This window comes from Phasianus colchicus, chromosome 9, assembly GCF_987193195.1.
Source record: "Phasianus colchicus chromosome 9, bPhaCol1.hap1.1, whole genome shotgun sequence".
Classification (NCBI taxonomy): Eukaryota; Metazoa; Chordata; class Aves; order Galliformes; family Phasianidae; genus Phasianus; species Phasianus colchicus.
In genome coordinates, this window is record NC_143444.1 from 19919635 (window position 1) to 19991723 (window position 72089).

Genomic DNA, 72089 nt, shown 5'->3' on the forward strand with positions numbered 1-72089 from the left:
GCTGCTTCAAGGTTCAAAGGGCCAGAAAGCCAATCAGTTTCATCTGACTCCACTTCAGTTTTCCAATACAAAGTCGTGTCGAATTTCAAATATTCCCTGTTACAATGACATCTGCTTGGCATTGTCTAAATAAAAATTATCCAGGAATAGTTTATCTTGATTACTTATCAGTTTGCCATTGCCTTTTCACTGAATGGTTCAGAAGTGTGGTTGGTCAAGGTGTGGAAAATCGAAGTTAAGTTCTGATATGTGTATGTTTGTTAGACATAACTGTCTGAGTGGATTAGAACTCAAATACCAAGAAAGTTCTCTGATGTCTAAGTTGTACACAACTCACTCTTTAATATTGAAATATTTTTTTCTTAGTTAAACTTTCAAAAGATCAAGGACGGGATGGATTATCTTTTACCCTACATGACTGCCATAATAATCAAAGGATTGTTATTATTTTTTATCTATTAATTAATGAATGCTTTATACAAAATCAAACAGAAGACTACCTTCAAATGCCTATATATTTTTTTTCAGATACAAAGGTATGCACTATATATATGTAGGCCTACATAGACTATATATATAGTACCCTGTGGTTTCCCATTTCAGCAACAAAAGCCATTTTAATGTTTTAATAGTTTTAAATTTTCTTTGCTATGAACTATTTTTTACAGGAAAGTTTTTTCTATTTCAGATAATCTGCCAAACCACAAATAATCTCTGTCTCCCTATGTCATAAAACCCTAATTTTATGTTGCGAACAAACAATAATTATAATAATTTAAGAACTTAGGAAGAGTTGCCTTCTTACCGTTTCTCTTCTGTAGGAATACCAAAGAAATCTTTATTAGCACTTTCCATTTAGTATCATTTCTGTTTAACTGCAGTCTTTCCGATCCGTTCTGCATCCTGTTACAGAAGTTTTGACATAGTTGATATGAATCGCTATTTTAGCAGTTCTCATATTTAATCTATATGCTGTTGTCCTCTGTATGGCAGAAGTTTTAACTATATGTCAGACATGCTGTTTAAGAGAAGGGTACAAAGTATTCTATTTCCCTAGGAAAGAAAGGGCTCCGGTGGAGCAGAAGGGTGGCTGAGCTTGCCTTCTAATGTCAAAGACCATTGCACGGTGATCTCTTGCAGGGGGACTGTTTGCATATCTTGGAAAGTTTTTCAGGGATAATTTCAGTAAAACAAAGCTGAACTAAGTGCATACTTGTTCTAAGGGGAGATTTCCTGCCTTCATTATAAACTTCATTAGCTGTAAGAAAACCTCAAGATGCTGTTGTTTGCCAGCAGCCTACTCATCTCAGAACCTTACTATGTCTTCATTATTGCATTGACCATTTTCTTAAACGTGCTTGCTTTTTAGATCCTGTTATTTAATACTTCTTACTAGACTTTAACTCTCTTGTTTTGCTTTGAATATTTATTAATGTTTATATGTAGGGAATAATATTCAGTATTCTCTTCACTGTATGATCTTTAAAATGATTTAATGCTTAGATTGTATCTTCCATGCAAAAGGAGTGTATGTATTCCCAGCACTGACATTTTTAAACTGTATGTATGTATGAAAACAAAACTAGAATGCCTGAGGAAAACGCTCAAAAATTTTATTTAAAATAATAATTAAGAAAAAGATATTTTTTTCAGCATTAGCTCTGGGTTTTGATACTGCATTTCAGTTCGTAGGCAGGAACATTAGGACAGTGAGTTTGCATTAGTTTAATGCTTGGACTGCCTTTTTTCACTAAAAAGCTCCTGTTGAAGCAGAGTCAGTAGAAGAAAGAAGATTGCTTTCATGCTGTGATATTTTTTTGTCTAAGAACTGTCTCAATACTGCAGAAGTACTAAGAACTACAGATACATTCTTCAGCTTGTTGTTGAAGATGGAATTTCATATTATAACATACCATATTTACCTAATGGTATCATAAATCTGGCGAATTTTGGAGAAGTCATTGTGAGGTATATTTTGAATCCATTTCTACCTAGAGAATTTTCATTCTGAGGTAATTCCATTTGAACGGGAGAAATATTTTGCTTGGAAAGGGGAAATTGGAGTTTCAAGTTTAATAGATCTAGAGTCCAGGAAAGACAACAAAGATACATTTCTTTGCACATTTAAACATTCATAAATTTAGAAAATGATATTGTTCAACAGAAATGTTAAATCCCAGTTTTAAAACCTCCTCTACTTTTGTGGGCTAAGTATTCCAAGTATAACTGAAGTCTTCAGAGTTACTTTTTTGTCCTTAAAACTGTTATGTTAGAGGCATGGTGCAGCGTTCCAATTTTAAGTGTTTTATGTAATACAGAGCATAACTTAAATGCTCACTTTTGGAGTATTCCTTTTGATTTGGTAGTTGTTGTAAATGTTATGATATTAGAAACTAGTATTTTGTGGCATAAGTCCTTCAGAGCTAATGTCTCTTTCGTTTATGATATTCTTGGACATATAAGGGCCTGAAAACACCTGAAGTTATATACTAGTTTATTCCTGTAAGTAATATCTGTGGCTGTAACAGATAATACTGTTAGTAAAACCCAGGAGAGAATCTGTGGACAGTAGGCACAGCAGGACTGTATCTCTGTGTAGTTGATTATAGAGTAATATTTTTCATTTTAAATTTTGACCTATGCATACACTTAATTAATATGGTTGCAGAACTGGGTCACTGAGAATTATCTAGTGTCTCATTTGCTTGAGGCCTCTCTCTTGAGCTCACAATCTTTGATTTCTTAACTGAGCCAAAGTGCATTCTGGAGCAAGACTATGGATTTGTTTTTGGTCACCGGAAATGTGTTTGGAGGATTTGTAGTATATGGAGTATTACTTGTAGTCTACATTGCAGTAACATGGAAAGAGCTTTGGGTTTATGCATACAAAATAAAACAGAATTTCATGTTCTGATTTTTTTTCTTTCATAGTTCTTGTCAGTTTCATCTATACACTAACAAGTTTGCTATTTCAGCTAAAATTTTATCCTTTTACCAATTTACTTTGTTTTTCCCTTAGTATTGCCTTTTTAAAATTAGCATATAGGAGTATTTTCATTTTGATTTCCTGATTCATAGCACTGAATTCTACTGAATAAGGTTTCAGAGAGTCTGAACACAAAAGATAATAAGAATTTCTTTGCTTTCATACAACTTTTGAAGTTTGTTTGCCAGTACCAGTCCTGTCAGTGAGATGGCTACTTTGTCTGCTAAATCCACCAGGAAAAATGAATGTAAAAACAAGATAACACAAAGATTGCTTTGAAATGTGAGAAATATTTCAGTGCCCAAATTCAGCTACTGGTGTCAAGGATATGTAATGAGACAATAAAGAAGAATTTCAAGGAACTAAGGATCAGACCATGTTTTTTGAACATAGTCCATTGTATATCAAAAGTGCTAGTACATTTCCCCCAACGCGGAAACATACATTGTATTTAGGAATGCTACTTTACTGTGTTCCTAAAAGCTTACATAATTTAATACAAAACAGAAAACTTACTCAAGTAAATGTGTGTATATGTATAGACATATCTAATGTATATATATGTGTGTATATGTATATACACATAAGTTTTCATGATAACTTAATATTAGGGATCTTTAATTTTTCCGTTTAAATAAACATCAGAAATAACCTATTGATTTTTGTGCCTGAATTATCATTAGGGTTAGGTGTTCTTGGCTGCTTTCAAAAATCTTAGCTTTATTTGTAGGTCACTCTAAAAGTAATGCCTCTTGATTATTTCCTTGGAAACTACAAGAGATACAAAGTCCACAGTAACTCCATTTGATAGAGCAAATTCTCAACTGCAAAACACTATTTGACTACATAGTCACCATCATTAGCTGTTCCATGTGGATGAGCTGATCAAGGCACTCTTCATTTTGTGGTGTGACCCCAACTGGAATACTGCGTTCAGGTCTGGGTCCCCCAGTACAAGAAAGACAGGGAGCTGTTGGAGAGGGTCCAGAAGAGGGTCACAAAGATTATTAGAGGGCTGGAGCACCTCCCCTACAAAGACAGCCTGAGGGAGCTGGGCTTGTTCAGCCTGGACAAGAGAAGGCTGTGGGGTGACCTCATTGCAGCCTTCCAGTACCTAAAGAGAGCCTACAAACAGGAGGGGGGAGTCTTTGAAAGGGTAAACAGCAGGACAAGGGGAAATAGTTTTAAGTTGAAGGAGGGAAGATTTAGGTTGGATATTGGGAAAGTTTTTTACCAAGAGTGGTGAGGTGCAGGAACAGGCTGCCCAGAGAGGTTGTAGATGCCCTGTCCCTGGAGGTGTTCAAGGCCAGGTTGCAGGGGGTTCTGGGCAGCCTGGTCTAGTATTAGATGTGGAAATTGGTGGCCCTGCCTGTGGAAGGGGGCTTGAAGCTTGATGATCCTTGAGGTCCCTTCCAACCCAAGCCATTCTAAGATTCTATGTGTGACGGATGTACATGGTCATCTTGGCTTGTCTTTCATGCTGCTGCTGTCTCTACTGAAGCGCACCACCTCACTTTACTCACATCTGCTATTTGGTCTCCATAAGCATTCAGCAAGCATTGATGAATGTCACTGAGTGCCATTTTTCTTCATGGAATGTTTCAATGACACACCTTTGCTTCATATGCACCTCATATCAGTCACCATTCTGTCAGACTTCTCTGCTGCTACCTGTCAGAGAGCAACAATATGTAACAGAATAATATAAATGTCATCTAGTTCTGCTGAAAGTTTTTGTTGGTTTTCTAAAATTTCCATGCAAACCATTGGCACTAGTGTTAATGTCAGCACTGGCAGAGACCTGGCCTGACGTGAAATAGTGTTGAGGCATGGATTTTTCAAAAGTATATATGACACCAGGCACCAAAGCTGCTTGTCATCACTGCTCTAGAACTTCATCTTACAACTTCTGAGGTTTTCCATGTCAAGAATATGCTCTGTTTCCTTGGGCTATCAGATAAATCTGCTTGATCTGATCTACAGGAAAGAGGCATTAAGCAGCTTTAGTGCTCTCTTTGAAAACAAGTTTGTTTTATTTTTCTGTTGCCTTTGCTTCATATTGGTTTCTTTAAAAGATAGTTTTCACAGTGCTTTTCTCTTTAACGCTCATATTTAATTATTTCATTTTTGATATTTTTCTTTGCTTCCTCTTACATTCTTCATCTTTTGCTAAACCCTTTGGTGGTTTTTTTTTGTTGGTTTGTGTGTGTGTGTGTTCTGTTTGCTTGTTTGATTTTGTTTGGCTGGTTTTGGGGTTTTTTTGGGAAGCGAATACATAAAATGTATCTCCATTCTTTCTCAGTAGCTGTTCCTGGCACACACAGAGGACAACATGAATTTATTGTGTATTGGATCTCTCTGTCTTTGCTTTGCTTAATGGAAATGCCAGAGGAGCTCAGGCTGATACATAGCAGTATGTGCATTTCCTGAGATACTGCTCTCTTAGAGTTGCCCTCTTAGGCTTGTTATCTTTTTCCTCTAAAGAAGTAGTGTGTTTTGCGCCCATTCCTCTATCATTCCTAAGTTAAAACAAACTTCTTCTGGGAAACCATTAACCTCTTGTTAACAAATTTTGGAACAAAGTTAACAAGAGAAAAATTGTGTCAAATGTCTGTACTTAGGAGTTAAATGGCATTCTGGCTGCTCCTTTGCCTGCTCTTAGTCAAGTCACTTGTGACTCAGAGATCAATTCTCCAAAACTGATTCTATAACTTTGACTGCAATGAAATGTGTTTCGTATTAAAGCCCTGCTTCTTCAGTCCTTTGTTACTGACTTCAGTTCTTTGTTAGGCTGTTCTGTCTGTGATTTTTTCTGCTGTTATTTATTTCTCCAGGGCTAGCTTCAAGACCTCTTCCATTCATTTGCTCCTTGTATAGACTGCTGTAAGCATATAAATTAGAAAATTGCTATTCCCTGTTGTCCTGGCCAAAATTCCTAGAGCAAACCATGTTTGTAGTTCAGCATGCGTGGTAGTTTGTTTGTTTGTTTGCTTTTGTAGTCAGTGAAGAAAATAACAAATCCAAATCTCCTGTACTCCTAGAAGATTAGCCTAAATAATACACTTCATAGATATTCTGGGAAAACTAACACCTGAATATTTCTCTCTTACTGATGTTGTCACTTTTACAGTTTTGATTTTAAAGGAACTTTAATAATCTGTATCCTATTCTTTCATCTCTGGCATTTTGCAGATTCTCAGTTTCTGCTATCATAATGACCTTCATCAAATTATAATTCATCAATCTTCTTCTCCCACATCCGCAGAGGAAACTCCAAATGGAGACTATGTCAGCTAAACAAGAAAATGTTAAATATATGCATGCAAGAGAGTCTATTAATTAAAAAAGAAAAAGAAAAAAGGAAAAGAAAAAAAAAAAGAAGAAAAATTAGGTGTAGAAGTTAATATGGCCACAAGGCAACATTGGCAGTAACTTATGTGCTCACAGTTTAGGCAAGGTTTATATGCATGTTTATTCTATGTTCAACCATACATGAAAAAAAAGGTGCCATCAAGTAAAATTGCAAAATGGACTGGTGTTATCCTGAAGATACAAAGTAGCAGTTAATTATATGAAGAACACTAATATTATATTTACATTTGTCTATTAGCTGTCTATTTGAGGCAAAACTGTAGGAGTTTCTGTCTGAATTACAAATGTTTATAGAGCTGTACATGCTATCAGGAGCTATGGAGAGTGCTATTTGCAGGGATCGTAGTCATTCCTGCATTTTGGCCAGCTTTTAATAAAAGTGGATAAGTGGGGCCACAAAACTACTTCTATCTAGAATTTTTCTGTAGTACACTAAGGTGCACTGGCTTCTGAGTTAGCCTCTGATCAGGGGAGGATGAGGGTGGACACGGGCAGGATTCCTATAGTACGTAATTCATTTATTTATTTAAAATGTTTTTGTAAACTAGAATAAAAAGAAATGGCAGTGAAGTTCTTAGTGTTTCTGCAGTAATTACCCGGCATTTCACACCTAAAATTGTATTAAAACTTCTTTTTAAGATTTGCCCTATGTTATCAGAAATACAAGTAATTTCTATAACTGTAAATGCATAACATTTACTTGCTAAAATTCTGTCTAAAAGTGTAAACTAATGAGATTCTAAAAATTTTTGGATAACTGAGTACTGTAGATCCTGACCCACAGTAAGTAGGTTATCAAAGGATAACCTAACAGATTATTGCCCAAATAGTGGTGATCTCAGTAGATGCATACTTTCCAAAATAAACAGAAAAATAATTATTGTTTGAAAAGATAATTTCAATTAAGATTTAAAATGAATAGATATTTTTCTAAGCATTTTTTGAGTTTCAAACTTGAACCACGAGCGCAAACACATCCAAGATAATGCAGAGTTTAATTTTGTTCATTAGTACATCATTAATGACAGAGAGCTGTTGAATAACACACCTTCTGCTGAGAATCTTTTGCATCTTATCTCAAGCATAATCAACAGAGAGAAGAGGATCCATTAAATCCTTAATAATAGATGAAAGCATCGATTGATCTTAGTAATTTAAAATGCACAAAAAAATTAGAAATGGAGTACAACTCCATGTCTTTATCCCAATCCTCTTTCCTTAGAAGTGATGTTATCCCTATGTGAGATACATGGGATTGACTTGCAGTTAATAAGAGACCTTAAGCAGCTCAATGTACAGTGATGGCATTCAAAAGAGCTTGTTATAATTACATAGTATAGTTAGTGGAAGAAAGAGGAAATAGGAAAATTTTGCTATATAGCAGCTCGTCAATACTACTGATGCTACTCCTTATGTTTGACCATTTGGTCTGTTATATTTTATGTAATCAATTTTTCTTAAGGTGTTGAAAGCTTGTATGTCATTTCCCTACAGATTTAACTATGATGACATGCTAAGCATAGAACTTTTTCTCAAGGTTCATTTAATATGGGAGTATTATGGTTAACTGTAATCTACTTTTGAAGTAAAATAGCTTTCTTGTTTATGATGTAACATATTCTCCCTACTCCAATGCTAAAATTAGTAAACTGATTTAAATTGTGATTTAGTTTGTACTGAACTGCTTACTGTCATGTATCAAATCTGGCGGCTGATTTTCTTTTTTTGATATAGTGTCAAACAAATCTGTTGATTTCTTTTTAAATAGATATACTGTATACTCTGTGCATCTTTCTTTACCCTCAGAATTCTCCGCCTCTGTAGGTCTCTGTTGCTAGGTATGTATCTTCATGCCACTGCGCAGTGTTTAGTAGCAGTGGGTATGGTGGTATAATATGCCCAGTAAGCTATCCGAAACACAGAGAACAATAAATCTATTAACTCAAAAAGAATATTTATCTACTGAAGATATGTTTTAGTATTCGCTAGCATCTGCATTGAAGCATACTTCGTACAGACGGACACTGCCAATGAGAATAACATCTTTGGCCCTTTTCAGTGATGGTCTATGTGTCAGATTCTTTCTGGTTTTTGCAGCTAGACATCCTGAATGTAGTAAGTAGGCTTGTTACAGCAAGGCAAGTGTTAAAGGAATCACAAAACAATCCTGTTCTTCTCAACGGCCCATGAAGGAAAGCAATGAATAAAAAGAAATGCCATCCCAAATGCTATTCTCTGCGCTTTTCCTGTAGAGGAAACAGGAGTCTGAAAAAAAATGCAAGCAGTAAAACTTACTTTTCCATCTCTAAGTAAGGAAATATTTCTATGAAATACACAAGTGATTGATTTTCTGAACAAGGATTCCTATTATGCACAGGCATTTTGTAATCATTAAATTAGCAGTTTAGTTCCTAAAGACTATTATAATAATTACATAGCTGCAGGTGACTTCTTACATTTAATTTTCCATGAATACCCAAAACTCATGTCATGTTGAACAGGATCTTTTCCGGTGATAGTTCATTCCTTTGGTTGTCAATTTTAATCTGCACTGTTTTGTGTTGATTAACATGCTCTTGTTAATTGTTATTGTAGGACAGCAAACCAGACTCTAAAGAGGCAACTTTACAGACTTCATCTAAGTAGCTCTATCTTCAGGGTTATGAGTGCAGGTCCTTACTGTTAATAATCCTTCTCTCAGCTAAGGTTGGAAAAGAAAAGAAAAGAAAAGAAAAGAAAAAAAAAAGAGAGAGAGAGAGAGAGAGAGAGAGAGAGAGAGAGAGAGAGAGGAGCAGAGGAGCAAAGAAATGAATAGCTGCTTCATCTGCTTTGTCTATAATCTGCTCCTACTGCTTTTAGATACTGGTGCTCAGTCCCTCTGACTTGTGAGCTGTGTACAGCCCAGAATAAGGGACAGCATTTCTTTTTCTTTCCACTTCCCAATACTGCCCTGTAGCTTTCCCCTTTTCCTACCAGTGATCCAACCAAATTAAATTCCTAATGCCAGTGAGCCCTCTTGAGCTGTGAAGAATTAAATTTCCTCTGGTCTTTTCATTTATCTCTGAAATATTATGTACTAGGATACAATAAGTTCTAGTATGGAGCATATGGCAATAGGATTCAGCAATAAATCCATGCTAAGAGAGACCTGTTGTACAACTCACTATTCTCTTATACTCACTTGTGTCACATCTTGCATCTCATCTGAGATCTGTCAATAGAGAGAAGATTGATTTTTAATAATGCATTATAGAATTTATTTCCCTGTATTGGTCTAGAAGGTGTGCAAGGTGTGCAAAATATGGGCTGCTTATGTACATTCTGTGGTTTAAACTCTCATGAAGTTCTAGAAAAAAGTTACAGAAATTCATGAAGGCAACTATTAATAAATTTGCTGTCAAGTGTTTAAGTTCAACAAGAACATAGGTCTGAAGAGTCTATCAAGATCACTGAATTCTGTCCCTTGCGTTTCTCATTGCAGATCTCATTTATAGGATACAGTCAAAGGATTTTAACTGTTAACTCGTTTTATGTTATCCTTATATTCCTTTATATTGGGTTGTATTAGATATCGCTGTTTCCTCAATTATAGTTTATGCCTTTCATAAAGGTAGTCACTATTTGGCCAGTTTTGTCTGGAAGTTTGTTCCTGCAAAGAAAGAACAAGAAGGTGAAAGAAATGATGAAAAGTTGGAAGAAAAGCAGCAGCTACCAACCCTACAAAAAACATCCCCTGCCTCCTCCCCCACCCCCCCAAAAAAAAACCCAAAAAACCAAAACCTTTATTCTTAGTCAGTATCATCTTGAATTAAACAATCTACCTCATACATATATTTAAACAATAGCTCTTGAAATAAGATGTTTTGGATAGTGCATTTCAAAAAATGTTGCATTTTCTATACCATACATATGACATTTCTGTGATGTTTCCCATTTATCTTCTGAGCTTTTTCTTTGTTGGAAGGAAGGAATCTGAACTACAAGTTTCATATGCCAGATTCCTGGAGAAGTTCAAGGCCAGGTTGGATGAGGCCCTGGGCAGCCTGATCTAGTATTAAATGTGGAGGTTGGTGGCCCTGTCTGTGGCGGGGGGGGGGGGGGGGGGGGTGTTGGAGATTCATGATCCTTGAGATCCCTTCCAACCCTGGCCATTCTGTGATCCTGATCTCAAACTTTCCTGCATTCAGAAGCATTCAGAACTGAAGGTTTTGTTTTGGCCCATTTCTCATCATAAGTAAATATAGTAAACAATATTGACCTTTGACCTTGATGCTGGTCTCTAGGGTGTTCCACTATTAATCTTTTCTATACTGAGAATGGGCAATTTATTCTTAGTCCTTGCTCCCCACTGATTAACCAGCTTTTAATCATTGACAAGAATTTACCTCTTACACTGCGTTTACTAGATTTCTTTAATATTCTCTGGTGAGGAACTTTATCAAAAGCCTTTCAAAACTCATAAGTATATTCATCACCTTTTCTGTATCCATTGTTTTATTTACCATTTCAAATAATCCTAGTGGGTTTGTGAAGTATAATTCATAATAGAAAAAGCAAGGTTTTGTTTATCATATTATACTGTATAATACAGTCTATTTTAAATTGTTGCTTTAATTTTATGATGGTGCTAAAGCATTTTTGTAAAGTAATAGAAAATGTTATATCTCCTTTAGTGATATGACTTTGTTTCTTGTATTCAAAAAAGCTTTTCTTCCTACTTTTCTTTTCAAGTGCCCACTTTTCTATAATTCATCCTAAAACAAAGTGTGTTTCTCTTTCTGCTTGTACACTGATTTCAGCAAGGGGATCTAATGCAGGGCTTGTATTTTGGTTTGTCTGGGAATATGTCATAATAGAATTCTGGGAAATATAAACATTTTTCTAAAGAATATGATAGCATGGAACACAGACAAGCTCTTCATCTCAGCTGTTCATTCTACAGAAGACTTAAGATCATGATTTCAAGTAATTTATGCAGAGAGTTGTATGTCCCAATTATATGTGTGTTAAATCAGGTGTCAGTCCATACCAATGGACAAATAACCAATGGGGAGGAAGATGGATGCCACTTAAAAAGACAGAACACAAATTATCTTTTCAGTGCTGAAAAGCCTAGTGTAACCCAGGCTATTTACCAGTCAGACTCAGAAATCTTCATTCTGCTCATTGAGCAAAAGTCAACTCTTGTTAGCCTCATGCTCAGCGTGTGACTAGCGTATCCAAGTCTAGCACGTACACCAGAGTCCTTGAATTAACTGATCCTTGTCTGTAAAAAACAGCACTCAGTGTGTATTTGAGATACAGTGTAGCCCTGATTCTGTAACACTGCCTGTAATTAAAAATATAATTTGTACCTCTTCTCTTAATGTTTTGGTGGCCTTAGGCAATAATTAGAAATATAATTAATTAAACAAAACCCCAAATATCACTACATGTTATCCTAAAATATAAAAAAAGTAAAGACAGTATAACCTTTTGCTTGTATTTTCTGGTACTTGATTTATATATTGAAGAGTAATTGCCATAGCATTTAAAATACACCGATGAAAACCATGTAGTAGTTCCACATTTAACAAAAATGTTGCCTGAGTGCCCCTCAGAACTGAGCATTGATGCTTGAATATGGTACTTAGGTATGACCATGGTATAAATAAATGATAATAGAAAGAATCTTGCCTCTGCTGACTGCAGGAATTCTCAGTGTCTTTCAGCTCTCCTGGTATCATTTCTGCCCCCACCATCCTCTTACCACTTCTTTGGAGCTTCTCTCTTCCCTCAGTCAATACCAGTGGTTGAAGTGACAAATAAAATTTCTGTCTCTCAGTATTTTTCTAGGCTACAGGTTTGAACAAGTGAACCACTAGTCACTTTATGAAATCCTCCTTTGTGCGACCAGGCTGACAGCAGTTGCACCTTTATGCATATTTTATGCACAGTTATGGGCTGCATTTCACAGTGCTGTATTTAGTTCCATTACAGTTTTCCATCATATTGCTCTTTTATTATGATATTAATTATGTATTGTTTTTACTTTATCTTACCGTATTTTCTAACCTCATTTTCTTAGTTGTGTTTTATAATGTTTATAAAGTTAATTTGTAACAATAAGGCTAAGGTTATCCTGGCACTTTCATTAGCCAAGTTGTTATTTTCTGAATGCTTTTGTTTGGCTACCTCTTAAATTCCCTTTAAAAAAAAGTCTTACACTAAATAATTCATAAGCAAAGGGAATTTTTATAAAAGTACAAAGGCTTTTTTAGGAGGCTGTATTTCCATTGTTACATTCCAGGTCATATGAAACAGCCATGTTTAAAGTGGACCACAATCAACCTGAAAGACATACTGAAAGAGTAACTGATTAAAGTATTTTAAGGAAAATTGCATAAACACTTGTTAAAATACAGAGGCATTTGGAAAATGCTATTAGCCTACATTTACATGTATTTTCCCATACATGAAGTTTTGTTGTTTTCTAATTGTGTTGTTTACTAATAAAATGTTCTTTTGCACAATCTCATGAGTAGTTTGGGTGGCTGTAAGAGTGCCAGTACAAAGGCCCCTGAACCCTTGGCAGTTACTGTCCAAATACTTTACCTCTGATGCTACAGTCCTGTAGTTTCTACAGCCTCCATAGCCTGAAGGCTTTTCTCACTATGTATAGCCTGGGTTCCCCACTCATGTGATGATGTGCAGTGAGTCTCTGACTTGACAAGTCATGCAGGCAATAAGTTATCATGTGTGGGGCTTGCTTTGGAGGTTATTTAGGGCACTGAGAGGAGAATCCTATCAGATATAGTCAATGACACTGAATATGTCATTTTATCAAGAGCTAATGGAAAGATAATACTAATGCAAATAAAAGTGAAACAAAGTTGTTGTGAAATGATGGAATTCAGGATCTTGTGTGTAAGAATCAAAGCAATAAGTAGAATTGTAACTCTGGTCTTCAGGAGAGTCATATTTTTCTCATCAAGGACTTTCTTGGAGGTATCCCATGGGCTAGTGTTGGAAAGAAAGGAAGCCCTTGACAGTTGGTCAAACACCAGTTCTTCCAAGCTCAATATTAGTACATCCCTAATAATAACAAATCAGGGAAAAATGACAGGAGACTTGTGTGGATGAGCCCATGGATAAAATCAAAGGAAAGAATAAGGTTCACAAAATGTGGAGAAAAGGCCTGTCCACATAGGAAGAATATAGAAATGTTGATGAGGTCTGAAGGGATGTAACAAGGAAGGCTAAGGCTCACTTGGAATTTAATCTGGCAGACAAGGTAAAGGATAGCAGAAAAGGGTTTTTAAGTATGTCAACAGTAAAAGAAAAACTAAGGAAAATGGGGGTCTGCTACTAAATGAGATGAGTGCCCTGGTAATGGGATGCTGAGAAGGCAGAGATACTGAACAACTTCTTTACTCCTGTTTTTACTACAAAGACTGCCCCTTGGGAATCCCAGACCCTGGAGGTAGGAGAGAGAGTCTGGGCAATAGAAGACTTCTCTTTGATCAAGCAGAATATCATCAGTGACCATCTAGCCAAAATCAGTGCACACAGATCCATGGGCCCTGATGGGATGTACCCATGTGTGCTGAGGGAGCTGGCAGAGGTGACTGTTGAACTGCTCTTTATCATTTTTGAATGGTTTTAGAGAACGGGAGAGGTGCCTGAAGACTGGAAGATAGCCAGTGTCACTCTTCTTCAAAAACAGCAAGGGCAATTCAGGAAACTACAGGCCAGTCAGCCTCACCTCCATCCCTGGTAAGGTGGTAGAAAGACTTTCTCTGGATGCTATTTCCAAGCAAATGGAAGAGATTATCAGGAATAGCCAACATGGATTCACCAAGGGGATTCATGCTTGACCTCAATCTGGTAGTAGCCTTCAATGATGTCATCACTGGGTAGAAAGTGGGGACTGGGGGAGGGCAGTGGATGTTGAGTACTTTGAGTCTCCCAGACAAGGACTGTAATGAAGCTTAGAAACTGTGGGATAGGTGAGTGGATGATGAGGTGGGTTGTGAAGTGGTTGCCTGGCAGAGCTCAGAGGGTTGTGATCGGTGGTATAGAGTCTAGTTGAAGGCCTGTAACTAGTGATGTTACCCAGGGGTCTATGCTGGTTCTGGTCTTGTTCAACAAATTCATAAATGACCGGGGTGAAGGGATAGAGTCTACCCTCAGCAAGTTTGCTGATGATATGAATGTGAGGGCTGACATACCTGAAAACTATGCTGTCATTCAACAAGACCTGGACAAGCTGGTGTGTTGAGCAGAGAGGAACATGTTAAGGTTCAAAAAAAAGCAACTATCGTGTCCTGCCCCTGGAGAGGAATAACCACATGCATCAATACAGGTTAGGGGATGACCTGCTGGAGAGAAGGAATGCGGAGAAAGACCTGGGTGTCTTGCTGAATAACAGGTTGGCTATGAACCGCATCTGGAATATTCTTTTCAGTTCTTGGCTCCCCAGTTCAGGCAGGGTTCTCCTAGAAAAAGTCCAGTGGATGACAACAAAGACAGTGAAGTGCCTTGAGCACCTCCTGTACAAGAAAAGGCTGAGTAACCCAGGTCTTTTCAGCCTAGAGAAGACTGCAAGGGGATCTGATCAATGTTTATAAATATCTAAAGTGCAGGAAGCAACTGGATGAGTCCAGACTTTTTTCAGTGGTATGTAGTGACAAGACAAGAAGCAGTAGTCAAAAACAGAAAAGAAGGAAGTTCCACACAAATGTGCAGATCTTCTTTTCAGTGGGGGTGATAGAGCACTGGTATTGGCTGCCCAGAGAGGTTGTGGAGTTTCCTTCTTTGGAAATATTTAAGACCAGTCTGGACACCTACCTGTGCAGCCTGCTGTAGGTAACTTGCTTTAGCAGGGGGTTGGGTTTGGTGATCTCTAGATGATCTTTCCAACCCCTGCAATTCTTTGATTCTGTGATATCATCATGAACTGTTAGGATAGTCTATGACATACGAAAGTAATAAAATCATTGAAGAGATGAAAATATAATCAATATTTTCCTAAGAAAAGAAGGAAACTAAAATCTGTCTTGGTGTCCAGGGGATCTATCAGGTTTCTTTGAGTAACATCACTTTAGACTTTGGAAGTCTAATTGTAAACATTAATCTGGAGGTATCACAAAATAATGACCTTGTTGTCATAAAGGTGATTTCAGGGCTGCTATCTGTGTTCTACTTTTAACTAGCAAGTCCCAGCATAAATCAGAAGTCTGAAACCCAACACCCTTTTGCAGGCAGAATTTTTTGTATCACAAAATTTTTACAAAAAACAGTTCCCTGGCCATGTTAGAAATAGTGTTGATGAGAATGCTGTAACAGACCATTTACTCAGAAATACAGAGTGATTTGATTGTGAGATCAATGCTTCTGAAGGAAAAAATTTTTGGATGGCAAATTTCGTCTTCAGATTTGAACTTGAGAAGACTAAAACTGCAACAGAAATCACCTGGAGTTGTAATGTTGCCTCTGCTCCGGGAACACTGTTAGTGTAGGGGTGGGAATTTACTGCATTGGTACCTATCCTGAGGACATATAGTTTGGAAAAAAGTGAGGATAGCTCAAGTCTTCAAGACTGCTCAAGAAGATATATCCCTGTACTTATGTTTCAGTGAAATAACATTATAAATTCCTACCTTCTCTTTCATGTGATTCATTATTTTTTAATTTCCTATGCTGTTACATACCAGTTGTTCTTAAATTTTTGTGGGAAGATTTGTTCAAATGAGTCAATTTATTAGATACTCAAATATTGCCAACTCTTTATTAAAGGTAAGAAATTATAGGAACAGAAGGAAAATTGCTTATATGATTGACAAAAGTCTTGATTATGCCTTTCCATCTTTCTTCTGTAAATTCCAGTTGTTTTTTTTTCAATTTATAGGTTATTGCATGAATTATAAGTGGGTTAACAAAACTGAGTGAAGTTTTATACTTGATTGCTAAATACTTACAGATCTCAGAAACTGTGGCTGTTGTCAGCTTTTGAAAATCAGACCATGTAACACTTCATATTGAATTTTTTCACATATTTTCTTCCGTTTTCAGAGAATGGAATAAATCTTGTGAGTCTGATGATTGAGAACAGTCATTTTGAAGTGATTTGCCCATTTGAAACAAAGATTGAAAAGGAAAGGCAAAGGATAAAGGTTATTTTGTTCTTAGTTACTGTTTGGCTGTTTTTAAGAGCACAAGAATTCTTTTACCTCTTTCATACTGCTTTTCTAGCTGCAGGCACAGCTGGAGTTCCAGCTTCTTCTCCAATCTGAACATGGGCTTCTATTTCCTACCTAATTTTGGGGGGAGAGGGAAAGGAAAAATATCTAAAAGTAAACAGAAAACAAATATTTAAAGATAATCTGTAAAGTGATCATGGATGTACTTTCTCTCTCATTAGATTTGCCATTTGCATCCTTTACTTAATTATAAGGGTCAGTTGCACATGTATTCTGTTGTTTGTGCTTCAACAATATTATTCATTCCTGGCGTTTCTATGGAGAAAAAAAGTCATAAATCTTTCTGACAGAAAAATTCTGGTAATTTGTTTTCAGTTACATTTCCTACTCTTATGTATAGGCGCTGAACTACTTAAACCCAAATTATGGCTCTTGCAGAGCCTACTTGAATTTTCTCCTTTTATGCTTGCTGAGAGCATTCAGGGCTGTAATGTGGGTATAGGTTTGAGTCGTGGCCCACTTGATCACTGCCTCAGTGTTGGTGAGAGCTTGGGCCTCTACCCCAAGAAGAAGGCAGCTGAGGCAAGAGAGTGAAGACAATTAACCCAAATATGGGTCTCAGGTGGCTTAGAGAAAGCCTTGGAGGAAAGCCAAGGGCAGCAAGGTCCAGAGCATGCAAGTATGGTAGGAAAGTGGGAGTGGCTGCCTTGTCAGAGTGACTTAGTGACATGCTGTCAGTGAAAGGCTGAGGATTCTGTCTCCCTACGTCCTGCTTTTTAATTTGATTTGTACTTGAGTGTGCAGTACTTGACAGCTCTGGTGTAGAAATCAGGAGCACTAAAAGCTTTCAGTGAAGGGCAAAACAGGTATAAGCTGAGTACAAGTGACACCCTGAAAGCCTGCGCAGAGCCCCAGCATTGCACAGTGCTAACAGCTCCCATCAGCACTCCTATCCACACTGCAGGCAGCACAGAAATTATGAGTTGTTCCAGGAACTCACTAAAAGTAATGGAAATTTGTATTATAACAATGACAGATGAAGTTAAAAGCAGTACATTAGGCAGAAATCATTCTTTAAGGAAGCATCATATAAAACAGCACTAAGCTCACTTATAATTAGGCAATTATTTAGAATTCTTATACCTTTTAAGATTATTAATTATATTCAAAATAGTAGCTTATAATGCATCATTTTAAATTACACTTATGAATTTATACGTACCATAAGAATGAAAAGAAATATCAGAATGATAATTTAATAGTTGTGAAATAAATTATATATTCCTGCCTTGTGAATATAATAGAAAACAGCGGTAAATAATTTAGTATTAAAATTCAGGTAACTATAGGGAAACTAACAATAATATTTTAGTTAACTTTGAAATATAAACAAGATCTGGGTAAATAACTCTGTGTGAAATCTGGAGTACAATTTATAATGAATTTGTGCTAATGATATCTAATGCGCCTAGTTAAAATGAAAGCTTTATTGAGAAAAAATGTTACTTGTTTACTTCAAAAGGAGTTACCAGACTCATGAAATTTGGCAGTAATTTTAAAAATAAAACAATATTGGCTAGTAAAAGCGTGATTTACAAATTTTCCTTATGAAAATGAGATTCACAGAGTATAAAATTTTATTTGTTTAATCTTAGAAATATATATTCCTCTTGTAAATATATTAGCTACAAAACATCTAAAAATAAACTTCTGAAAAGGCCTCCTTTTGATGAATCTTTAAATAGTAAGAACTATTACTTTAATCAGAATAATACTTTAGTGAAATGTTATCTATTATGCTGTAACTACTTTCTGGGTATGTTCACAAATCAGTTTTTTAAGTTAATTTGTGTGACTGAAACATAAATGGGTCCTAATTCTATAGTCCTTGGTAAATAGTTAAAGGAAAAACAGACTTGTGACCATATATATTTTATTTTAAATCTAACATATAAGCCACTAAAATTAGTATTAGATCTGTTTGGGTTCACTCACAGAAATATGCAACAGAAGGAATCATGTTTTATAAAATTGTCATTGTTTTTAATGAATGTGTAATTGGTTCTAGTGTAATAAAGTGAAAATCTATCCTGCAAATAGATTTTCCTTAGATCTTCTTCACAGGCATGAAAATCCTCACTTAGAATGGCATTTTCTAAAATATTTTTTTCCGTATATCCTTTCACTTTTTATAGAGGAACCATTCAATCCTCCTGATAGTTTGCAATATAAAAATTTGTTCCATCACAAGTGGGCATGTGGAGACCTTTGTTCTTAGTACTTGTTCCATGGGGAAGTTGACTTTTTAATTTCATTTAAAGTGCAGCAATCATTAAACAGCCTCAATCCTGCTTAGAATTCACAAAATGGGAAGGCTGCCATTCTCAGCCATGCTTATCATTTACATTACATTCATTTACATTAAAGAATTACTAGCTAAAATAAAATTATTATTTCATACTTATTTAAAACATTTAATTTTACATGCTTAACAGCCTATTTGCCTGACTGCCACTTATCTATCTACCTTTATGTACTTTTGTACATTGACATCTGGACCTCTGAGCCTCTTTGTCCTGGTATAGTTGAGGTTCTTACTCCTTTGTAAAAGATTTAGCAAAGGTTGAATAAAGTTCCTATTAGGGCAGTGTTGCTGTTTTTACATCTGATCGATCAAAATTAGACTTTGGATCCAATAGAGAAACTTCACTGGGGAGTCCAGAGTACTGTCTCACAGTATTTTGATTCAATTTCTGTTTACCATTGAAAAATAAGACCACAAAATGCCAGATGTGTACTGAAAATATGGATACCAATTCACTGGGACATGGAGATTTTGGATGTTTTCCTTTCTTGCTTTTTAATTTCTCCTGCAGATTTTAGATAGTTTTTTCTTAATTTTGTTCTTCTTCACTTATTTCCACACTCCAAGCTAAAGTGGAAGCATGATTAGTACCTGTACTGTGTTGTATCCTGTCAGCTTAGGAAGGCTCCAGACCTTTTCAACTAATCAGCACTCATGTCAGCTAATGCAAGTGTAACACTAAACATGTTCTGATCATCCCCTAGAGAAATGACATTTCATTTTTAGATGTACATTGTGAGGAATTCAAAATGTTTTTCTCATTGGGCTGAACACTGAGTGAATATCAAGAAAACCAGCTAACTTCAAAAGGTCAAATTAGACAATTCTGAGGTGAACAGATGTGACTGTATAAGGTTACATCTAGGTACTTCATGTGCACTTTTTAGGCTTGTGTTGGGAATTGCATTTCTGAAATGGTCTCATAGGTGCTATTATGCAAATTCAATTGTAAATCACCAGAAGACCAAAAACCAAGCAAGTCTAAACCTTCAGTAATACATTTATTTCCCATCAGGTGAGTCAAACCAAAGCCCAAGACATACCCTTTTTGAAAGAAAACCTTAATTAGATGAAAAATGTAGAGCGCTATGACCTGATAAGTAATGTCAAGTTTTTTTGAATAACATTTTTTCAGTTAATAGAAATTATATGAATACAAACACTAAAATGGCACATTCTTCTGAGTGAAATGTAAGATTTTCTCTAATGAATAAACACCGTTTTCTTAACCATTAACCATAGGTATCAGTAGAGTGCATGCAGACCTCTCTGTGTATTGGGATAAATGGAAGTGTATTACAGTAAACAAAACGTAAGACAAAGCAATGTATTTTCATTGTGGGATTAGAAAAGGATTAGTATAACTTGATACAGATATTGTATGATGAAATAAGAATGTCATCTAAGTGAAAAACCCTGAAAGAAGTATCACATTCTCTTCCCAGCAGTTCGGAGCATCACAGATACACTGTATTTTCACTAATGCTCAAACTGTAGAAAGCTCTGGGTATCCATGTTGATCATACTGATGAAAAAATGACACACAAAATTTGTGATTGTTCTTTGGTCTTTTGGATGCAGTATGTGAATTTCTAACCTGTTCTGCTGCATCTCATAGGTCAAATGTCTGTGATGCTTCTTCATGCTGCATTCCAGAGAGTTAACTAACAGGTTCCCCAACTTTACAATATTGATCAGAGATACGAATAAGAAAATAGTTTTTAGATTATATTTGTTTCATTTCCTAATTTTTGCATTGAAAATAAACTCAATAGTGTAGTTTGTAAAGATACAATGCAGAGAACAAAAAATAATGTAAGTCAAAAGCTAAATATAGCAAGTAGTCCCATATTTACATCTCACTAGTCAGAGTACAAATAAACATCCTTTGTGAAAACACATCAGTGTTTCCAATTAAGGTAATATAATTGCATGCTTTGAAGTGGAACAATGGAAAAATCTGACAATCCATTGTATTAATGTGAGGCACAGACTTCAGAGATGTATAAAAATAATATTTAATCTCTATAAAGCATCTGCTACTATATACTTATTCTATAACATTTGAGTATTTTGTATAAAAACCATTAGATAATAAATAGATACCTGGGTAGGTAAAAATAAATTGCATGAAATCTGGTCAAATATTTCAGTGCTTTGCCCTGCCTATGCCAGTGGGGTTCGAGATTCATGGTACTTGAGGTCCCTTCCAACCTCGGCCATTCTGTGATTCCAGAGCTCATAGCTTTAAAATATTCTGAATATTATACACATTAAACTTAAGTGAACTTTTAGTAGTTAGTTAAAGCGTGTGAGACTCTTCACTCAACTGGCAGAATTTTTATAAACAGAAAAGTCAGTCTTTTATGTACTTTTATTTGTCATTGTAAATTCTTCTTTAACTACCTGAAGGGTGCAAATTGTCCTAGCGGGTGTTCTGACACTTAAGTTTTCTCATTGAGAATATAGTGTGCCAAGCAGCTTATTGCAGACAAATATATCTATAATGATTTACATGTTTGCTAACAAATAAGCTTTTCTGTTTGATGTACACTGTGAAAGTTTTTAAGATATTAGTGTAGTACTGCAGGTCTTTTGATGTCACAAAGTGTGGCTATCCCCAGTTTAGAAATAAAGTTTCTCAAAGAGAAAAGCAAAAATAACATATCTACATATAACCAAAATGCTTAGGAGTTAGTCATGAATCAAGACCTTTTCCTGTGCTAGATTTTGTAAATCTGCAGACTGTGGAATGCCATAAAGTTCATGTGGAAGAAGAGGAAAAAGAAATTACTTCTTTTCAATAGTAGCCTTTTGATAAGAGCCTTCTTAGCAACAGCAGCTGAGTATTATTTGGTATTAAATGCAATGGTGACCAGCTTGAGTCACATGGGAACAGGTGGTCTGATCATGACAGTGTCCATATAGACTGATCGCATATCTAGGCTGAGGTGGGAAATTTTTAATTTTGTCAGTCTGATAATACCTTGGAATGGTGGTAATGAAGCACAGTGGCACTGTGATACAGCAGAGCACAGAAAGCCTGGAATAAGATGCAAATGTAAGTATTTAGTCATTGTTATGGTTTTACGAGATAACCGTGACAGTCATGTATGAAGTAAATAAGTAATAACATCTACATCTTTTCTCAACTGAAAATTCCCATTGGCTGCTGTTTTATTGGTAAGTAAAAATTGTCAATGTTTATTCAGTTCTACCAATGATTGAGTAACATAAATTACTGGTGATTTTTTTCTCATCGTATCACATATTTTCATACTTTTTTTCTCCTATTTGGAATTCTGTGGTAGAACATTCTTCAGTCAGAATCACCAAAATGAGTACTTATGTTTCAGTTTGTGCTCATGGGACTTGTTTATCTTTTGATTATTAAAATTGAGATCTTATAATTTAAACATCTCCAACTAAAACCAACTTTTTTTGTCATAAATATGTATTTCTGGGCAGAGGTACATATTAGTCATTTTTTTAAAAAAATAGGAGCTGCAGTTGTCTTTTTTGAATGCACTCCCACAATAAAGTGTTCTGTATAGCTACTATTGATTTGCTCACTCTGTGATGCAGTGTCTTTTCATGGAAAGGGAGAGCAGCTTCCTAACAAAAATGAGTAACTTTTGTTTACTCTGCCTCTTCAACAGGCTGACTATTGGAATAATTTGTCTAAAACACTATTTGGTTACCAGTGGGAAACAGAGCCAGGATGCAACTCCAAACATGCACATTTCACATCAGGAAGGCTGAGAGAGATAAAAAGTGGGTTTAACACCAAAAGAGTTCATTGAAATCACTGTTACTAATTCTAAAGGGCACAGGGGAGATTCTTTATGCCAGTGCAGGGTAAAGGATGTGTAAAATACTACCACTCCCATTTGAAAATGTTTTAGACCCTCTTAGCATTTAATGGAAGGCTACAAAAAGGGGAAGGCAAAGAACCAGAGCAGAGACTTGACAATGACATCAAGTTTTTGTGATAGCCTGTTTCTCATGCTCTCTGCACATGGGATTCCGAGCATGTAGTCATCCACCAAAGCTCTCTGCATAACTAACCTTCTCCTGAGGATGCAGGAAAGGAACGCTGTGTGGCTCTGGCCATACTTTTCTCCAGGCTGTCCCCAGAGAATGCTGGCACTGTTGGTTTCTTGGCTGAAGGCCTGGAGCAAGATTCAAAGCTGTCTGGAAAATTTCCAGGTGTTTTCTGTGCTCCTTTGAAACAATAGCCAGAGAGAAAGTAGTTAAATAAACCAAGAGTTGTGTTGATGGGGATAAATGGAATGAGAATACATTAAGTGTGGATGTAAAGAGTGAGGGATAACAACATTGGTGACTAATCTTGCTGGTTTGAAGATTTTCTATTGCACTTGCTGCTGTCTCTGTCCCTGATTTCATGTATCCCAGCTGCAATATATAGCCACAATTATAAGAATTACTATGTTTTTTATTCTGTCTTTGTTAATGTGAGAGGACTTTCACTGAAGGAGAATTTTGTTGCTGCTGTGCATGCCAAATGTATCTTAAAGCATCAAATCTCTTGCAACACCTGAGCTGGCCAGACCTAAATCTACGCACCAAAGACATTATAGTGATGTACTGTTTGAAGGAATTGCTCTACATCTTTCTCTTTAGTACATTTGTGTTGCCAGCCAATAGTCCTGTGTGTAGAGTGGTATTCATTTACTCAACTTATTTTTGTAGATGATCTAATGCTACTGTAGCTGAGGGAAGGTAAAATAGCAGTTTCCCTGTAATTCCAGCAGTGTATCCTTCTGGCCTCATGGAAACACAGAATAATTGATGTTGGAAGGGACCTTATGAAGACTTTAGTTCGTCCATCCATCAGCTTGAATGAGACTGCTGAGGGCTGGGCTTTGGAAATTTCCAAGGAACATGCTCTCTCTGCTGCACTGCTCAGCTGGAGTCAGAGCCCCCAGTAAAACACAAACCTCCCAGCTCAGAAAGTCTGGTGGCAGATAGAGACAACCTCCAAAGCAGGAGATCTCACACTACCATCAGTCCTGCTTCCTCTCAGTGCTGGCTGATGGTTCAGGCTTGGCCAGCTATGACACTGCTAAAAACAGGTTTTGTGCCCTCATTTGATGCCAGGACACAGAGCCTATTTTGCAGCTGCAGATTTGCAAGTTGAGAAGGGAGCTTCTGCTTGCAGAAGCTGCAAGCCTCCAGCCTTGCCTGTGTTGAGAAGAAAAACTATCATTTTTTTGTTCTTGTGGATTCTATGTATTTTTAAGGAATTTTTATTGTTTGCAAAGAGAACACAGCTGAATAACTCAGTAATAAGTTCCTAGGGTAGGTAGTAGCATCTTTACTTTTCCTCATTGGTACAATATTTCAATCCTGATCTTCAAAAATCTTCCCTTGCGGGTTAAGGAAGTAGTTCAGAGTCTATGGCCCTAGGACAGCACCATCATGACAGGCGCTTATCGTATAGCATATGTGTGTCTGACTTACAGAATGTGTTTAAACATAGGCTTCTACTACATTACATAGAGAATGCCTGGGGGTGATAGTGATTGTTCACTACTCAGTATTACAATATGGTGGGTTTTTCTCAGTAGCTGCTATCTGAGGAAAAAAGAGAATACAGAATTTTAAGTAGAAAGTGCTTATAAAGAATTTATTCCTCACAATACTTTGTCAGTGCAACACTGCCATACCAACACATTCTGAATTTAAGAAAATGAGAAGTAGGGATTTACTTATTCTGTGCACTCCTCAGGTGCTGAGTAACACCTTTGAATTAAAAACTGAGTACTGGAACTTAAGGATTCTTGTGCTTTAAGTTTGAAGCACCATCCTAAAGTTAACTGAAGTAGTTCATGTATATATATATATATATGTATTTATATATGTAATATGTATATATGTTCACGTGTACTTGATATAATCTTATTTTTATCAGAAATAATTATATGGTAATAAGGCTGTAGTTAAGAAACGACAGTGGGTTTGTGGAAAAAAAAACAAATGTGTGCTACAATTTTGCTGCAGAATATGTAACAAAACATTGGAATTATTTTAAAGTAGATCATTAGTGGCAAAGTAATGATTTTGAGTACAAAGAGTCCGCTATGAAGCATTTTTTATGCTTCAGCTAAAGAAATAAATATAGGCATGCAAGCTTCTTCTTCATCAGCTATTTCCTATGAATGCAAGGCAATGATTTGAACACAGGAAAAACAATGATTTTAAAGTACCTTTGCAACACCACTTGACAAACTGTAACAGAAGCTTGTAACTACTGTTATTACTTTGCTGTTTATGGAGACTATTTAAAATGTATGTGAATAAAGAAGTGTTAGGAATAATAACCACAGCTGGTCATGTTGCTGCGTAAAAAATAACATGCTGCAATGCTGTGGAATTCAGGTCATCAGCCATATTAGTATTGTTACAAATATACAAATAACAAAAATATTATGTGTTCAAAGGTTTATATTTACGTATTTCTCTTACCTCTTGAGACATATTTGTATTTATGTATTTCTCACAGCCTTTTGAGTCAAGAAACTTAATAGATTTTTATATTCTTGGTTAAATAAAACTTCAGTAAACTTTAGCTGAATTTATCAAGCTAAGCTGCTGCCCTTCAAAAGAAAGGACACCTCTGTTTTTGGCTGTCCCTTGATCCATTAATGAGAGTGAGTAAAGTCCTGTTTCTCAGTTCAGCTGTACAACAAGCTTTTTTCTTCCTTTCACAATCAATCATTTTCCTAGGAAAAACTATCCTTTAAAAATACTTTGGGAAATTATTGCATAACAGAAATGTCTTCTATTTGAAGGATAATATGGAAGAAAGCATTATTGTTAAATAGAAGCTGCTAGACAGTAGTTAAAAACAAGATGATGGAGCCTCCAAAAATAAATATTGAAGTAGTTGACTTCTTTTTTTCTTGTCCTCTCTTGAGGTATTTTTGTACCACTTCCTTTCCTTATTTGAACAATATAATCTTTGTTTCCTTTAAAAAGTACTTTCATTGTTTTCCACTTTACAGAGTGGAAACATGACCTAAGAAGAGTATTGTTGTCTGTCAAGATAAAGCACAATGCATTCCTGTGTCATATTTCCCTTGCTCTGTCCCAACCAACTTCTTGACATTTATTTGTGGTCCTTTTCAGCCCTCTAAGTAGTAACATGTTCAACATCTGTGAGGAAGAACCAGAAAAAGATTTTTAGCTGCAGAGATTAAATACCTTAAATATAGTCATAAGTGAGATTGAAGGTGACAATAGTTTTAGCATCTATAATTAAAAAGAAAGGAAGGAAAACAGAAATATATCAAATTAACTGGCTGGCCCAGAAAACAGATGGTGAAAACTCCCCATTTCTCTCTCTGGTATTAAGGACAAGCAGGTAACTTCTGTTTTAATACTGTATTTTCCCTTAGTCAGATCTTGTTCTACCTACTACTATTAGGCATCAGTCAAGTTCATTCTCAATTTTATTAACTCCTCCTTATCGTAAACTGCTAAGCTTAGCTCCTGCTGAACATTTCCATGAGCCCTGACAAAGTTCAGGGCCTGGAGTTACAGATATCTTACTCCTTTCCACGGACTCTTCCTACACATTTCAGGGTGCACGTACAGGCAATCTGTCAGCAGTAATCTCATGTTACCTCCTCTAGATATTTTTCATTTCCTCACTGTCTTTACTCTTCTTTGTGGTCAGTCCACATATGCATGTAGCTATGTTTGTCAGGACTGGCTAAGTGGGTGGCTGGGCCAGTTGCATACTGATAAATGTGTCGAAAGTACACAGAGGTCAGCCACAGGCGTGTTTTGCAGAGCAAGCAGCACAGGGCCAGATTGCTCTACAGACAGAGGATTAACTATGTGAAAATACAATTCAGACAAGACCCTTGACAAATTTTATGAAAATGATCTGCAAGGAGAAATTTGAGGAGGCACTCAGTGCTGCAGTCAGCACTAAATCCCTTGTATTTTACAACCCAATAATCAACCTGCTGCTGTGATTATCAGAGTGGAAGAGGATGAGTGGTGAGAGTAAGTGGCTGTTGGTATGGTGCCCAGGGCCCTGAAACAGCTCCAGCAGGAAGCTATCCCTATTTGACATGCTTGCAGTTGAAGCAGAGAATGCATATTTGGGGAAGGTGAGTTTCGTGTGTAAGGTCTTAATTTGGTTGCCTTTGTCCTGTATTTGTTCTGATTCAAATCCATTCTCCACTCTTTTCTTTTCTGTCCCAAAGTCAATGAAAAGATAATAATGCCAGGAGACATAGTAGAACATTGTCTCCCGAGGAAAATGTCATCTAACAGTCTGCAGCTTCATTAGCATTGATTTTATTCTTTCAGACACAATCATCACCAACTTCTAGGGCTGCCAACAGGTTCAGTAAAATCTCTTCAAGAAAATTTTGTGAGAGGTTTTTCTCTTTTTTAAATCTTCCTTCCTTCCTTCCTTTCTTCTTTTTTTTTCTTTCAGACCCAATTCTCTAAAGTTCCCTGGCAGATTAAAAGGTTTGCACCAGTAAAACCAGTACTGACAGTGAACTTGGGTGAAAATATCACTGAGCTGGCTTTTTCATTTTAGTTAAACAATTTTTTTCCACTGGATGCTGAGTTTTTGGGAGATCTTTGGCATTTTTAATAAAGCAGACACTCCTGTGGAGGTGTGAAATCCTGTGGGTGGGAATTCATTCAATAAGAATTGCCCAGATAATTACTACGCTGAGTTTGAGCTTGAAATCTGAGACCTGCCCAGACTTCATATGCTTTTTGGCTGTATCCTGCCTGAAGTACTATGATCTCATGAGCCCTTATCCACCCCAAACCTGCAGGGAAGAAAACAGGTAATGCCCTGGAGAGCTGGTTGTTATACAGCAATGGCATACACATATTCTAAGCCAAACAGGATATTAAATAATACAGATACTATGTTCAGTCAGTTCACTCTGACTGCAAAAAGTGATGAGAACTGAAAATGTTCCCTTTGTTTCCTCCCAGTGTGGCAGAGTATGACACAGAACTTTTAAGTTCTTAAATGACTATCTCCCTAGAATGTGCCTGAAGCTTGCAACTCAAGTCCATCCTCAGCTCTGTCTTCACCTGCTTACAGTCTTCAGTGACTCCAGCTTGGCTGGACCGGAGGATCATGCTTGGAGCCCTTACTTGTGTTGATACATGTTGCTTTCATCCTTATCTGTGGAGCTCTGAGATATCACTGATCACAAATAATTGAATAAGAGCTCCCTGAAAATCACATTTCATGTGGATAAGAAAAGTGCAGGTGTTTACTACAGGCAACTTTCAAGGTCATAAAGTTTAGATGTGTTCTTTCATCAGCTCAGAAGTTGGAGAGTGGAGAGGAGGGAAGAAATAAGTAGTATATTCAAAGGACGTACTACTCTACATGCAATTTGGAATTCCAGCATTTCCTTTGAGTTACCAAGTACAGCCTCTCTGCGGCAGAAGAGTAGTTTATTTGTTATGAAATTCAGCTTCTCAAATTTTAGGAGAAGTTGAACTCTTGCTGTTTCAGTTACTTTGGACAGGTTTAAGGATGACTGATCAATTGCCCTACTTGCCTGTACACATAGAAGATGAGAGCTGATTCATGACCTCTGACATAACTTTCACCTGTCCAAGGAAAACAGTGTACAAGCTGAATGCCAAAATGATGAATTTACAAAGCATTATGTATGTCCATTATTGAAAGTTGTATGTGGTCTGAAGGTCAGTTTAGCAAGGGCAAAATGCTTTGTTTTTTTTTTTTTAATTACACATAATCCTTTTTTATTCTTTTATCTTCTAGAATAGCACAGTGCACAGGGAGAGAGTTTTGCCATTAAGTTTGGAGTACAGACACACTTGTTCTTGTTTCTTTTATTTGTCTGGAACTTTTTCCAGTGTTAATCCTTTTAGATCTCAACTCTACAGGTTTGTTGGTGTTCTTTTGTTTTGTTTTGTGTGTATGTGTTTATTTTTAATGAATGTGCTACAATTGACTCATTGCTTATAAGTCTGAATCAGGTCTTTTGTTTAGTGAGGATAGACAGATTAGATATATATCTGAATGACCTATTATGCATTGTAAGGGCTGTGTTTAACTGAAAAAAAATAACAGCTACTTAATTTATGGATATGCACAACAGGACAAACAATTTCAACATGGCAAGCAGAGCACTCATCATTCATAGAGTTGGCATCATTTCCTTACATGTCTCAGTTGCAACAGGAATCTCATTCTTTCTGTGCTAATTTAGTGGTTTTCAAAGGTGCCGGATGGGGACCCCAGGACTGCAGCCTGTGCTCCATGCAGAACAGATGCAGTACCTGGCAGTGCAGCACCCTTACCATCACCAAATTGCTCACCGTGATGCGAGGGAAAGTCTCCAAGGGAGAGGAAAACACAGTACCATGGCTCATAGCCCTCTGGGAGGTTTTCAGCACTGGTATTAATTTAGAGATAGGCTTTTGGAGATAGGCCAGGAACTGGGCTTTTCTCAGATATAAGATATGAATTCTGAGTAGGTAATAATAGTGAAGCTTCTGTCATAACACCAGCACCTTCTCTTTTATGAGGACTTAAGTCAGTGATGTCCCATTTAACCCATATGTTTGGTAGGTGGAGGAAGAATGACTGGAAGTACGATGGCATAGTCAGGTAGTCCATGCTCTCAGTTCAATGCAAGCATCGTGCTGCCCTTATTAATCCTTTGTGAGTGCCTTGGAGTATGTTGTAAGGAAATATATATTTAATTTTTCTTATTTTAGTTCCTTATTGCATTTTCTTGTTTGTTCTCAAAGTACTCCCCTAGGGAGAAGAAAGCATGTGTAGTGGAGGCTATGAGTTTGGTAGTATTATTGTTGATGGTGGTTGCTTGTTTTCCTTTTTTTTTTTGTTCTTTTTCAATAGCTATATGTATTCGCTAAGGGCTGTAGTATTACAGAATTGAGTACTGAATTTGTTTCTGTCTTCAGTCACTGGGGGTGTACTGTCTTCTGTGTAGACAACTCTCTTTCTGAGGATTATGCTACCAAAAATGTTTTATGTTTAATGATTATGTTTTATTGAGGTTGTGGATCCCAAAATTTTATTTACTCTTCTTAAAATTTGGGGCCCAGGCTACTGTTTATCTGAACAGTAATAACTGAGAATTTTACTTGGTTTAAAAGTCAATAAGAAGCCAGCATAAGAGAGGATAGATTTGTTCAGGGCAGCTCATGTATTACAGCATTTTGTTCTAATTGGAGTTTCCTAAGGTGTGATGGCTTCATGCCCAGGAATTACATGGCTATAATCCAGCTGAGAGGTGACACATGTAAATAACCAAAGGCTGGACTTCATCTGCCAAGATGGGGTGGAGCCTTGTAGCAATCAGTGATAATAGAAGCTGCTGCTTATAGATACTTCTATGGAACATAGCTGCATCAAGGATTCCATATACCCTTAAGTTATAGACTGATCTGGCTAATTTGTAGCCAGCATTTTCAATAAAAGAATGCTCCTTCCTGCAAATTCTTTGCAATGCCTTAATCTGCCTCTCAGTTTCTTTTAGAGTCAAGTGCAGCCAGATGTTTTTATAAATTAACTGATCTCATCTAAGTACTTTGTGTAGTGGAGATGTGGGAAAAATAGGAAGAGCTGAGTACCCTCATTGTTTTATTATCACATGAGTTTAGATAACCTAAGAAATTCTCCTTGGGTGATTGAGAATAATATAGAGAAGGACTGGAGAGAGAATGGACTCTCATAGGATAGGATACTTCAAAACAATTAAGTAAAACTTCGCATTATTATTTTTGATTAGGACAGAAATTTATGCACTCTCTACTCTTTAAGAAAAATACCAAGACATCTTCTCACAAACTGCTGAATATATTTGGACAATAAGCATATATATCCTCCACCCATTTATGATCAAAGATCCATTTATATTTCTAAGCAGTTTTAGTTTCACGGTCTGGATTTAACCCTTGTTTTTTCAGGTCTTAGAGTATTAGTAGCTCTTTCATTCAGTTACTAATTTTTCTGCCTGTCTTAGTTCTGAGCTTTTTTAAGTATGCATGAATTACCACTAGACAGTGGTTAAATTGAACTGAATCGGTGGGGTGGTCTTATCATTAAGGCTGAGGAAATTGTGATGTATTTGAAGAAGAAAGAGAAGAGTCTAGATTTCTGTTGCTGGCTGACATGAAGTCTGATACCAGGAATCAAAGCATTTAACCATCCACCACCTGCTCTGTCACTCACCTGTGCACATTATGATTCTTTAGTCTCTGCAAGATCATCACCTCACTCTCATTGCACTGCTGGAATTCTTCATAGCTAGACCACAATGATAATCCTTGCTACAATGATGCACTGATTAATTCTGTTAAGAATGCCCAACAGTTGGTTTTGGTTTTCCATTTTTTCTTAAGCTAGGGAAGACACAGACTGAATTTGGAAGTGCTGCAATGCAGTGTGTGATGAAATGTTAGGATTGAAAGTACAGAGTTATTCAGCACATCTGGGCAGAGCAGCCCATGGAATTTGGGAAGGCTTTCCAGTGGGTTTCATCATTTCTTCTAAGCAGGTGATAAGTATGTCTCGAGTTCTTACCGTTACTGAGTGTTCAGTTTCAAAACAAATCTTTGCTATAATCAATAATGTCTGAAACAGCATCTGGTACTTCAGAATTTCAAGCATATCTTGTAGGCTTAGAAAATTAGAATCAACCATGGATCTAATTATATAAGCTGCTCTCTTGGCACATTTCATCTGGATAGAAATAGGCAGAGCTGGGTATTTTTCAAAAGCTTGATCTCACAAGATTTCTAGTTTCACTGGGGAGGTCCATTAAGTATTTAAAAGTTAAGGAAGTTACTGAACCTCCAGCCCTCTGAGACTAACCCTTCACCAGCTGCAGAGACTGTTAAATATCTGCATCATATGTTGCATTTTATGAGAAAATAACTAAAGCTTTTTTTTCAATCAGCGTGCACTTAACGTCTGGGCAGGATAATGTAGCCTGCAAATTAGGCTGCCAGTGCAAGTATACTCTTTCTTTTCTGGTCTTTAATTTTTTAGGCAAAGTCTATGTATTCACTACTCCAGATCAGTGTGTGTGCTAGACACGTGTATTGTTACAAAGCTAGTGTATGAGTCTTTGAGATCAACTGCAAAACTTCCTTTGATTGCAGTGGAAGAATAATGATGGAATTTTCAAAATATCATTTGTTTCTCACCACCAATTGCTGCTAGTCCACATCCTGTTTATTTAGGGCAAAGAGAAAAGACTGTTTTCTGAACTACGTTGTATTCTACTGGTTGGGTTCATAAATGATGCAAAAAGTGTTAAAACCTAATAAATATTGCTTTGGGAGGTATCATTACCTGTGATGTTATAGCTTTTGCTTATTGATTAGCATGAAAATCATAAAGAGCTAGATCAAACTCAGCTCGTTTATTTTTGTGTGAAAGTCTCTACTGTGTAGTGGACAGCACTACCTATTATCATGCAAGTACAAGGCTGCTCTGAAAGTAATACCTCCTATTTTGTGATGTTGGCCCATGATGTCAGAGGAAGATGGTAGTGATATGGCAGTAGAGGTTGAACCTTGCCACCTACAAATCTTTACATTTTGTTGCCACGCAACAGATAGCAGCAGAGGGGCAGTCTGACAGAATGGTATCTGACATGGAAATGTGTATGAAGCAAAGGTGTATCATTGAATTCCTCCATCTAAAAAAAAATGGTACTCATTAACATTCATTGACACTTGCTGAATGTTTATGGGGACCCAACAATGGATGTGAGCACAGTAATGCAGTGGGTGATGCATGTCAGCAGTGGTGACACAGATGTGGAAGACAGGCTACATTCCAGATGGCCACACACAGTTGTCATACCATGAAATGAAGAGCCTCTTGGTCAGTTAGCTCATCCATCCGAATCAACGAATGGTGGGGCCTTTATATTTAAAAATTATTTTACAGCTGAGAATTTGGTCTATCAAATAGCCGCATTGTGGTCTTAGTATCTGTCATAATTTCCATGGAAGTGAATAGGAGGCATTACTTTTGGAGCAACCTACACAATCTGCTTGCCTTGCTCTTAGAAGGGATTTTCATATTGTTAAGAAGGAATTGTGCCACTAAATATGCTGTCTACCTTCAGCAGAAGGGAAAAGTAATTTTTAGAAATTTCACCCATATATTGTCCTGATTATGATCTTTGGACATAATCCATTGGGAGATTTTCATTATTATTTTCTATTTTAAAGTTAAAAAAAAGAAGTTTAGAATGTGGTCTGAAAAAAGCTGAATATATAGTATGTGCTTATGCAGTATTGTGTTGTAGAAAAAGAAAAAGTGAAGAGAATAGAAGTTTTCAGCATAATAACATCTGATAAACTAGAATAACTGCATATATCAAGCATATTGCTGTTTACAAGAGGTGGACTTCCTTTTATGCATGTGCATAAGGAACTAAGAGCAGACTCGTGCTTCAACATAAATGAGAATTTAATTGTCAACTCCCACAATTATCTGGGAGTTACAGTCACAATACAGTCACATAATTAGTATTAAAATAAATGTGCAAGCCAAAGTTTTACTGCAACAAAGACTAGTGACAGGATGATATTAAACTGCAGAAATGTGCTTTGAGTCTGTTCTTTAATCATTCTCAAAAGATATTCATTTTAATCATAGTGGAATTCAAATGATTTGTTTTATCAGTGTTAGTGTGAGAAAAGAAACAGCTGGAGGACACTTCTTGAAAACAGTCACTAATATGATAATTGTGTAAGCAACCAAATGCCGCATCCTAAGATGTCAAGTAAATGAACACAGAATGTGTTACAAAGATATCAAATTTCTCACGTTTGGCTATAGTAGGATCTCAGATAGCAGGCTGCCAATGCAACCAAAATAATTGGCAGCCAAACTTGCCTGTTAACATAAGGCTGTCCTCTTTCCCAGTTCTTAATTCCTTTCTATTCCTGTGACATACACTAATACTATTGGAAATAACTATATCCACCTGCCAGTCTAATCGAAAAGGAACTTCTTGGCTTAATTATAGGAAGAAAAGAGCCTAGTTATTTTAAGATCAGTCTAGAAATTGTCATCTTACTGCTAACTTCTACACTCCTGCTAACTGGTATTACAGTGCTTTGTGTTGTGAGGTTTTGCAACTGTTGAAACTGTTGTCTATCATTAAGGTAAAAGTAAAATACAGATAGAGAAGATAAAGCAAATCCCTTATCTACAAAGATACACTATATAGTTCTAACATGAGTATTTTTAAATATTATACACTTGTCTAAACTCACATATCCATAGTATTCCTTACAGCTAGGTCACCTATAGCTATGACATGTAAAGTCACATCTACACAACTGCTACTCATATCCCCAACCTAAATGAAACGTTCCAGGAAATATCTAACTCTATGAAGTCAACGTGTCAAAAGGGTTTGGGGTTTCATGGATGCCTCCATTTAGTGTTCTTAGGTTTTATACTTTTGCTTATTGTATTCACATTTACTTATTTCCTGTTCTTTCTTTTCATTTTTGTGGCATGCCAGTGTGTTTTTAGGTTATTAAAGTAAGACGTCTGAACTAAAAAAAAAAAAACAGTAATAATAATAAAAAAGACAAGCCTTCTGATCAATGCAGATTAAGTGTTCAGATTTTACCCACAACATTTTGTTTTCTAAACACTGTACAAAAATACTGTGCAAAATGCCTGTATTTTTCAAAGAACAAAGATATTTTCCTAGTTCCTACAAAGATGATATTTTCCACCCCCTTTCTGTTTTAAAGTGATGCACTTGCCGTAGAATTGAGATTAATCAAAGTTAACAGTGTTTGGGAAATGCATTTTACAATTTGAACGATATCTTGAAGAAAAGCAATCTCAGAGTTAAAGCATTAGAATGGTTTCAGTGTTCCATTGGAAACATTCCTCTGTTTCATCTAAACTCATTTGTAAACCAAAAGACTTTTTGCTGATGTTCTGCCAAATGCATAGTTTGGCTTTTTTCTGAGGGATCTGGAGCAGACAGCCAATCTGGTTACTGTCTTGAAGTTCCATTTACATTGGGAATTTATTGTTGGCTTTAGTCAGCTTCTTATCTTCACTAAGTCTGACAATCAGATGCATGGAGCAAGATCATGAGCCACTGAGTCTGCTAGACTTCAAGAGGATTGGGAAACCCGCACAGAGTTTGGTAGATGAGGGAGGGGAGATATTTACCAAAGGAAAGAGGAATGTCTTTATTCCATCTGGGAGATCTGGTAAAAGTATTTGTTCTATACAGTATACAATTTTTCATCTGATGATGTCTCTTTAAGAAATTTTGTAGAAACAAAAAGCCTTGATTTAAGACAGTTATTTTGGATCTCTGAAGCCAGAAGAAAGTCTTCTTTCTAGAACAACAAATATACTATTCAATTTTCTAAAGCCTTTGCTAATTGTAATGCTATTTAACTTAATATTTCCTTTGTTTTTTCCACGTTTTACTTTTGCAGTTGGTTTTTATGCTAAAGAAGAAGAAACCTTGAGAAAATAAATAGCAACTGCTGTTTTCTGTAAGTGGTTTTAATTCATTACATTTCTTTATCCCTCACTCACCCCCTCCCTCTCTTATTATAACAGCTTCTATCTTATGCCACAAGCAAATATAATTTCTGTTGTTGCTTCTTTGCAAAATCCAATTTGTTATGATGTATTATGCATGCCAGTATAATTGCAGAGGAGGAGTTAAACTGAATGACAGTTTAAAGAGGTGCATTCCTTTGGCTGTGTCAGTCACAAAGAGCAGCAAAAAGAAAAGTGGGACAAATTGATGTTCTGATGAAAGTATTAATCTGCTGAGATTTCAGATGAAACAATGGGACTGTCCTAATCAAGCCATATCCTCTAGAGAACAAAGTGACACTATGGACTCCTGTTACAGAGAAAATTACTATAGCCACAACAGTAATAGCAGTTATAGTATCTACTGTAGTCTTTGTGTATGCATTACTAACAATTAAAAAAATGCTTGTCAGTACAATCTTAAGATAAACCATTTTTTTCGAAGAAATACAAGAGCTTTATGAGATTCTGTATAATGAGTTAGTCTTTTGCCATTTATTTTCTTACAAAGAATAGAATAAAATATGTAATAATCATAAATAAGTGCTAAATTGCAAGGTAGGTAAGTATTCCAAGTAAAATCTCTTTAAAGAAAATGCATAAGATTTTCACTGCAAATGAGGATAGAGGTTATAAATACAACAAATTACACCTTTGTAATTCTGATGCTGGGGAACATGATGTATCCATTAAAATAATGGTAAAGTGTTTTATACTTTTTATTTCCTTCAACAAATTGCAGTGGTTAAAAAAAAAAAGCTTTTAAAGTCAAGGTTTTTTTCCTCTCTTTTACACCACTGAGCTACAATTCCTTTGTAACATTTTAGAGATAACTGCTCTAAATATGTTTGTGTCATTTGTTTCTGCACTGTTTCCTGAGTCTGTCACAGACAGCCTGATCAGATGGTAACAGTGGTGTGGGGCAGGAAGACATAAGCAGTGATGCACTGGAGACTATTTCATGCTTGAAACTTTCAAAGCAATTCAGTTGTTTACTATGGAAAAGGATCTCTCCAACTCAAGATGATTCTTCTCTGAAGCTGCTGTGCATTTTCCTGTCCCTGGTCTTGAAAAACGTTTAGAGGGCTCCTTTAGCAGAGGAATGAATGTACTGTTGCTCTGAACTGTTTACAAATCTCTGTCATACAGATTAAGTTCTGTACATAACAAGAAAATAAGAAGGATCTTACAGAGCCTTGAATCTTGGGGGAATCAGATTTGATAAATCAGCCCTTCAAATGAACAAGCAAATGTTTTGAGTGAGAATGGGCCTGCAGATTCAAACTGTCCAACTGTACTTTCATATCAGCCAATAAAAATAAAATACGAGGGATTGCTTTTAAAGCAGCCCTCATATTCATATATGCAACTCACCAGTCAGCTCACTCAATCATGTAGAAGCTTGGGATTCCCATTATTCTGAAAGTCAGCCCCTGAACTTTTCATCTTTCAGTATATAAATTCCATAACCCTTATTAAAAACAATAGCAAATCAAAGAAATGTATGCTAGGTCCTTATTCTTTGGAAAACTGATTAAGTCTGAGTATTACTAGATGAGAAATCATTCTGACATTGAAGGAGTGACACTGAGTTTTCCCCAAGTATCCTGAAATTGAGAAGTCAGTAACCAGTTTGCTGACATTACCTACTGTTCCAAGAAGTACTGAATCCCTGCATACTTATGAACTGAACAGGATCCTATGATGATAGTTTTATCCCAGCGAAGATCAAGTCAAAGTAGAGACCTCATCCATAAAAGGCTTTTCTGACTGATAGTTAGCAAGTCCATTATAAATAGAATCTGTTTGGTATTTCTTCAGAGTTGTCTTATCCAATCTTCATAGAAATGAGATCTATCTAAAAGGTCCTTTGAAATTGCAAACAGGCATACAAATTGAAGTGTTGCTATTCATGAAAATAATCTTTTTACAGGATATTTGTAGAAAGAGAAATATTATGTTTGGTAATTTCTCTTCTAAAGGGACACTTTAGGCTTCTGTAATAAATAGTACTGTTATCAACACACACACGCAGAAGTAAAGTGTCTGCAAATTCTTACAGGAATGTTGTGTACTTCAGAAACAAATATTTCTTTCTGTCATAGAACTGGTCATAGAACTGTATGGTCCTAAATAGAATGGAAGTCCTCACAAAACAAAGCCCTTCTAAGTTACAAGCCTTTTTGTGCTAGCTACTCCAGCTAATGGAAAAGCCACATAATGTAAATACTGCACACATTTTCAAAGGAAATGGCCTAATTTGTCTTTCCTATACTTGCCTTTCCTACTGCTTTTGGTGGGTACAGGGGTGCCCAGTGCTCGGAACAGTAAAACAAAAAGCACAGGAGAGTCTAGCCCAGGCACCCTCACAAATAATAATAATAATAAAAAAAATTAAAAAAAAATCTGCCCAAAGGAAAGGCAAAGCAGTGACTATACTGCTGCTGATAGGACTGCCTGAGCCAGCACAGGATTGCCCTGGCATCTGTTGGCCACTCCAGGATCAGGGATCCACAGAATGGAAGCTGATCACCAAGGCACAGTGGTGTTTCAGTTCTGACAGAAGCTGTAGTCAGTACTAAATGTAAAGCTGGGGTGGGGGAGAAAGAAAAAAGAAAAAAAGATTGTCTTAATGGTTGTTTTCCGTTTCACTGTAGATGAGAGACTGCATCAGCACTGATTTCTGACATGGAAATCCTGGTATATATATTCCCTGAATAAATAATCTAGCACCCATAGGATATATCAAGTAATTGATTTTTGAAATCAATAGAAAAGTGAATAGAAATAAATCAGTGGTCATATAGACCTTGTTTAATCACAGTATTATCTCTGAGTATTTTTATTTTTCTGTTCTTTTGTTAGAATGTCTGCTTGGACAGTGTAATTATTACAGATTTCTCATGAAGGTCATTCATTTGCCCTCATTATGGGTGAAACACTTTTTATCAAAAGAATTCTGGGAAACCCCTTAACTCACACTGGTTTAGACTCTGGAGCAGCTTAATGCTGTTCTAAATTGTTCCTGGTAACCAGTAGTCCAAAGAAGACATACAGGTTATCTGAAATCATGAATTCATCAATATGATGAATGTTGGTAATCATTAGGAAGAGATCTTTTGTAGAAGACAGAAGGAAAGAAGAAAAAAAAGATACAGTAGCTTTGCAGATGGATATTCACAGAATAATCTCTATGATTCAGTTAGATCAATTCAGGGCTGTTTTTTGCTTCCTTGTAAGTCAAGTGTAACAAGAACAAACCCTACACATTATTATAGGAAAGTGAGTCATTCAATCTGAGGTACCTTTCCCTTATTGCTCTATGCATTACAGCTCAAAGAATAGCAAAAAGTATCTTTCTTTTAAGGTATTGCATTCCAGTCATTACTAGAGTAGGTCATCTGAAAATAGCTGTTGGCATTGTTTTTTCATCTCCTACTTGGATGGATAGGTCAGCTTGAAAAGGCTTCCATCCCTGATTATTAATATAAGCTAGAAGTCTCACATCAGCTCTATTTTTGTAATAATTTCATTCACATTGCATGCTGATAAAAGTAAGCATGATTACAAGCAGGGTCTTGAGATATATTAATAGCATGTTTAAAAAAATCAATGTGGTGGATTATAGGATTTAGTTTGAAGTATTTAAAACAGAAAAATATTTTCATGTATTAGAAGCAGTTGGAAGAATTCTTTATTTTTTTTTAAGTATCGAGTCTTCCCAAACAAATTCAGTTTTTATCATCTTGTACTATAGGCCATCTATGGAAACAGCAAGATCAGTTATGAGAGATTAAACAAAGATCTCTTCATTGAGTCAGTGCCCTTTCAATCGAAACTATATTGTTTTCTGAAGAACATTTACTAATGTCATATCGTGGGAGACTTCTGCATTAGAGCATTGCCCATTTCAGGAAGAAAAAAAAAAAAAACTACCGTGTAAAACATGCTTGTGAACTATTCTGTTGTATAAGAAAATGATCTTGTATGTATGGCAATTTCTTCAGAAATATTCCTCCTTGCTGTATAGCTTATATTTTACTGATGGGGTTTAAATCTGCACCTGCTATGACATCAATGTGGATGCCCTGGCAACAGTACATTAATGATTTTCAGAAGTCAATTGTGTATTTTGGTGCATCACAGCTTCTTACCTAGGCTTTACCTGGAATCACCTCATTCAAAGTCAAGTATAGTCAGTGACAGAACAGTCCCATTGATGTCACTTGCAGGTGATCTGTTCAACTTGGAATAGTTTTGAATGTGCCTTGAATTTTATAGAGACTTTCCAGTCACCTTTAGGCCTGCCTAGTTCTGAGACAAGTGCTTGGGCTGATGTTGGGCAGCCCCAGATAGCTCCAGCCTGAATGACCCATGCGGAGTTTGTTCTCTTCTGCTCCTACCGTAACGTTTGCACTCTGAGCCATAAGCGATGTAAGTACATAAGAACTTCTCTGAGGTGGTGGCTTAGTAAGAAGATTAAACACAAATCCAACTTGAAGCTCTGTCATAAGGGGGCCTGATTCAAGACTAAAGAATTTTCCCTCTATTTTCTGTGCCTTTATGATTCATCTAAGTTTATTGCTTTGCTCTGAAAATTATTAAAAGAAAAAGTGCATATCAAAAGGGAAACAGGTTTCACAGTGTTAGCTTTGAAGCTTGTAATCTCCCACAGAAAACCGACTGAAACTTCCAACGTGGTTTGCCCCATAGAGAGCAGGTGAAACATGACTTAGAACAGCGTGACAATGTCTGTTACCTCCAATTGCATCCATTATAAAAGAAAATCCTTCTGCCCACTAATTTTGTCTGTGTTCAATTAGAATGAAAATGTAACAAAAGCTAGGTGAATTAAAGAGTACTTGTTTTCCTTACTCTCCAGAAGACTAAATTCAATATTCTACAACGTGGTTGTTTTGTTTGTACAGATCTCCTTGCTTGCCTGGTCAGGTGTTTTTGGTTTGTTTGTTTTTTTCCCAGCCTTTTTCAGCTACTAAAGTTGCTTAAGCTACTTGCATTCTTTTCATACTGTGTATACAATGAATTTGTATCATCTATTGTTTGTTCAAAACGTCCAACTTTATTTTGCCAAGGCTATCTCTTTTTAAATTAGTAATTTTCACTCCCTCATACAATTCTTCTAAATTACTTTTTGGAGTACTGGCTATTAATATTTTAGGTAGCTTTGATGTTTTACTTTATAGTCTTCAATTTTATTTTACATTTCACAGGTTCCTAGTTGCAAATAATCCTACAGGCAATTTTCTCACATTGCAACTATTCCTTGAAAGATATGCTAATGTAGAAAGGCACTTGCAATACTGGGGGTTAAGTTAATCACCCAAAATGAGTTGTATTACTGTCAGTGGTATATAAAGACATCCTATAGTGAATTACTAGGCAGAGTAGTGTTAAAGCTCCTCTATAAATACCAGAAGTTGAAGATGTGCAGAAATAAGCATTCATGTCAGAATCCATTGAGCTAAGAAATTCAGGTTTTTTTGTTTCTGGAATCAAAGGTACCAAATAAATACAATGTTTGTGTTTTCTTTTAAAAATCTGCAATATTATTTGGAAAGCCTTTGTGAATAGTAAAAATAATATTAACTCCCTGTATGTTAATATCTGCACAAGAAAGGAATGTTTGCTCTTTGTTCAGGAGAAATAGTAAGAAATAGTAAGAAATTCAGGGCACTCAATAAATGGATTGATGAGATTATGTCATTTAAAATTAAACATGGAAAAATTCTCATAACCTTAGACTTGTTTACAAGTAGCCAGAAGATATGTGCAGTGGACATATATGTTTGCATATTCTTTTTAAAGGATGATTCACGGTATGTTTGAGCAATGCTTCAAATAGAGAAATTTTAGGCTCCTACATAGGAAATTTCTGCCAGATATTTCTATGTCCCCTATAATTCCAAATGAAGTAAACTTCAGCTAGAATCCACTGGGATGTAAGTGATAAACCTTTTATCCAGGAAAGTTGAATGCTGGGCTGAAAATGTACTCTCTGTATGTACATAGAACAAACCGGTCGCTATCACACAAAGTGCTCCTCTGGTCTTGCTGAGCACAAAGAAACATTTAGCTGTGTAGGTTGAAGAGCATAGTTAGGATCTGCTGCCAGGTCTGATTCTTATTGGTTACATCTGTTGTAATGCCACAGTGCTGTTCTATATGGACAGTAGATTAAGGAGTTTTAGATAGTCTTAATCTGTCCTGTCAGAAGGGTACTTTCTCAGCAGAATGACTGTTGAGAGTGAGGTGGGAGTACCGTTCAGGACTGCATTTTTAAACATCAGTACAGTTGTACTTATAATGATCTAGATTTCTGTTTCTTGTCTGAAAAATAAAATGAAATAAGATTTAGTTACACTGCAGTGATATGCATTTTTATGAGAACAAATACATTTCAAAGCAGAAAAGATAGGGAGTGTATGGGAAAGGTTTATGTGGAACACACTATTTATTTGCCATGCATATTTGATATGTGTTCATTAAATACGCAGTAGAAATGTCAACATGAAGTGCTGTTTAGATCCTCCTATAAAAACAAACTTCATCGATATTAAAATTGGAATGCACTAATCTTTGGTTAAATATAAGCCGTATTTGCTATCCAGCAAAGAAATGTTTGGTTGACTGTTGTTAAATAACCGTATATTTAACATAATTTAATTTGCCCAGCATTTAGAAAGTCTGATAGAGTGATACTCTGTCAGTGCAACTAGCACTTTCACGTACCATTATCTGCCATTATATGTTGTTTTTTCCAACTCTCACCCATTGACATTCAATGACTAACAATTATCGCCAGCCCATGCCTAAGACAAAAGCATTTTCACAGTCCCATTGAATCACTGCCAGTCTTTCTTACAAAGAGGAAAAAATCATATATGTCTTCAAGGGATACTTCAATATAACATACATTTATCTGACATAACCACAACATCTAAATCTACTCATTACTAAATTAACATGTGAGATGGCAGCATTTAAGAGCTGGAATTTAGAACTACATGCTAATCATTCCTAAGTTACAGCATTTTGGTTTGTCTGATGGTTGTTGGGTTTTTTTTGCTGGTATACCCACATTGATTTAGAAAGTTATTCCTTCCACCAGATTAGACTCAGGCTTTTAAACAGTGTTTGTAATGATGGCCTATATATACTGAAAAGATTCTTCTACAGCAATCATTGCAAAGGTACTTTTAATCAGGATATCCAATTAGACGTATAAAATATACCATACAGGATTGTTATCCATATAAAATATACTACATGTGATTGTTATTCAAGCCTTATATGAGCCAGCAGTTTAAAGGGAGCTTTAAATTGAGGGTTATGTCCTGAAGCATACTATCTTTTGCTTATAGCCTTGGCAATTTCATCCTGTGTAATGCAACCTTGAATGTTCCTGCTGCCTCTGTATCTAGTATTTGGAGTGGAGTCTTACTGCACTACACTGTTAATCATATTTTTAGGAGTTACATAGGTGTACAATTTATCCAAAAACTGTCTTTGTACAAGTCTTTCGGTAGGTTTATCCAGCAATCAGCCAAGTACCTGCAGTGTAATGCACAGAAACCTGAGCTAGATTTAAATTCAAACACCGGTAACAATCTAACCAAGGCAGCACTGAGCTCAGCACAGCCAATTTACTTTGCTGAGAAGCTGGGTAAATTAGCTCATGCTGAGATCTGCGCTGCCTCAGCTGACTGCTGGCAGTGCCTGGGCTCACTAGTTTAAAGCTGGTGTGGGTATCTCTCTAGTGTACTGCAGTCACTGCTGATGTACTCTTGCAGTACAGCGTATACATACACTTAATTCATTGCTTTTCTGTTTCTGGCTGTCTTTCTGTTGGGTATGCTCCATGCAGGAATTTCCCAATTTTCTTTTTCTTCCATTTTTGCTCTAACCTTTCATCATATCCCCTTTTAATCTTTAATTGTTTCTGTCCTTGGCCTCTTTCCAATCCTGCCAAAAAGCTGGGAGTGACCAGAGTAAGAAGGATGTCACCTCTTCCCATGTGCTTCATAATACTGTCTGCCATATCTGAATGTCTGCTTTCTAAAATAAATATCAGTAGCATTTCTCTAGAAGACTTTAGGGAGATTTAGTTAACATAATGCCATTATGACTGCTTCCACACTCCTGCATGTCCAGGCTTGGTGTCCAGAGGAGTGCACACATTAGGTTTATTACAGCCTGGTATCCTGAAGTATGTACATACCATGTTTCATAACTACAAAGGCATTGTGTTGTGTATTAGATAGTTGGTAAAAACTAACATAATTACATGATGGTAATTATAAATTTTGAAAAAATTGAAGATTTCAGTAACTGACATTCAGTCACTATTATATTCCCTCTCAAATTTTGGTATGCCTTCTACTTCTCTGATCTCCCTGTTCCCATTTCATTGTTGTCTTCTAGTCTGTTCAGTGTGACTCTTTACTATTATGCTTTGATTGATAAATTGTGCTCTCAGCCCTTTAAAAACACAGTAAGACCATGCACTGCTTGTGATATAATAATCCAGTGCATAGCTTGGTACATGTGAAATACAAGGGAAAAATAACACAAAATTTGTATTTTACTCCCTAAAAAAAAGTGCCATTCAATAGGCTTATTGCAGTTCCTTATTTTTTGCATAGCTGGTGAAATTTGTGAAGAGAGACAGACAGATGAACAGATAGGCAAGTAATGTACAGGTCTCGGTACATTATTGATTTGGAAGATTGGTGAAAAACTATGATCCATGGTAAAAATAGTAATAATAATAACAATAAACTTTATCAAAGAGAAAGACAGAAGAAGAGAAAAAGACTGAACTGTATTTAGGGATTTCATTACATCCTTTTTTTTAAGAGTAGAGTGAAAAAAAAAAAAAAAAAAAGGATTTTAATAACGAGGAAGAATTCAAAATAATTAGACAATTAGAATGAATGTCTCATTAAAATAATGTGATCTGTAGGTAGTATGGAAGTTTTGTTCAAGATGCTGAGCACCGAGGGATGCTGCCCTGCCAGTGGTGGCTTCCATCACAGGTCTGGCCTGTCCTTCATGGCCTTAGTGAGCATGGCAGACCTTGCCACCACAGGGCTACATGGTTCCCTCCGAGCAGCCAGCAGCAACCATAATTCTTAACTCTTCTCAATGCTTTTTGGAAATAATGATGTGAATTTTGTCACTTTAAAATGATCTTCTTGGGAAAATAGCCGACAGTAAAATGGGTGTTAGAATGACAGGAACATGCTGCCCTCCAGGCTCTTTCACGGCAGAAAGGTATTTCAGTGCCATTTGAAACCACCAGAGACATACATTTGTTTGCATTCTCGTATTGCAAACACCTAATCAAAATGGTCTGAGGAGACAGGGAAAGCCATTACCAAGCTGAGCCCAAATATGCCAGGTTTTGGCCTGAGAGAAATTTGTAGCCTGAAGTTATAAGCCACTGAAAATAGGTGTTTATAATGGAAGTGCCATCTTAACCTTATCTGTAGTGGCACTACTGCTTTCCTATAATATCTCCTTTCCTAGCATCTGTGAAATTGTAATCTGTCCTATGGCTGGTAACTGTAGAGATGATGAAACCAAGGGATATGCTCTGAACCACCTTAATTTATCTCTACTAGGTTTTTACTGACACATAAAAGGGAAGGTGAGCAGAGGGTGAGGGGCTGATGTCAAACAGCTGAGTACCTCTGCTGTGCTTGGGAGAAAGAAAAACAGGACGCTGGATGGCTTTCTGTGTCTGTCACCAGCTTACCTTTTAATACCTCAACATTTTTCTTTCTCTCCAGCAAACATGGAACAAAATTGTTCATGATATTTGAAGGTTTCATCTGTAATATTTGTGTTTCTGCCTCGTGGGCCTAAAAGCAAGCCAGTGCAGGACATCATAGTCCTACTAATGAAGATGTTATCTCCGGAAACATTCTGTATTACTCAGCATTAATGCCATTCAGCTGCCAAATAGCAATATGTGCTACACTGATTCTTTGTGACCAATGTAGCTCTTGCATTACAGCCTCTATCATGTAGACTTGATGAGAGGGACCTGTAATGCTGTCTTAAAAAACAGTAATAGGATGTATTTTTGTTCCATAACTGCTTAATTCTTTTCATTTCCTGAATTGCTTGTTGCACTGCCTTGCTTCTTTTTAAATTTGGTCAACTTTATCTGTACCCATGCAAATTATCTTTAACAAAGTAACTTATTTTCAAAACTGTTACATTTGTACCTGTTAGCTCACAGTAACTTTCAAGGATACAGGATCTGAATCCTTTGAAGTTTTCTTACAAAACCATTTACCATTTTTCTGTTTGAACCAGAGCACTTAAATATTGAGGGCACAAGTGATGTGAGCCCTGAAAGAAGCCAGGATTTTAACCTTTGACAGAGAAAGCTTTCCTTGTTATTTAAACAAGGGTTTAAACAAGGGTCTTCACCCAGGGTGAAGACCAAACAATGTATAACTTCAGTCCTGTTATAAGTCTGTAGTGCTGTTCAGACTTATCTGGTCAAACTTTGGATTTAATTCTCCAGAGGAGAAATAATGGGCACAAATTTCTGTTACCAAAGCCACTGAATTTGAACTGCTCCACTTAATATATTTCTGTAGCTACTTTTCATGTATTTCATATGCAGGACGCAGAACAACTGTATTGAAGGGACACAGGAAATCTTTTCTGGGCATCGTGGCAATTTCGTGGCAACATCGTGGCAGCATTTACTTGGCTGTCTGGTCTCATTCTCACAGAAATTACCCTTACTAATACTCAGCTTTATCCTTGCTTTACCTTCTGATTCTCTTAAAGCTGTGTGAGTGCTCTCATTCTGGCTCTTGCAGTCACATGCAGATGCATAACAGTCATCAATGATTTCTAGTCATTCCACATTATTCAGACTTCTACTAATTCTGGGAATTATTTGACTATAAGGGACTAAATTTGCCTGAGGGTATATGGCTTGTTAGTGACCCCAGAGACAGACAGGCAGAGCTGGAGAGGCAATTCATGAGTGCATTTGGGTTATGAAGCCCTCAGCATGTTTGAAAAACAGTTATTTTTCCTATACCTAGATAACATTTATATTATTATTTTCATATATACTATTCCTCCCCACCCACCCCCTTTTTTTTTTTTTTCCTTTTTCTTTCTTTTTTTAATGAGTATAGAACAGTAATATTAAATAGTAGGCAATTTTGGGTGGGGAAGGGAAGGGGAAGGGAAGCGAAGGGAAGGGTTTAATTTCTGAAATGTTGGTAGTTGTTTGTGCTTTTTGTTTTGTTTTGTTTTTAATACTTGTTAGGACATTTTAGAGCTGCTGCATGCCAAAACTACCATAACTGTTTTCCCCTCTAGTTTCCCATGTATCTGGACACACTTGTTCTTTATCCAGATGTCTTTCATTACCAAGATAATTCTCTGAACATATGTAACAGTGCCTGGAAATGCCACCTGAAATTGGAAGAAAATATCAAGCTTTGAAAAGAGATTTTTATTTTATTTTATTAGTTTTTAATGAATTGTACTGTCTTTGACAACAAATGAATACAGAGACTTTTATCAGCTATTTACCTAGCATGTTTGCACATTTAGCTTTGACATTAGAGTCGTGCTTCCTAATGGATAGGTACAGAACTGTAACCAGACATAATTCTACTTTCAGGAAGCCCTTTTAAACACTCTCACTGTCCTTAGGTACACTAAACATTTAAAGTAAAATAAAATAAAAAAACAATCAGTAGCAGTACCATCTCTATGATAGGAATAGAGACTTTAATAGCACTAATTATGTTCACATAAACTGAAAAAATATCCTGATAAATGAACATGTAGATGTCCACCTTAGATTATGAGCAGTTAATTGCCTTAATCACAGTTGGAGTAATTGCACAGATTTATGTATGTGTGTAAGGGTTTGTTTCATGCAAAAACATCTACATCTCTACATCTACATGTCTACATCTCTTACTTGATATTAGAGAATTTGATATACACTGCAGCAACATACAGCAGCACTGGTTAAATCCTCTGCTGTAGCTCCTCCCCTCCTCTATGTTAGAGCATCCATGCAGAAATGTTTGAAATAACCAGAGTGGCCATTGCTTGTCAGAATCTCAGGCTGTTAGCTAAGAACATGCCAGAACTGGAAACATCTTCTAAAGACAGAAATTTAACAAAGTTTAACTCAGTTGATTTTCACCTGAAACAAAAGTGACTACATCTGCCAACATCTTGGTTTCAGATTAAATTGTCTGCATTTGGTAAAATAAATCTAGCCTTTTTAAGGTAGAATGCATATATGTATATAAATACTTACAAGGGTTGCTCAAAAGTAATGTCTTCTATTTTATTGTGTTGGCCCATGAAGTCAGAGGTGGATGTTTGTGGGAAGGCAGTACACAAAAGGACATCTAACATGGAAGTGTGTATAAAGTAAAGGTGTGTCACTGAATTCCTTCATGCAGAACTGGCACCAAATGACATTCATCAATGCTTGCTGAACATTTGTGGAGAACAGTGGATATGAGCACAGTGAGGCAGTGGGTGATGAGGTTCAGCAGTGGTGACATTGATGAGAAAGATAGGCCACATTCCAGATGGCCATGCACAGCTTTCACAACACCAAATGAAGAGCATCTCAATCAGCTCATTTGCAGTAACTGGCAGATTATAATCAGGGAACTGTATATAGAGCTCAATATCAGCTTCAATGCATTTGAAACAATGGTGGCAATGTTGGAATATTGCTAAGTTTGAGCCAGGAGGGTCCCACAAATTCTCATACTAGGAACAGAAAGAACTCTGTGTCCAAGTTTGTTAGGACCTATTGAACTAATTCAACACTGAAGATGACAGTCTCTTGCATCACATCATTGCTGGTGACAAGATCTGAAGTCAAAACAGTAGTCTCTAGAGTGGCGAAATGTGAAAGAAGATGTTCAATACAGCTCTCAGCAGATAAAGTGATTGGGATAAGAAAGGGGTGATTTTCTGAATTTATTGGAACCCAAACAAACCTTCAAATCTGACTGCTACGTTGCAATCCTGACTGAGCTAAAGGCTTGAACTTTCAAAATTAGGCCAGAGAAGACGACAAATTCTCTCTTGCAATATGATAACACCAGGTACTATATCACTTTGTAGAACATGGAGTACATTGCCAATCTTGGCTGGACTGTCCTATCACACACACCATGCGGCCTGGATTTGGCACCTTCTGGCTTTCATCTGTTTGGGCCAATGAAAGATGGATTGTGTGGGCAACGTTTTTCTAGCAATACACCACCATAGCAGCTGTGAAAAAGTGGTTTACCTCTGCTATTGCAGATTTTTATAAGTGCAGCATGCAAGCTCTTGTTCATCACAGATGAAAATGCATAGGTAATTGTAGTGACTATATTGAAAAATAGTGTTTTGTAGCTGAGAAATTGTCCTATCAAGTAGTGTTATTGTGTTCTTTGATGTCATTTGCATGAAAATAATGGAGACATTACTTTTGGAGTGATCTTTGTATGCGTATATATATTTGCACAAAATGGTGTGTAAATCAGTTTTGCCTTAGTGAAGCTAGATTAAAAATATTCTCTAGAAGCATACACCACAGGAGCAGAAGCTGAAATAAGAATCCATTGAAATTCATGTTTCCAAAGTTTATACATTTTCAGAAGTGCATTGTTCTCTTTCAGACTGGTGAGCTGAGGTCTTTATTTGACAAAGATGATCCAGTGCCTAACCCGTCACCCCCTAAACTTAATTTTAAGTAAAACCCATATGCTTCTCTCTAGTGGTTACTTTTTAATTGTCTTGAATGTCCTAACTCTGTTAAAATGTTCCGAGTTTCCAAGTCCAGTTGTACATAGAAAAAATTGCTAGTTTGCAAGCTATAACTGAAGTTAGAGATTAGGTATTGATCTCAAAATAAAATTACTGAGGATTGTGGGAGATCTTGCTCTGACAAGAAAGAATGACTTTTGAGGCCTCCAAAGATGCAAAATTCTTTCAGTGATATGCATCAGTGCTAATCAGTATGTGTTGCCATGGTTCAGTAGAAGTCAGTGCTGAACTTCACAAAACTCTTTCAGCCTTCCCTCTCTAACTGTATAAATGTGAAAGTAACAATAAATCTTGTTGACAATTACTTCCACATATATTGGCAGTCAGTCAGGTGCAATGTGAACAGCATTGTGCACAATATGGGTAGCACAGCCAACACCTATTAACTATCTCCCTGGTTTCTCCTGTGACTTATAGAACATGTTATTTTTCCCCAGTGAGTATCCCTTTCAAATGTTGAATTAGTAATATTAGCACCAAATACTACTAATTTGTCCGCCAGGCTGTGTTTTTCCAAAGTGTTCACAATAGGGGCTGATAACTGCTTTGCAGTTCAGCAGAGCAAAGATGAAAATTCAGAAACTTTCTAAATCATTTGTATAAGACTTAAAGTAGGGATTGTGGATTTGTTGGGGTTTGTTTTGTTTTGTTTTGTAACTACTAGAATATTCAGTATGTATGTTTAAAAACAAACGAAAAAAAAAGTGGCATTTCAGCTTCACTTAGCAAGATACTTAACTACATAGTAATATGGAAGTATATATTTAGGTGCTTTGAAGAACCAGAGCTAGAAACATTTTTAATAGCATGAAATCCTTGTTCAAAGAACTCATTGTCAGGAGCACTTTTGTATTTTCAGATTTTAGTGGCTAGCTTAAGTAATATTTATGAAGAAGTAAATCTCTCTGCTATAAATAACAATTTTCTATTGTATATAATGCATTCATTGCTTGAACAGTTTTCATTGACATCAGTATGAAATCTGTGCAAATAATTTTGGAGCATATGAAACTGAAAATCACAAATGTTTGAGGGTTGATAGTGTTACTTTTCTAGTCAATTTTCTCATGCGGTTCTTACAAGCAAGTGCACAAATATTTTTATGTGAAAGCATACATATAGAAATATGTGAAAACATAAATAGTTTGAGTTTGTAGATATCCACCACTTGTAAAAGAAGGGCATTCAGTAGACAACGGAGATTTGTTGTGGACATAAGAGAAGTTCAGTCTGCCTCTTTCCTTTTATTATATGTCTTATTTTCAATTATGCTCAGTTAAATCCAGAATATGAATGATATGTAAGTAAGGGTCTGTTACAGATAAAACTGTCCATAGTTTTTCCCATTACAAGATTCACAAGAGGTCAGTATTATGTTGAGTTATTTAGTACATGGAGGGAAAAGTAACCAGTTTGGTGACTAGGGAAGTCCTTGCCAGAATAAAAGCTTGAAGGAAGCTTGTGAATTGTGTGATTAGGCAAAGGAGTTTTGTCCATATGTGTACAGCTCTCTTTTTTAAAGACAGAGGTTTTAATCTAATCAAAGATTGGATGGCATTACAGGAATTTTGACTGTAGAGAGAGCTTATGTTACTGAGCAGCTTTCTTAGTTTCCACTACCTAGAAGTTTCCTCACTTCTAAGACCAGAAAGCTGTCTGTCACACACTAAGAAGGGTGACTTCTGTGACTGCCAGTCATTTCTCAGATGGGCTAATGATTCAATTCCAGTTTCTAAAGGAATCAGAGAAGTCCGCAGTCTCCCTTGTCTGCTAGTCAAATATACGTGCTAGGTATTCAGCTGAATCATATGTGAATTTTTATAACATTTTAGGATGACTTTGTGCTGCCTTTATGAGCTCTAAAGGCTGTATTATAAGAAAATACATAGTGTAGGAAGAATTGTATTTAGTTTCTGATAAAGAAGTATTGAATTAAAATATATATATATATAGGGAATGAGGACTGTCAGGTAGGTCCTTTGCTTGATTTACTTGATTTACTTGACTCTGGGCAAGTTGCTGGCAAACAGTTTTAGCACTATATCAAATGGATATCTAAATCCATTCAGTTTCTAATAGGTTTGGTAATTTTGAGAGAAGAATGTTTTTCAGGGTTTCTGGAAATAAAATAAATTTGATTACTCTCTTAACTGTGCTCTGAGGTGCTTAACATCTAGTTCCCTGGAGCCTTTATGTATGTTTTGGAATTAAAACAATTTCTATTTATACCTCTTTGGCATGGTTAGAGAATACTAAAACAGTGTAGTGTCCTTCCATGGACACTTCTACATAAAAGAAATATACTATTCCCTGCAGAATATATTAGATGCTACCTGTTCCTTTTATTTTACTTGAACTTGGATTTTAAAAATATGTAGTTAAGGGAATTATCCATCACAAGCAGAGCTGAAGCAATGATACTGGTTGTAAAAACCGCTTCTGAGGAAAAGTGTTATTTTTTTATTGAAGTGAGTCTTCTATTTTATGCTCAGCCATTGCCCTGTGTTTTAATTCCATCATAAAAATCACAAAAATAATAATAGAAAAAAGGGGAAGAAAACATAAGGGTATATGCTGTAAATGTTATGTTCACATATTTTTCCCCCACAAAGAACAGGAAACTGCTAAAAATGTTTATTTGTTTTAAAACTTTCAACATTCGGAGATTATTGAAATACTAAATTACTAGCACACAGGAGAACTAGATGATTGTTGTTCCACTTTTACAACAGAAACCAAATGATGGCATGGAAAAAAACAACATTTGCAAATATTTTGAGTCTTAATTATCAGAGTGAAAAACCAGATGAACAAAAGAGAGAAGAGAGGAAGGAACATGTAGAATAGTGAATGGAAGGACAAATACATTTAAAAAAATAAATAAATAAAGCTTTGTCATGCTCAAAAAGAGAAACAGACTTAATTATTATTTTCTCTTCCTTCCATTTTGGGAGCTTTATCTGATACTATAACTTACAAAGAGCAATTATAAACAAATGGCGCCCAGCATGAATACCTCTCTGAGGTTTGATAGTCTCATCCTTGGCTCTTACATCAGCACAATGATGTGTTACTCATTGGCAATTAGCATGACTAGGAGGGTAGAAGACAAGGCATGCAGTGATTTAAGCCTATAGCTTCGTTTATCTGCTCCATATGGAATTGCAACCTGGACAATAGTATCAATCCATTAAAATAAAGGGCTCATTCCAAAGGAACCTGGCTAAATTAGTTAAAGTATTCTCCAATTCATGGAGAACAGCAGAGAATATGGAGATAATTTCCTAGAATAATCCAGAGAATTGCTTTATGCTTCTGATATAGATCGCTGGGGAAATAATTTAAAAGCATTTTTAAATATCTTCCATTTTCTATTATGAGCCTTTGGATTTCTACAGTTTGAGAGATGTGAGACATTGTGGCTTAGAAAACTAATTACAAAACATAAAAATGTTCAAGTCTGATGGAACAAATCAGACAGAAAAAAAGATACAGAAAGATCAATGTTGAAATGGAAGTTACAGTTTTTACATAAGTGTCTTCCTCTCAACATCTTTGTTATACATTCTCTTTGTTCCTGTTGGCTTACTAATTATCTGTGATTTTTTTTAATGCCCCTTACACTGGGTTAATTTTGTCTAACTCGACAGCAGGGGTTTGTGTAATAATAATTCACATAGCAATGTCAATGATTAAAATCCTTTCATTAACATGGTACCTTAAAGATAACAAATGTGAAGCTTTTAGCTAACCCAATCTCTAGCCTCAGAAAGGCAGTTTTTGCAGAAAATAATAATTAAAAAAAATCCTTGTACCAATTAGCTTTTGCCAGCAGAACAAATGAGATCTTTGTTTGGGTATATTACAAAAACAAAGTCATACCAATCAAAGAGCATTTATTATGAATACAATGGTGTAGCATGCTTCTTTTGACAAACGAATTCTAATAATGTACTTGAAGGATACAAAACAAGCATTCAGAAGTGCTAATTTTCTAACGTTTTTTTGTAGACAGTACTGTCAAGTCACAGATAATCAACTGAGGGGTCAGAGTGCCTTGAGCTGAATGTTGTCAGAGATACGGTGGAAGGTGCTTTGGGCTTGATACATCACCTCTCTTCGGCCTCCACAAGAATTTTAAACAGGTTCATCTGTCAGGGTAGAAGCATGGTTCAGTAATTAGGGACACAAGATAAAATAGTATTTTGGTAAGTTTTAGTAAATGCTAAAACAACTGTTCTACTGAGTGTGCTGTCTTTTCTGAAGAAAAAAAAAGAGAAAGAAAGAAAGAAAAAAAAAACCTATCCAAAGACATTCTAATGATTCTTAAATTTCATTTTTAGGAAGGGCAAAAGATGTTTCCAGGGTGACTTCATGTATATACAAATACCTAGGTCATAAAAAAAACGTGTCTTAGCAACAGCAGCAGTGCAACAACATTGAGTACACCAGTCTCATTGAAATCTCTCATTGTCTTCTCCCCTTCTTTTGCTGTGCTTTCACTTCTAAATGTCGCTTTCGAGAACTAACATGTAGCATGTCTGTATATTCTACCATCCCACTGTAGCATACATCTCTTTTTAATGTCAAATAACAGTTGTACAACTGCCAACTCATCTAGATAAACAAATCCTTCCTTTAATAATTTCATTGCAAAACCAGAACATTGTTCTAGACACTGTTTTATATTTTTTTGGTACATTTTAAAACTGCTTTTTCCAGTGCAATAACAACTTCCATATCAAGTAAAGAGGTCATGCTACAAAGACTCAAGTAAATCCGTGCCTTTATTTATGTAGATGCTGTATGCTTATTAAGCCTTCACTGTAGTAAAGTATTTAGCAGTTGATCAACAAGAACAAATTTCTTCTCCAAGCTTAGCTGACAATTACAATGGGTTGATATCTGAAAAGTTAGTTCAGTTTGTCTCTCTGCTGCCTCATGCACTCAAGTAAGTAATTCAAGAAGGAGGTCAGTGAATGGGTAGTTAGTGGGAACACTTACTGCAGCTGTCGCTTTTCTGTAATTTTTCTGTGGATAATTTCATATATTTTTATCTTTAGTGCATTGCTGTTCCCATTGCTTTCATAAGTGGAAATAATTGCTTATATTTTTTTTTAAAGAAAAGAAGCCAGGAGATAGCTCCCTAGAAAGCAGAGTCACTAAGCTGAGTACTAAAATTAATATAAATAAGACTAAGTAAATTTTCATCTGATATGACATTAATATGAAATCTGAAATAATTGCTCTTGTGTAAAAGATTGTCGGGGCAAAATTTCAGGATTTGATTCTCCCAGCTACAATGCAAAATTTGTAAAGTTCATAACCCTGTGAACCTTGCATATGTAAAATGAAATGGACAGTTATCTTGTTATTTTTCCTCATACTATAACTTATGGATAACAATAGTTTAGCAAATTTGGCTCAGCTGAGCAGAGTTCTATACACTATAATCTTACTTAGAACTCATCTGCAAAAAAGTTATCTACAATAATCCATAGGAATTCTTGTTTTTCAGAATGTCTCACAGCCTGAAAAGTGAGCATTTTTGTTCTCCAAGTAGAGGCATGTTGTTGGAGTAGCCAAAGTTTGTTTGAGCTCCACTGGTGAGCTCTGTTGCTAACTGGATGCTTCCAGCACTATGCTACTTCCAGGCAAATAAGAAAGCAAAGCATGATGCTAAGACTTGCATAGTGGTAGGGCATCATATGGTAACAAGAAGAAGTTATAGAAGGTCAAAAGAATATGTATAGGCAATTAGGGAATTAGAAGAGAATGCACATAGCACTGACATTGTTAACGCTGTTGTAACTAGGTGGATCTTACTATAATTATTTCTAGACTTCTGTTTATATCATTAAATATTACAAAAGGAATTCATCAGCCCTGAAAAAGAGTCAAATTACTATTTCTGCTTTGGCAGACAATGAAGAACAAGCTCAAGATCCACAGATATAATCCTGGGAATATACTTTTAGAGCGCAGTTTGTACCATATCTGTTTACTATGGATGTAGTATTTTCTAATTGAATATTATATTGGTTCTTTTATTTAGTATTCTTTAATCTTTAGAGAAATTAGAAAAAAGATGTGTTTGATAGAATCATTGCTGCTTCTTCACGGATGTCCTTTCAGCTCTACAATTTGCTAATTTCCTCTTCCTTTTTTTTTCCATTCCAACATCTAGTGAATGCCTTACCCTTCCTTTAATTATAAACTCTTTCCAATCAGCAAACTTCTAAAAGAAGTATATCTATCATACTTTGCTTTGCTCAACTGAGAAAAGAGTGTATGTACAGTAATGAGTACTAATAAAAGCACCAGACCTATTCTCTTACGTATTTGGCTATATGCTTAGAAATGTGTCAATTTCCATGGCAGGTAGAATGGCATATATGATAAAAGAGAGAAAAAATCAAATTAAATTGCGCATATACAAAGGCATGGTATGATACAGAGTAGATGAAGGATGTAGTTTTCTCCTAGAAAATATTTTCAAGCAGGTTTGCTCATTGCTGTATGAATGGGGAGCATCCTCTTGTACTGAACTGAGTGGAAATATCTTGATTATTTTTTTATTGGGTTTATCACTGGATTGAAAAAGGGAAAAAAAGGTGAAATAAGTAAATAAAAATAGCTGTGGAAATGGAAATAATTGTCAGTAACATTCTTTGAAATTCTGCTTATAGTTTAAGTGCTTCTAAGTGTAGTGGGCTTTTGTGGCTATGACCCATTGTGGGCAGTAAGGGCCACCACAACCCTGGTGTTGCAGTTTGTCATGTTTTTTTATGAGCTCTTACTCACAGGAACACATTCTCCCCAGGCTTTAGCCATAGCCTATGAGTCTGGAACAAAAGCCTTGCATGTAATCAGAAAAGTAAAATCACACAGGAGAGAATTAATGGCCATTTCCATACATTAGTCTTTTCTACTAGCTCTGTAAACACTGACCTCAGCAAAGCTGAGTTACTGTTCATGCTCCTACTTCTGCCTGAAGCTCTGTAGGATTTTGCACATCTATAAATTTGGTCTAGGGGAAACATTTATGCAGCCAAAAGGCAGTGGTTTTGTAGGGCAGGATTTGGCCTCATAGATATGAAGAAAAATAGTTTATTCTTAGAGCCTTGACAGCTACAGTTTGTATCTTGTCCTTGTGGTAGACTTTGCCACTGGTGAATCTTTTTGACCTCTTTCATTGTGTTATGATGGTTGTTGCTCAGCTTGTGATCGAGGTGTGTCTTAAATCCAGGGAGAGATCACTGTCTCATTCTGATAGGCTTTGAAACAGCTGAAGACAAATGCTGAAAGGGAGGGAGGCAAAATTTATGGTGTAGTTTGGTGCAGCAAGAAAAGAATTTTTCTTATTTTGCTATCCAGAGTTGTAAGGCCTTCTGCTCTGTAGAACAAAAGAAGCAGAGAAACTTGAAATCACTTGATTAATCATTCTCAAATGAAACTCCCTGAAATATGTTTGAAGTAACTCTTCGCAGTTTCCACTAGGAAACAAACTGCGTTACACAGAAATCTAGGTCAGATTCCAAAATGGAAACCACTAATGCCCAAGTTTTGGAAGGATTGTTTGATTTCTGAGTTTTACCTTTTTAATAACAGATATCAAATGTATCAAATTCCTCTCTCAAAATAAAAAAAGAAATAAGAGGTTCTATTGCAAATTTTAGCAGGCACATCAATGATTTCTTGAAAATGACGCTTAGTATTACTTATTACAAAATAAGTATTACTTATTTTGACTGTTCAGATTTTGTGTTTGTGATCCATCTGTACTGTAGGTATTGTTTTATTTTTGTGCATTGTTCAAAAAATCTTGGTGAGGTGAAGGAATTGGAAGCAGTGCTGACCTGCAAAAGTTAATAAATAATCAATACAGCCTTTTGCTACAACCTTCAGCTTTACTAGTCCTGAAAATAATGAGCTACTTGTATCTGTGTACAACAGTATGGTTTAAATCATAGAAACACGCTCCTCTCATCATCAGTTGAAGATTTTGTGACTTAGTCTTGGACTGGAAAATAAACGGGAGTCCATAATTAACTGATTATTGCAGAATTAGGTGACATTAAAGTTAATTTATTTTAATAAGCAATACTGCTTGCCCAAATGAAAAGCTTAGTCCTCTGAAGGATCTCCCAAAAAGAATTGGGAATAAGTTCTGTGCAACCAGTATCTTTTATGTTAATTTAAGTTATTTATGTAATTACCTATGGTTAAAGAACGTCAAAAATATAGCAGAGTTAAATATGTCTTTAAAAACTGATAATTGCTTCATGTCCTTATATCAGAATTATGGGGAAGGAAGTTGGGGAGGGGGGAGAAGGAAGACATAAATAAGCTATAGGAAATAACTTCAATTTTAAAGAAAGAGCTTATAAGAACACTCAGAATTTCTCAGGTTCAAAAGCTTACTTCAATGTGGAATTCACTACTGGCTGTTACAAACACTGTCTCATCCTCCTCAGCCCAGTTAATTTCTGTCTTCATTTTGCACAAGCAGATGGGTGGAACAAGCTTTGGAGTTGAGTTATGTTACTTTTAATTTGAGGAAGTGAGTTAACCCAAAATGAAGTGGACAGTTTGTATCTGCCTTTTTCATCTTCTTCAACAATTTGTGGTCCCATATTATGATGAGCCCAAGGTTAACCTAAGTCTTAGAAAGCTCTATGAAAAAGAAAAAATGCTGAGGTAGTAAGTTATGCTTCTTGAACTCAGAATTACATAGATTACTCCTACTGACACTCGGGAGTACAAAACAGGCACATACATTCATGAGGCAGAATGAAGAATGTGAAAGGAATCAACTCCTCCTACAAGTAACTACTTCTCTCAGTAATTTCCAACAGTAATTCAAATTCAGTAGCAGTGTTTCAACTGATTTCCGGTAAATGATCCAACAATAAATCTTAGGGATGACCCTTGAAGAAACTTAAAAATTAAAGCAATTAAGAGGTCTTCCAAATGTATTTAAATACATTTCTGAATTTTATGTTAGCATGTTCATGTCAATACAGATCACAGTAGATAATTTTATTGCAGAATACATTCCTCTAGAAAAAAAGAATCTCATATTCAGAGGGTGGTATTAGAGTGGTCTTTCTTTTGCCTGGCTTCAGATGAATGATGGTGATGATCTGATGATAGACATCAGCGCAGTGATAGAAAAAAGGGGACATTTAAATGATCTTGAGTGTAATAAATGCTTGAGAATTTGATAATAACAATTTGAGAGTCAACAGGGAAGCTTGGCACGATGAAGTGTGGTGAATCAGGATGATCAAATGATTTTATTAGTTTGCTTTTATTAGTCAGATCTATTTCCATTTTTTTAATATGACCAGGGGAAAAAAAAAAAAAAAGTAATTGTAATCAGTTTATCAAACACAACCCTGGCAGAGAGCATGCTACTGGTAACTTGATTTTGTCCTAAGTGAACACACAATGTTTTGACTAATCTTCGGAATCCAAGATCATTTCTGTCAGGAAGATGAGTCAGAGAAATAGTTTAGTTATTTTGTCTTGATGTTTTATTTAAAATGATCTGAAGATACTGTTTCAGAGCTGATCTTGTTTCTGTTAGACACGGGACAAATGAAGTCTTAAAAATGAAAAATATCTTAATTTATCTTCAAACCACAGAACAAGAGTCACAGTTTAAGCTTAATCAGTATTCCCACCCTTTCCACCTGCCACCTGAACTTCACCTAAAATAATCACGTACTCAGTGGGAGAGAAGGAATTCTGTAACCATGATAGCTAATGCCCAAATCTTCCTCCCCAGAGCAATAATGAACAATTATAAACTATTCCAAATTATAGACAGTAGACACTGTGATGGAGATTTTTGTAGACTGGACTGAGACAATTACCAAATGAAGGAAAATATTATTATTTTATGAAATGTAACATTTTTATACATTGTGAAAAATGATGAGGGAATAATAAATGGAGGGCATAAAAAGAGCTAATAATAAAAAGGAACTTAGTGAGAAATCCCGCTGTCATATTTGCATTTACCCTGAAACTAATGCCGTGCACATTTTTGAATGCAAATAATTCACAAGAGGAAGCAAAATGAGGATGTTAATAATCATTTTTCCCTTAATGAGAAGCTGTACTTTGATTGAAAGGAGCTTTAAGGTGGCCTAAACTAGGCCTAACAAAAGAGCTTTTTTTTTCCTTTTTTTTTTTTTTTTTCTTGAGACTATTTAAAGAAATGTGTTAGAATAATATTCTGTCACTTAAAATCCCCAGCATTAACATTGTTATCACAAATCTTATTTCAAATTAAAAAAGACGTGTTAGGAAAATTATTCATTCCATACGGGATTTTCTTTTTCACTTTGGCTATTAACTTAAATGCTTTTTCTTATGGAAGTAGCTTAAGATTTTTTTAGGATTAATTTACTTTTTTTCTTTCTCTTTTTTCTTCTTTTTTAAAATTTCCTTTAAAAGATAGACTGGTATCTCTGGACTTTATAGCCAAAACTAGAAGTTGTCTTCCTCATTCTTTTACCTGGTGAAGTCTTGTCAGTCCAACTGGAATTACCCTCCTAAATCAACTGTGGCATCTATCTTCTTTCTGTTGCTTAAAAACATTTATGTATTTCAAATGAAATACTTAATTAAAACTAGGTTAATTTAGGCTTGAAAACACATTTTCTCCAGGTGGAATGCACAGTACCAGATGTTAAGAATATGGAAATTACTTTGCATTGTACTAGAGACGGAAACACTCCACTAGTTCACTGCCAGTGTTGGTCAGCACCTTTTTATCCACCCAAGATAAGTCCAAAGTGAATAGAATTCCATTAAATTATACACATCATCTATTAAAAGGAAGTGCAACAAGATTTGTCCAGTGTGGCCTGAATCCTGTCACTTTCCTCACAGAGTACTACAGAATACTTCTCTGTGAGTCACTGTCAACATATGGAAAACAACGCAAATGTCCTTCTATGTCTGGAAATAGTCCCATGTATGCTGCACAATAAAGTTTTCTGCTAGGAATTACAGAAAGCAAGATTTGATTTCTTTTGATGAATTTGTTTTCACTCAGAATTTTGCAGACAGCCTGTTGCCTTTGAATGCTCCACACTGTGTGTTTTATGTGGATGATCATGGATATGTCATGTGATGCACTTGTTCCTTGATTGCAATTTTAAATTCTATTTAATTTTAAACAGGAAAATATAAGAAATAAGAATATGACAGAGCAAATATAAATAGGAACAGTATACAGGTCTTAAAATTCAAAATGAGGCTGAGGTCAGGGCCTGCCTCCATAAGCCAAGCCGTTTCCTGTCGTATGGTATAAGGACTGGGAAGTTTCCCTCTTGTCAAACCTGGGGCAGCCATTTTATTTCAGCCACCATTTTATGGGAGTGGGCCTTATGCTCAGTTATCAAATATACAGATTTTCAAAAGTAAAATTTCTCACAAAGTTTTGTGAGCTGAAACATTTCATTGGAATATTTAACTGGAATCTAAGAGGACAAATAGAATTTAATTGTTTCACAAAATCAGAATAAGTTGCAATAATGTTTTCTGCAATGACCATGTAGTCATAGTGTGCCTTTGCAGGGTACAATTAATATGCCATAATTAAAATGCACTATCTTTCTCATATTACCATTAATTAGCTTGCTTTGATGCTCCTTGTTACCCATCAACTGGTACTGGCATGGCAGGACAGATAAGCTTTCAAAAGTAAACAATGAGCTAGTAATCTTTCTTATCATTGTACTGAATTTGTTTCTTTGTGAGCTGAGCCAGGTAATCATCTTGGCCCCTTCTGTATGCTAACGTTACTCTCTGAACTAATTTTCTGTTCCACGTTTATAGCTTTTTAAGACATTGCTCTGTAGTATCTTGAATTTTGGCTTAGTTAATTCTCCCGAAAAATGCATGAAAATAATTTGATGATAAAAAAATGACTAAAGATTTTAACTTATTTTTTAATTAGGGAAACATTTCTTTGATTCTTTCCTCTTTTCAGGCTTCTCATTAATGTTGCAGCATGATTATACCTTCACGTTGATCAACCAAAAATTGTCTTTTCTAATGGTGCAAAGCTTCCATTTTTCTCATGTTTTGTAGCATTAACTCCACAAGTAATAAAATTCTAATGCCTCAGTTGAATTACTCAATTAAATCTTAGCCAACATTGAGAATGGCTGCATATCAATCTCAAGGTTCCAGTCATCTGAGCGAGCACTTATTTCAGATCTGATTCTCTACCAGCTAGTCTGTCTTGAACTACGTATGCTAGATTTAACCACGAGATTGTGAACGTAAGTACATGCATAAATCTTTGTTTGATGAAGGCCTTGCACACTGTAACTAATGAAATGAAATTATTTGTCTTCTCATAGGGACATGGGTATTTATTTCTTTTAACAAGCATGTGTGATTTTTACAGCCTGGTATCTGATTATGTTTTACACTTAGAAAAATATTTTTTCATAGGGCTGTGAAATTGTGCTCAGTAACTTTTTGGTTTCATTTTATTAATGGTAGTATAAGAGATTTTATATTTGTGGAATGGCTGCCCCAGCATTTGGCAACTTTTAACTGAAGCTTAATATGTTCACATTTAATACTTTGTTTTTTTGTTTTTTTTTTCTAATGTGTGTCAGAATGCTGCTTATATATTCAGAGGTAATCATGCAAAACTCTATAAAAGTAATTGTGGTATACAACATAGGATCATCTTTATATTTCATAGAATCAATCACAGAAAAGCTTGAGTTGGAAGGAGATTTAAAGGTCATTTGGTTCCAGTCCCCTTGCAGGGGACAGGGTTGCTACCTGCTATACCAGGCTGCTCAGTGCCCCATCCAATCTGACTTTGACTGCCTCCAGGGATGGTACATCCACAATTTCTCTGGGCAGCCTGTTCCAGTGCGTCATCACCCTCTGAGTAAAAAATTTATTTCCAATATCTAATCTAAATCCTCCACTCTTTTAGTTTAGAACTGTTCCCACTTGTCCTGTTACTGTCAGACCATGTAAAAAGTTGATCTCCTGCTTATAAGCTTCTGTTAAACACTGAACAGCAGAAATGAGGTCTCCCTGGAGCCTTCTCTTCTCTAGACTGAACAAGCCCAGCTCCCTCAGCCTTTTTTCATAGGAAAGGTGCTCCAGCCCTCTGATAATCTCTGTGGCCCTTCTCTGGACCTGCTCCAAGAGCTTCACATCCTTCTATTAGGGGTCTTAGGCCTGGATTCAGTACTCCAGATGGGGCCTTAAGAGGGGGTGGAGTGGGAGAATAATTGCCTCCCTCTTGTTTCTGACCACTCCTCTGTTGATGCAGCCAGGATACAGTTGGTCTTGGCTGCAGGTGCACGCTGTTGGCTTGTGTCAAGCTTTTTATCCATCAGGACCCCCAAGTCCTTCTCTACAGGGCTGCTCCCAGTCTGTAACTATATATCTGGAAATGCCACAACTCAAGTACAGCACTCTTATCAGATTCGTGTGGGCCCACTTTTCAAGCTTGTCCAAGTCTGCTAGAATGGCATCCTTTTTTTCTGTTGTATCAACTATAGCACTCAACTTAGTGTCTTCAGCAAACTTGCTGAAGGTGCACTCAATCCCATTATTCACACCACTGATAAAGATATTGAAAAGCATCAGTCCCAAGATAAAGCCCTGGAGGACACCACTTCTCACCAGCCTCCAGCAGGACCTAGAGCAATTGACAACAGCACCCAAGAGGTGACCACTTAACAAATTCCTTATCCACTGAATAGTCCACCCTTCAAATCCATATCTTTCCAATTCAGAGATATCTAGATAGACCATTCTTGCCTTTTTTGAAAATAATTAGTTGCAGCAGATAGACTTTAATGATAACAAGATTTGAATTTTCTTTATATATATTGTATATATAAATCTACATAAATATGTAAATATATTTACATAATTGAAAAATTAGTGTTACTGCATAGCAATCTATAGTTTAAAAGAGGCTAAAATAAGACTTACATTCCTACTAAAAGTGAATATGAAACTCAAAAAATTGCAATCAAAAGAACTATAAAGTCATTGCCATGTGCTCTCTGTGTATATCTTCGGCATTTCATTATCATTTGCAATTCACTGTCTCCGAGCTCACACTGATTTTTATTTTATTTTTTTCTTGTTTATGTGTTATTCTGTGTGATTAGCTGCACTTATTTTCAATGTTTTTAGACAGTGATCATTTCAGTGGAAATATACCTAGGAATCTGTCACACATGGTACTTGTGTTTGGATTTTACTTTATGCCCTTTTCCACAACTTATGACCTTTCATGCAGGCTATTTTTCTCTCTCTGACCCCCAGAGCTTTGTCCCCATAAGACTTTTGAAGTTTTATACCTTCAGATCTCCACCAAAGAATAGCAAGGGAGACAGAAACAATTCTTGGATAAAATGTCACAGATATAATCTAGTTCCAGAGCAGAACTCTAATTTTTATTTAGTTTTTTGAGTGCATCTGACTGAATATCAGCCTCTTCCTCTATCTCTGCTGAAGCAAATGCTGAATCTATTACTATCATATTTGCTAATTAAAAAGCATTATTGCAGGTCTGCCTGCACCTGATAACTGATAGAAGCTTTGCATTCTGAGCTAAAAGCAAATTGCAACCACAGGTGGAAATGGTATTGCTATAAATTATTATTTACCATCACCCTCTGTTGAATCTCTGAAATTGGTTGAAGTGTAGTTGTGCTGTGTATGTTCTCTAAGAATACTACGTATTTATTAATGTATATGTAGAATATGGCAATGTTTTTCCTGGGAAGTCTGGATTTGCAAGCACTGAAGGCAATGGAGAGAATAATTAATCATTCTTTCAACCATGTATTCTGTATATATGTCTGTGCATGTGCATGTACATACACACAAAAAACCTTTTTCTGTTAGCTGTATTTTAAGTATTGGTAGATTAAAAATTGTTTCAGGCTAAGAATATCAAGAATATAGGGGGAGGAAAAGTTAACTTGATAAGAAATTATTTCTAAGGCAGCCTTCTGATTCACAATAATTGTTTTTATGGCTGAAAAGCAAACTTTTGGCATCCCCAAGGTTAAAATTGTCAACAAAGGAAAACCTTTAATGTGTTAAAGGCCAATGGTTTTTAATGTGCTATGTAAAGTTATAATGCCTTAACGTATACTATACAATGCATTTTCAATTGTGGAATGTGCTTTTCAATCTAGACAATCTATTATGAGTTAGTATTAGGATTTTTGTTTTCCCATTGACAGCCATCATCAACAGAGAAGTCAGCGGGCTCATCATCGAGAAAGGTAACAAAATAAGATATCATATAGCTTCAGTTTTACTCCAGGACAGGAAAATGGAATCGCATATATTAACTGTACTAAGAAAGTTTCTCTTTGAGCACTGGAGATTTTAAAGTCAGTTTAGAAAGATATGGAGGAATCTTCTAGATCTTGATTTCTCTGTATGAAACATCATAAAGAATACTTTGCACTGGATCCCTATTGAGAGCAGTGGAATCACACTTTCCATTACTACTTATGGTAGTTGCAAGATAATGACTCAAGAATAGTGACTGATACAGTTTGGGAAGCTTTGGTGAATTTCATATTGTTCTTTGCACAACAGATATCAGGCAAATGTTTATCAGGAAAAAAACCCTGAGGATTAAACAGAACTAAAGAGAAATTCAAGCATTTTTAAACTGTTTTCTCCTGGGCATTGTTCCAGTTTTTGATTTTCATATGTCTACCAAAATTAAACGACATTTTAAACCTACCAGTCTTTTTCTATCCATTATTTAATCCTTAACTCCTGACTTGAGAATTATTAACATTAATTATTAACATTAATAACATTAAATACTAGTACTACAGTGTTAGCAGACTAGTAAATTGAAAAGATGTCTTAGAACTCTTATTATTAACCTTACTGAAATAATTTCCGTTAAAACTTGCAAAATACATTCTAATATTACAGTTCTGCTACTGGAGCGACCCAGTGATGAATAAGTATATTCAATATAATATCTGTTAAAATAAGAAGTTGAAAGGGATCCAATACTAAGTGGGTTTATCTCTACATTTATATATATGTAATGTTCTAGAGAAACAAGAATTATATCATTTCTGTTTTGTTCCACAATTGATTAGAGATGAGTTTAGAGATATACAGAGGAATTTTTAGCAATGGTAAATTCTTTCTGGTAATTTGAATTAGCTAACCAGTTAGTAAATGCAGAGATCTGACCAAAATTAACTAAAGGTGTTTAATTTAAAAATTGGAGTGAATTTCAGTGATTTTTGCTTATTATCTGTGATGAGTGATTTTAGAACAGATAAATTAATGAATATCATAGAGAACAAATTAAAAACACATTCATTTCCTTTGTTCATGAAAGTTTATGTTCTTTCTTGAATGCATAATAGGCAGTACAGTATTTACTTGGTGTGAGTTGTTGCTTCTTTAAGTTTTGGTATCATGATGCTGAAACTAAATTGTAGAAACAATGGCTGTTTCTTCATGGCACTATCATGCAGCTTCCTTTTTATCTTCAGCTGTTTACTAGTTTAGGAGGCATGAGGTGAAAGTGTATAAACGCAGAATTCACATCGTATTTTTAAGGGAGATATATTTTCACTTGTGGATTGCCTTGTTCTGTTTTTCTTTCTCATCACAATAAAGATGTTGATAAAGGGCCTCAAGAGTGCATTCCTTCATAGAGGTAACATGGTATCTTGGTAAAAATTCATTCTATGAACATGCCATCTGCCCCTATATGTAAAACAATGCTATAGTTCTTCTGATGCAAAATGTTTGAGCATTATTGACAGATTTCTCTTTAAACATAATTATGAGGTAGAATTTTTTGTTCAATTGTAAGTTAAACATCTATTTCAAATTAATCTAAACTGTGCCTAATATCCTTGCCCGAGTCTCTACATGTAAATGGCCATCAATCACGAAGTTGTCACTTAAGTTTTTCTAGAGGCAATTCTTTCTAAGTTTTCCAAGGAAACTGAAAAACAGTTCCTTAGTTGCTTAAATAATATAAATATTTTGTATTCAAAGCAATTCATGTATCAGTGACCGGCTACATTATGATCATTAGATTATCTCCTCATGGAATAAATAATGGACAACTTATACAATAGAGCATAATGTCAGGGAAGATTGGAATTTCAAGAGGCAGCTAATTCACTAACATTATGAAATCCCAAGTTTTCTAGTATGAGTCATGAGCTCTTAGTACAGGTATGAAACTTAATGATCACGGCATTTTCACTAGATATTTAAAAATGTGCTAGCTGTCTGTTCTTACAATGAAATGACAAATAGTTCTATAAACACTAGGATAAAATATCTGACTATTATTGCATAAATAGCTGGCATTCTATCTACATTTTTGCACTTCCCCTTCATTGAGGGAAGAATGTCTTTTGTCCTTTTGGAAATAAAGAATTCATTTTCTTTAACTATAGAGTAATTTTGATTTGTTGTCCTAAATCTTTTATTTTTCTGATTTACTACAGCCCAGAGACAATGTGGAGAACCAGTCTACAAATGTGTACTTTCAGTCTTACTATGGGATGTGGGGGGAGCACACGTTCCAGCTGGCAACATTTCAACTTTCGATTTGAAAGCCATCAGCTTTGTTCTAGCTCAGTTCTTAATTAACTGCATGTGTTGAGGTTAGTTATCTCCAATTTCATTCATAGGTTCTAATTCAATGGAAAGGCATATTTGATATCACTGCATCTGGGGCTGGTTCCCTTACACTTTTATTAGAACTCTACCTGCATTTTTTTTTTTTTAATGAGAATAGTATGTATATAAAGTAGGACAGTATAATTTGATTTTCCTGTAAAGAAACTTCTGTGTGATAAGGATAGGTAATAACCAATGAATTTTTTTTTTGGTGTGTGTGTGTGTGTGTGAACTTGAATTCTATCTTGGGTTCAGTACAACTAAAGAAGAAGGCAGGATTTGGGTTGTGAAAAAAGGCAATTGACAGGAATTCAGCAGGAGTCTTAGATACCTTCTTCCGTATCCACCTACCCTAACATCATTCCATTAATCTTTCACTCATGTTAGGAGTTAATTCAGAGTTCTACAAAGCCATGTTCTGTTTTAAAAAATTTATATTTTTAAAAAGTTTTCCAGAATGAGAATAAGAAAATATGATCCCAGAAATGTGTCAAGGCAGAGCAATCTTGCATTTTTTACTGTGTAAAATACTGACTGTATGAACTGTAACTTGCTGCATTGCTCTAATTTGCACAGCTCATATCTGAGATATTTTCTCAATTTAAAATAGATCTGCAATAAATTTTGTCTTTTTTGAGAATTCTATAGTCCAGTCATTTTTCCTTAATCAGCTCAAAAAGTATTCTTTCCTTTTTAAATTTCATTTTTTTCTAGTTATATATATTTTCCAACTTTGCTCATAAAAGCTTGCTATAGTTGGTACAAGATCAAATCGCTCCTTTTTTTTTAACTTTAGATGATGTTATGAACTTTTGTATTTCCATTAAATGAGTATTTTCTTCAATAAGTGCCATTTATCTGTTCCAGTAATTAATAAAAACAAGAATGCTTCCTACTGTGAGCCTTGCCAACATACTTTTAAGTCTATGTATCGTAGGTGAGGATATGCTTGTAAAGTCTGACATTTAATTAAGTTGTTTTGATCTTTTATTCTCCTGTTTACACATATTATTATACCTATGAAGTCTAATTTAATTGTTTGATGTATGTTGATGTGTTCTTTTATAATATAACAAGGCTTTGTTTCTTTTGTTCTAGAGTTATTGTGCAACTGTGATCATAAGATTCCCTGAGCTTAATAACATACAAGAAAAATATCTTTCACGACCCAAGTTTACAATACTTATTATTTTCCATGTAGAGTAAATGTCGTTATTTTGAATATGTGGATTGATTTCCTTTTTAATGGTTACTTTTGATATAATTGGACTAAGTTCAAAGCTTAGAGGAAACATATTTAAAAGCAACAAAGCGTGAGCCCTAATTTTTACTGTTTATGATCATTAACAATAATTTTGCCCACTTCACGAAGAGCTTGTGGTCATTTGAAATAAATATTCATATTCTTCTGTAAATTAATCTGCTTCTTTCCTACAAAAAAAATTTCATACATGGCGTGCAATTGATATTATCATCTCCTGGTTGTTTTGGAATTCTGTTTTGCACTTTCCTAGATTAGGCCTGATCCCTCCCTGCCAGATCCTAGTGAACCCATTTAGAGTGAATGACAGCAATCAATGTAAAGATCTTATTCTAACAGATCTTAGTCACTGAAGGGGACTACAGAAAGATATTTTCTTATGAAATAGAATTTTTTTTATCTAAATTGCTTGAAGAAATATATTTTTCCATTAGGCAGTGATTCCACTGAATTTAAAAGTGAGTTCTCACTTTAGTTATTAAAAATCATTGGATATCTTGCAGCATACCTTGTAAGATCGAGCTTTCTTTTGGCTCACCTTGAGCAAAGTTTATGCAATAGGCTAAGAAAGCATGCCAACAACTTGTACTTCATCCTATGGTAGATAATATGAATATAAGTAAATGACACCTCCCCTATGAGGACAGGCTGAGGGAGTTGGGTTTGTTCAGCCTGGAGAAGAGAAGGTTGCGGGGCGACCTCATTGCAGCCTTTCAATATCTGAAGGGAACTTACTCCCAGGAGGGGAGTAAACTCTTCATAAGGGCTGATAATAGCAGGACACGGGGAAATGGTTTTAAGTTAAAAGAGGGAAGATTTAGGTTGGATGTTAGGGGGAAGTTTTTTACTAGGAGGGTGGTTAGGTCCTGGAACAGGCTGCCCAGGGATGTTGTGGATGCCCCGTCCTTGGAGGTGTTCAAGACCAGGTTGGACGAGGCTCTGGGCAACCTGATCTAGTAAAGGTGTATGTTTGATGGCCCTGCTAGGCAGGGGGGTTGGAACTACATGATCCTTGAGGTCCCCTCCAACCCAGGTCATTCTGTGTGTGATTCTGTGATTCTGTGACTTGAGAACTGTTTATGGCTTGATCAACATTATCTTGTTAGCTACTTTACCTTATAGATTCACTGTTATGTGTCTAAAAATTTCTCAGCAGTACAATAATGATTTCAGCCCCCAAAGCTGATGGGAAAGGCAAATGATCTGAAATGCCTATAAGCCTCAAGTCAAAGGCCTGATGCTCTATCTAGCCTTCATTAAATCTGTTTCTTTCACAATTTCTTGGCTTTACAACCAAAAGATTTTTTTTCTTCTTCCACTGTTGCGGATAGCATCTGATGTCACTCAGTATGCTATTGTGTCTTTTTGCAACTGTTTCATGTGTGTTATTTAGTGATGCAATATGAAGAAATGTCATAATATAATATGTAATATTATTATTTTAGATAGAATCAAATTTCTTCTGATCCCAATACATACTACAAGTACTTCAAAAGTAACTTGGGAGGATGTGTTTGAATGAAATGTTTGGAAAGGTTATCCAGCTTCTCAGAGTGAACATCTCCAGGATCTCTGACAATGTGTCTTGTGTATGTGCAGCACTGCTGTTGATTACCTTATGATCATGTTGTCTTTTATACTTCAAAGAATTTCCATAGCATAGACAGGAGATATTTTTCCATTATTGAGATCATATCTAATGCTAAAAATTATTATCTTCTTGCTAACTTGGTTATCACAAGTAGCCTTATTAATTTCTACTAATATGAGGGATTCTCTGAAAGTGATGCCTCCTATTTTATGTCAGTTCATGACACTGGGGACAGATGTTTGTAGCACGGCAGTAGAGGTTAAACCTTCCCACCGATATTTTGTTACATGTTGTTGATATTTGACAGATGGTAGTAGAGAGGCGGTCTGGCAGAATAACATCTGACATGGAAGCATAGATGAAGCCAAGAGGTGTCAGTGAATTCCTCCATGTGGAAAAAAAAAAAAATGGTGCTCACTGACATTCATCGATGTTTGCTGAACTTTTATGGAGACCAAATAGTGGCTGTGAGCATAGTGAGGCAGTTGGTCGTGTGTCTCAGCAGTGACAACAGTGACGGTTGGTACCTGTGCTGGTACAGATTTTTACGTGCAGGTCATATAGGCTCTTGTTCACACTGGTGAGAATACATAGCTAGTGGTGGTGACTACATATTGAAATGGTGTTTTGTAGCTGAGAATTTGCTCCATAAATGTTATCGTGCACTTTGTGGTTTCCCCTGGAAATAAATAGGAGGCATTACTTTTGTAATGACCCAGTATTATTATGCAGGCATACCATGAATCAAGACTTTCCTGAAATGCATGGACATGCCAGTGCCTTATATATGTTATCGTGTTCCTTTCTATGTAGAAGTCAACAAAAACACTGAAAATTCTCAGTGAAAATCTTTTTTAAGAGGCAGTAATAGGGAATAAAGTTCTACAGAGGCAGGTGGCTATTTCTAAGCATTATCTACTATGTTTCAAATATAGAATAGAAAAAGATATAATGTCTCTTATTAGAAATGTATTTGCCTCTTATTAGAAATATATTAGAAATATAGTTGTACCTATTAATAAAGTTTTGTACCATTTGTTGGCAAACAATTATTACCCTTCGAATACTGAGAAAGGAATTAATTATCTAGAAAACTGATCATTGTAATTCTTATCTGGAAAAAAAAAATTGAAAGAATAGCAGAAGACTTGTCAACAAACATACAGTCACAAGTTAATCTTCCAATACAGAAAATATGATCTAATCGAAGTCACAAAAGCTAAATTCCAAGGCAATGAGAGATGATCAGATTGGCAGTTTTTCATAATGTAGAAACAACTTCTTGTTGTAGAGCTAAATATAAATGAAAAATTGACCTAGAAATTGATCTGGTATGCATAAATCCATTGTGTATGTTGGTTCATTAGTTATAAGGAAATAAAGATCAGTTTAGCTTTACATAGTTAAATAACTGGAATTCATTTTCAAGTATGCAAAGCTGCACACTGATACTTCATTAATGTTTAAAATCAATACGGGCAATGTTTGGATCATGGTATCATCTCTTAAAACCATGTCTCACCTATCTGGAGAGTCCTTGTTAACACAGTTCAATGGATTTTTCACACCACTGATTCTGTTCAAGTTTTAGATCTATAATTCTACCTACTATGATATATTTAGCTACACGACAATACCTATTACGTTCCTCTCTTCATGTTTCAGCTTTGTGAGGAAGTATTTTTAATTAAAGAAATTCACTGAGGAGTTAGAGAAGAAATATGAAGAAACAATAATTTAATGGATTTTGTTTTTTGTTTTTTTTTAAACAACAACAGAAAAAATAACCTCCCTTCTGTCTAAAGACACAGATTTTATGGATAATCTTTTATATCTCTTATCTAACAGCACAAGAAAGTATGGCACACTCACATCACATAAACTGATTGCACTCGCCTGCATAGCTGTTTTTTTCCCCATCCATTTCAATCAGAAATCTGCTCTGGAATAGGAGCCAACCATCCTGTTTCTGTGCAATCTGCAGCTGTTGTGGGTGACACCCATCACAGCTCTTCTGTAGCTGAGCTCTGCAGTGCCTCTCACAAATCTGTTTCCCCCACGAATGGCTTTAGCCACCCTGTTCTGTGCACCTGCAGACTATGTTCATTAGAAACAGTAGGGCTGTGGGGAGAAAAATAATAAAGAA